Genomic DNA, 60,953 nt, shown 5'->3' with positions numbered 1-60,953 from the left:
GGGAATCCCACGCTGCACCAGCCAAGAGAGGGACGTGAAGGGCAGGGAAGGGTTGGCTTGGGTCTCTGCTGGCCAATAGGAAGACAACATGCTGCTGAGCCGGGGATGTGGCTCAGCTGGTAGAATGCTTACCTAGCCTAGCCTATCGCTGTATATACCTGGTGTGGTGGCACGGGCCTGTGATCCCAGTTCCTGGGACAGGGAGGCGGAAGAGAGAGAAGGAAAGTGGGAGAGGGGAAAGCATCCCAGATTGATGGGAACAATGATCAAAGATAGGATGCCCTGAATTGATACATTAAAGCCCTCAATATCCAGAGGGAGGGTTTCCCTTTCTAGCTCCAGCCATGTGGACCTCACCACGGCCCTTCAGATGCCCAAGCCCCCTCCCACCTCAGGGACTCCGGCTCTCTAGAGACCGTGATTAAATTAACCCGACCTCAGCTTTTGTTTGTTTGTTTGGGTTTTGGGGACAAGGTTTCTCTGGGTAACAGCTCTGGCTGTCCTGGAACTGGTTCTATAGACCAGGCTGGCCCCAAACTCACAGAGATCTGCCTGCCTTTGCCTCCAGAGTGCTGGGATAAAAGGTGTGCGCCATTACCACCTGGCTTGATTAAAATACATTCTTGTCATCTGCATCAACTATAAGCTGTGTTGGATCCAAGCAAACACCCCCACTCCAACCAGTGGCCCTCATTCTTGCCTGCAGATTGAAATAATCTGGGATCCGGGGGCTTGGCGATGCTGGAGAGATGGCTCAGCCTTTAAGAGCATTGACTTCTCTTCCAGAAAAACTGGGTTCAATTTCCAGCATGCACTTGTATCTCACACCCATCTATAACTCCGGTTCAAGGGAATCTATTACCCTCCTCTGGCCTCTGTGGGCACCAGACATGCATGTGGCAACAGACCATACATGCAGGTAAAACACCCATACACATAAAATAAAAATAACTAGGGGGCTAGAGATGGATCAGTGGTTAGAACTGGCTCTTTTGTAACTAAGATTAACCTTAAACTCACTGTGTAGCTGGGGATGACCTCGAACTCCTGATCCTGCCTCCGGGTCCCACACGCTGGGATCACAGGCCCATGCCACCACACCAGGTATATACAGCGATAGGCTAGGCTAGGTAAGCATTCTACCAGCTGAGCCACATCCCCAGCTCAGCAGCATGTTGTCTTCCTATTGGCCAGCAGAGACCCAAGCCGTCCCTTCCCTCCCCTTCACGTCCCTCTCTTGGCTGGTGCAGCGTGGGATTCCCTAGTTTAGCCATGTCTAATACATTGCCCTGGTCTCAGAGGGTCACCATGTGTAGAGGTGTTTTCCAGATGGTGCCTAGCCACGAGGATGGCCAATAAAAAGGATGCTGTGGGCATCCACCCGTGTTGCGATTGGACACCAGGGGGTGCAATGGAGCCAGCAACTAAGAAGGGCACAAGCCTTGGAAACCCTGACTGTTTTTTCTTCCTTGACTGTTTTTTCTTCCTCATGGAGAGTCAGTGCCTCAGCCCCCACTGGCCAGAAGGCCTGCTAAGAGTCGAGGAGGGGGAAATGAGGACCCCCCAAAGAGAATCCCTGGAGAGAAACAGATGGCACAGAAACGAAGCCCTCTCACAGCAAGCACCCTGTCCCCTGATTTCCCCTGGGGTACCATCCCTCCCTGGAAATGGCATTTGCTTCTGTCTGCTCTGCCTGCTTGTGGCTGATTAGAACAGGGTGCCGACCATCAGCCCAGGCTCAGGGGGTGGAGGGAAAAACACCGTCCATGTAAGGGGGTTCACTATGCACGTGATCCCCGAGGCCTTTGTTCTTGGTGCCTCCTCCATCCTCCAGCTGCAGCCTGTGATCAGGTGACTTGGATGTGTCTGGAGTGGGTCCCTCAGGGGTACATGTGATGAGAGGTTGGTCTTCAGTGTGACAGTGTTGGGAGGAGGGGTGTGGACCCTTTAAGGGGTGTGTCCCTGCGGGAAGTAATTGAGCTTTCAAAAAGCACTGACGTAATTCTCAGAGGACCCCGGTTATTTCTGTCAAGAGGGTTGTTGCCTGGTACCCTCTCTCTGACTTGCTATCTTGACATACGATATCTCTTCACACACATGCTCCCACTATAACGTGACGTCATGTCGTCACAGGGCCATTCCAGAAACTGAGTGCACGGGGCTCTGAGTTCTGGGATGTCCATCCTCCAAAAATGTACTGTTGGGGGGAGAGCATTAGAGGAAGAATGGTGAGGTCATAGGCTGGGGACAATCAGGACTTGTTCCAGAATCCAAAGGAGACGACAGACAATGCCATCAAATGCCAACAAGAATGAGGAACAGACCTCAGAGTCTGCTAACAAGGGCGCTCCTGAGGTCCCCGCCCCACCGCCCCACCGCCGTGTGTGTGTGTGTGTGTGTGTGAAGCAGAGTCTCATGTTGAAGCCTAGACCGGCCTAGAGTCTAGTCTCACACTGTAGCCCAGGCTAGGTTCAAACTTACTGTGGCCATCCTGCTTCAGCCTCCTGGGTGCTGGGATTACAGGGTAAGAACCACAGTAAGCTAAGCTCTGATGACTGGGGGAGGGGAGGATGATGGGACTCCATGGTTAAAAGTGCTTGTCACCCGAGCCCAGACTCTCAAGTTCATTCCCTGAACCCAGGTGAACATTGGCGGTCTGCCTGTAATTCTGACCGCAGAAGGCAGAGACCAGGAATCTCTGGAGCAAGCTGTCTAACAAAACGAGCCGAACCAGCAAGCTCTGGGTTTGACTGAGAGACTGGTTCAATGAATCATGTAGGCGAGTGATGGAGAATGAGTCTTTGCGTCAACCTTGGGCGCGTGTGCAGACACACATGCAAACCCATTTGCACTTTCTCTGAAAACTAAGAGTCCTTTCTGGAGAGTTGGATGGTGCCCGGCACAGAGGAGTAGCAGGCAGAGGTGGTGGGGTGGCCGTTGGCTGAAGGCATGCTGACTGACTAAGGTGCTGCAACAGCGGGGAGTATTTGCCTGCAGGTCTCTGGGCCAAGGAAGCGGCTAAGTGTTCTCGCTGGAAGTCGGCCTTGAAGATCCTGCGCTATCTCATTTTGAGTTATTTTCTTCACTTTTGTGCCGTTGCTGCTTCTAGAGGAATGAAATAGTCCTGAGCAGGGAAGCAGGGGCTGCTCAGGTAGCCAGCACTCTCCTGGGAGCGCCCCCTGTTGGACATCAGAGAAAGTGCATCTGGGCAGTGAAGATTTGCGGGGTCTCCTGGGGGAGGGGGCACGACAGGGGACGACAGACGACAGAACACACAGGACTCTGGGGGCTAGAGGCGCTGGCAGCTCAAGGCCAGGCCACCATGGGTGAAGTGAATTTCTTCAGTCAAGAGAACAGCTGGGATCTGGGAGCAGGCGGCCAGATGGCTAGGGTAGAGTCCCTTTACTGGTAGGTTCATGGGGTAATGCACTGAACGTACTCCAGTACCCACACACCGTCCTTACCCAGCATCCTTCAGGCTCCGTCTCCTGATCTGTAGACACTGAGCTCCCAGAGCTGTCCCTTTCTTGCCTTGGAATTGTTTGTTTGTTTGTTTCTTTTTCTTTTTCGAGACAGGGTTTCTCTGTGGTTTTTGGAGCCTGTCCTGGAACTAGCTCTCTATATAGTCCTGTCCTGAAACTCACTCTGTAGACCAGCTAGCCTTGAACTCACAGAGATCCTCCTGCCTCCGCCTCTCTAGTGCCAGGATAAAAGGCGCACCTGACAATTAAGCTAGATCCTGATCCTCAGCTCAATCTGCCCCCATTTTCAGATCAATTTCTTTAAGGAGATCCTCTAACTTTTCTATTTTGCTTCCTTTAAAAAAAAATGATTCGTGGGTGTTTTTTTTTTTGTTGTTGTTTGTTTGTTTTGTTTTTTTGAGACAGGGTTTCTCTGTAGCTTTGGAGCCTGTCCTGAACTCCCTCTGTAGGCCAGGCTGACCTTGAACTCACAGAGATCCGCCTGTCTCTGCCTCCAGAGTGCTGGGATTAAAGGAGCGCGCCACCATCGCCCAGCTATTTATTTTTACATACATTGGTATTTTTTATGCTTGCATGCATGTATATCTATACTAGGGTGTAGGATCTCCTGGAACTGGAGTTGACAGTTACGAGCTGCTACGTGGGTGCTGGGAATTGAACTCAGGACCTGTGGAAGAGCAGCCAGTGCTCTTAACCACTAAGCCATCTCTCCAGCCCCTCTGCTTTGCTTTCAATTATCAATTAACTCAGCACTCACAGCCTTTCTGTCTCTGATGCTTCCACTGTCTCCAACAGCAGCCGTCCCTTCTGCAGTACAGGTTACTGTGTCCCCCTTACCCTTCCAATACCCGAGATATTCAGTACTCATTGCTGCATTCCTTTCCATTGGTATTCCATCCCCCCTTCCACCCCTTTTTAAAAAGATGTATTTTCATTTTATATGTATATATGTTTTGCCTGAATCTGTGTAGCACATGGGTGCAGTGTCTGCAGAGGCCAGAAGAGGGCACCAGACCCTGGCGCTAGAGTTACCAAAGGCAGTGAGCCACAGCATAGCTGCAGTTCAGGGTCACACCCTAAGGCTTGGGAACATCTGGGGTCTGGTGAAATCCCTGAAAGATACCAAAAGGTGGGAAGGAACTTTTAGAGGCTCAGTCTCCACAGTGGCTCCCATAGAGCTCAAACTGGAGAGGGAGGGGGGAGATGAGGGGTTTGGAGCATCAGCAGCCTGAAGACCTCTGCCCATTCCTGGCTTCAATGTGTGAACTGCAAGTGGGGCATAGGAAACTCACCAAAGCTGGAGGTTCCGAAATGTCAGGTCTTTTTGTATCTACCCATGTGACACATTACCAAATTCCAAGACTCTGGCCAGGTGCTACACTGGGCACCAGAATTAAACACACAGCTAGGACACGAGGCACACAGTTCAGTTCATCAGCTGTTCTCACCTCCACCCTGGCAGGTTCTGAATGATCTTTGCAAAGCACTGGGTGTAGAACTGGGCGTGAAGTCAGACCTCAGTGAGTGGAGCTTATTATTAGCCGTGATTACCAGAAGCTGTGGGATAAATGGGCCATTTCTTCCTGTTCTACTCAATGATTAGGAAGGGAAGAAGCTGGGCCGTGGTGGCGCACACCTTTAACCCCAGCACTCAGGAGGCAGAGGCAGGCGGATCTCTGTGAGTTCGAGGCCAGCCTGCTCTATAAGAGCTAGTTCCAGAGCCGGGCGGTGGTGGCGCACGCCTTTAATCCCAGCACTCGGGAGGCAGAGGCGGGCAGATCTCTGTGAGTTCGAGGCCAGCCTGGTCTACAAAGGGAGTTCCAGGACAGGCTCCAAAGCTACAGAGAAACCCTGTCTTGGGAAAAACAAAGAAACAAACAGGGTTCTTTATGTAACAGCCCTGGCTTTCCTGGAACTCACTAGCAAGCTGGTCTTGAACTCACAAAGATCCATCTGCCTCTGCCTCCCTAGCCTAGCAAAATCTTTACCAAAAAAAATTATTTTTGTTTTGCTTTTTTGAGACAGGGTTTCTCTGTGTAGCCCTGCTGTCCTGGAACTAGCTCTTGTAGACCAGGCTGACCTCAAACTCACAGAGATCCCCCTGCCTCTGCCTCCCAAGTGCTGGGATTAAAGGTGTGCGCTGCCACCGCCCTGCGTAAATTTATTTATTTTCATTTGGGTTTTTTTTTTTTTTTTTGAGATAGGATCTGGAATTTGATTTGTAGACCAGGCTGCCTTCAAACTCACAGAGATCTGCCTTGGTTCAGCCTCCTGAGGGCTAAGATTAAAGGTGTTTTCCACCATGCCATGTGTAAATTTTAATTATATTTTATGTGTATGGGTGTTTTGCCTGTGAGTATGGCTGTGTACCACATGTATGAAGTGCTGGAGGAGGCCAGAAGACAGCATCAGATCCCTGGAACTGGAGTTGTGAGCCTCCACCTTGGTGCTGGAATTGAGCCTGGGTCCTCTGAAGAGACACCAGTGCTCTTAACTGCTGAGCCACCTATCCAGCCCCAGTGCACGTCCATCCTTCCCTGAGTGTCATATCCCCAGTAAGTGGAAGACTACCGCCCTTTTACCCGTTTGAAGAGCCTACATACTGTAATCACAAACCACCTGACCAATTGTCATTGACTGTCTTGAAGGGAAATGTGTGGAAAACACTTTTTATTGAGAAAGGTCGGGGTAGATCTTGAGTAGTCTTGATTTCTTTTAAACAGTCCATTAGAAATCCTTTTGGGCATGTGTCTAAATCTTTAGGGCCTTACTAAGGTGGCACACCAAATTAGTGGAATTACTATTTCTATTCTACAGTGGTAAGTAATAAGGAGCCGGCCACAGGGTGGCTGCATAGCAGCTCTGCCAGTCTGCAGTGTAGTCTAAGCAGGGGGTTGGAGTATTACAGTAATGATTAAATGTTATTTAGAGAGCTATGCGCCAGGCACTGTTCTACATCGTGTAATGGCAGCCCTGCAGTGATGCAGGCAGTGCTAGCATCCACCCTATTTTACACACAAGAAGATTGAGGTGAGGTTTACTCCTTCAAGTTCTCCTCTGACTTCTACAGGAGGCTGTGGCACGCTTAGGCCCACACTTAAACAAATCACACACACACACACACACGAACAGATACAATAAAAATTTTAAAATGGCTGGCAAGAAGGCTCAGAGGGTAAAGGCATTTGCCATCAAGCCTGACGACCTGAGTTCAAACCCCAGGACCCACGTGATGGAAGGAAAGGACAGGGTCTGCAAGTTGTTCCACTTCCACACGTGTACCGTGGCTGTGCACCGTGGCTGTGCACCGTGGCTGTGCACCGTGGCGGCGCCTTCTCCCCAAAATAACAGCTTCAGAAGGAAGAAAGAAACTCAGGGCCGGGCGGTGGTGGCGCACGCCTTTAATCCCAGCACTTGGGAGGCAGAGGCAGGCGGATCTCTGTGAGTTCGAGACCAGCCTGGTCTACAAGAGCTAGTTCCAGGACAGGCTCCAAAACCACAGAGAAACCCTGTCTCGAAAAACCAAAAAAAAAAAAAAAAAAAAAAAAAAAAAAAAAAAAAAGAAAGAAACTCAGTTGCTTGGGTTTTTGTTTTGATTGCTTTGTTTTGTTTTTTCGAGACAGGGTTTCTCTGTAGCTTCGGTGCCTTCCTGGAACTCGCTGTATAGACCAGGCTGGCCTCGAACCCAAAGAGATTCGCCTGCTTCTGCCTCCCAAGTGCTGGGATGAAAGGTGTGAGCCACCACTGCCCGGCTCAATCGCTTGTTTTTTATAGATCAGCAATAGACAGCCAAGATTTAGAATCACAGTTCCTTCTTTTTGTTTTTTTTTTTTTGTTTTTTTTTTTTTGTTTTTTTTTGTTTTTTGTTTTTTGTTTTTTGTTTTTTTTTTTTTGTTTTTTCGAGACAGGGTTTCTCTGTAGCTTTGGTGCCCGTCCCGGAACTAGCTCTTGTAGACCAGGCTGGCCTTGAACTCCCAGAGATCCGCCTGCCTCTGCCTCCCGAGTGCTGGGATTAAAGGCGTGCGCCACCACCGCCCGGCTGTTTTTTTTTTTTGTTGTTGTTGTGGCTGCTTTGTTTTTTCAAGATGGGGTCTTACTATGTAGCTCTGGCTGTCCTAGAATGCACTATGTAGACCAGGCTGGCCTAGAACTCAGAAATCCGCCTGGTTCTTACTTTTAATCACTCCCGGTTCCCCTCTTGCTGTGTGCACTGAATTCCCTCACTGAACTCTCAGTCCACCAAGAGGGGTTTAAAGGCAAAACACTGGTACTTCAGAACTCACAGAGAACCGCCTGTCTCTGCCTCCCCAGTGCTGGGATTAAAGGCGTGCACCACCACTGTCCAGCTGCTAATTTTTTTTATCCATCTCTGGGCTCCTGTCACAGCCTCTAGACCCTAAGGGGTCATGACCTTCCAAGCTCTGCTAGGGACTCTACATACTCTATACCTATCTATTACAGCCTTGCTTACAAGCTACCTTGGAGTTGCTTCAGATACGTAATGAGTATTTGTTTTGTGTGCCCAACTAGACTGTTCTCTAAGGCACATGTTAAAGGTATGCACCGCCACACATAGCTGACAACTTTTTACAAAAAATTATATGTGTGGCTATGACAGGTATGGGCACAAGTGTGCCACGGCGACATGTGGGCACCTAGAGGACAAAGATAATGTCACTCAGCCGGGCGGTGGTGGCACACGCCTTTAATCCCAGCACTTGGGAGGCAGAGGCAGGCGGATCTCTGTGAGTTCGAGACCAGCCTGGTCTACACAGCTAGTTCCAGGACAGGCTCCAAAGCCACGGAGAAACCCGGTCTCGAAAAACCAAAAAAAAAAAAAAAGATAATGTCACTCTGCAGGGCTATGGCTAGGCTGGAACGAGTGGCAGCACACACCTTTAATCCCAGTACTCATCTGGGAGGCAGAGCCAGGCAGATCTCTGCGTTTGAGCCCAGTCTGATTTACATAGTGAATTCCAGGCTAGCCAGTGTTGCTTGGTAAGACCCTGTCTCAATAAATAAATTATTATAGGAAAATGAAAAAAAGGTTGGGGGATAGATGGGATGGTTCAGTAGGCAAAGCATTTGCCACACAAGCCTAATGGCCTGAGTTCAATCCCCAGAACCCCACATAAAGGTGAAAAGAGGGAACCAACTCCACTAAGTTGGACTCTGGCCTCTGTTTTGTTACTTGTGCAACGCCCATCATATGCACACATATAATCATAATCAATAATTTTAAATTTAAATTTAATTTTGTGTGTGTGTGTGTGTGACAGGGTTTCTCTGTCCTGTCCTGACTGTCCTGTCCTGGAAATCACTCTGTAGACCAGGCTGGCCTAAAACTCAGGAGCTCCGTCTACCTCTGCTTCCAAGTACTGGGATTAAAGGCGTATGCATCCACCCAGCGGCTTAATTTTTTTGTTTTGTTTTGTTTTGTTTTGTTTTTTCGAGACAGGGTTTCTCCGTGGCTTTGGAGCCTGTCCTGGAACTAGCTGTGTAGACCAGGCTGGTCTCGCACTCACAGAGATCCGCCTGCCTCTGCCTCCCGAGTGCTGGGATTAAAGGCGTGCGCCACCATCGCCCGGCCCGCGGCTTATTTTCAAAAAAGTTGCTGTCAGACAGGTGTGCAGTCTCCGCCCCTCTCATCCTCTGCGACCACTGCCCTTCCTTCCACCCCAGATCCAGCCTCTTCATTGCCGGCTGCCCTGCCACGCCCCGCCGCAGTCCTTCTGCCCCCCCACCCAAGCATCTTCAGCGTCCCCCTAGCGACCGGGAGGCGGCTCCTAGCAACAGCATCCCAGCGCCCTAACGACGGCGGCACGCAGGGCCACGTCAGCGCGCTTGGCCCCGCCCCCGCGCCGCCGGCCCCGCCTCCCCGCGCTTAGGCTGCTGCCGCCGCTAACGCCACCGCTGTAGCAGCCGCCGCCACCGCCGCCGCCCGAGACTCGCGCAGAGCAGTTATGGCGGATCCCGCAGCGTCTGCGCCCGCGCCAGCCCTGGCCCCGGCCGCCGCCGCCCCGACCCCGGCCGCAGCCCCCGCCGCCGCCCCGCCGCCCGCGCCCGCCACGGACTCGGCCTCAGGGCCGTCCTCCGAATCCGGCCCCGAAGCGGGCTCGCAGCGCCTGCTGTTCTCTCACGACCTGGTGTCGGGCCGTTACCGCGGCTCGGTGCACTTCGGGCTGGTGCGCCTTATCCACGGCGAGGACTCGGACTCGGAGGGCGAGGAGGACGGCCGCGGCAGCTCGGGCTGCTCCGAGGCCGGGGGCGCGGGCCACGAGGAGGGCCGGGCCAGCCCGCTGCGGCGCGGCTACGTGCGCGTCCAGTGGTACCCGGAGGGCGTCAAGCAGCACGTAAAGGAGACCAAGGTGAGGCGGGCCTGGGCGGCCGGGAGGGCAGGCGGGGGAGCGCCGTCTCAGCGCTCGGTGCACCGTCATCGCACCGGCCTGGGCGCGCACGCCGGCAGGGTTCCCGGCTCGGGGCGCGGGGAGGGGCCTGGCGAGCGATGCTCGGCTGTGGTGTGGGCCTCGGGGTGATGGACGTACACGGATGCCCGTGGGGACCGCCTCAGGCTCCGAGGCGCGCTCGGCATTGCACTAGTGCGGCGTTTTGCTGACACCCTCCCTCTCCCCCACCAAAAAACCCCCTCAGCTTTATGCTGCATTGTGCTTCCAGAAGGGAAGGCCGTGCCGGGGAAGATTTGGCTGTGGGCATTCCAAAACAAAGATCGAGGTGAAAACCCAAGAAGTTGAGCAGATGCTGCCGGAATGCATGGTGGGGAAGCGGCCGGCGTCTTTTTTTTGTTTTAACCCCGCTGCCTCCTTTGAAACGCTGTGGAGAACTTTGAGGGAAGCGATGAACAGTCCAGAGCCATGATATTCATAGTGCTGGGGGAGATGGTGGCAGTTGCGACTTGGTGTCTTTGGACTCCTTGGGGTGGGGTGTCCTTCCTGTGCAGCCGTGGGTAGAGGAGAGGAACCACCCTGGAGCTGGTAGGCACATATCACACTCTCCCACAGTGTTAGCGGGAGAGGTCTGTCATCATAAACCTTAAACCAAGGTTGGCCAGAGGAGGCCTGTTTTCCTGAGAGTTATTTTCTTCAGGGAGTCTCTCAAACACTTATCCCTCAGCTCTTCCTCTTCTGCCACGTCAGGAAACCTTTCTAAGCATGAATCAGGCTTGCCTCATTTTAAGTCCCCCGGAAGGTGAGAAGTCTGATTTTGGGGGTGCTCTTAATTCACTTATTAATTTTTGCAGTGCTAAGGAGTGAACCCAGAAACTTGATGCTAAGACCCGTGCTTTTCTGCAGAGCTACACCCTCGACCCATTTTACTTTATTTTGAGAGTAAATAATGCCAAGTTGTCCAGGCTGGCCTGGAAAATTGTGGTTTTCCCACCTCAACCCCTCCAGTATGGAGGATTAAAGAAGCCACATCACCAAACCCATCATGGGAGGCTCTTTGGAAGTTCTAGGGCCAGGCGGTGGTGGCATGCCTTTAATCCCAGCATTTGGGAGGCCGAGGCAGGTGGATCTCTGAGTTCAACGCCAGCCTGGTTTACAAGAGCTAGTTCCAGGACAGGCTCCAAAGCTACAAAAAAAGTAGTTAATCTAGGGATGGGTGTGGTGGCAGACACCTTTAATCCCCAGCATTTAGGAGGCCGAGGCAGAAGGATCTCTTGAGTTTGAGGCCAGCTTTAGACAGCCAGAGCTACATAATGAGATCCCGTCTCAAAAAACAAAAAGTAAAAAGAAAAATCTGGGATTTTCCTACTCGGAGAAAAAGGCAACAAAAGAGTATGACTCCATGCCATGCTAAGAAGGGAGATACTGCAGAGACGTAGGACGGCAGGAGACCAGCGAGGACAAAGCCTGACTCCTGAGTTCTAGTTCTTGTATGGGAGTGATCGCTGATGCCAGCATCTCTTTTTCTTTAAAGATTGTGCATCTCTTTAATCCCAGCACTCGGGAGGCAGAGGCAGGCGGATCTCTGTGAGTTCGAGACCAGCCTGGTCTACAAGAGCTAGTTCTAGGACAGGGTCCAAAACCACAGAGAAACCCTGTCTCGAAAAACCAAAAAAAAAAAAAGATTGTGCATCCACACACCTCAGCTTCTCCTCAGAAAAATGTAAATCAGGCCCCAGCTCCTTGGTTCTTAAAGCAGAGTTCGTTTGCAAAAATATTTGGAAAATAGTCCGTTTTGAAGCAGAATGGCTATGAAAAACGATCAGTGTTGTGTTGGGGAAAAGGAGTTGCTGCTTCCCTCTGTGGTGTGTTGCCAGTGGTTTCCTGGAAGGTTCAGAAATGTGTCCGTCTCCTAGCTTATCCGGAGGTTTGTGACTCCAGCCCTAGCTCAGGGAGCTCGGCCTGGCTCTGCCCACCGGGCTCTGCCCACCAGGCACGGCCGTTGATGTCAGTCGTTTCCGTTCATCATGGCTTTGGACCTGAGGAGCCTATTTTGGAGTTACATAGAAAAAACTTTTGGAGGGGGTGGGTTGAGACAGGGTTTTTCTACGTAACCCTAACCCTGACTGTCCTAGAACTAGCTCTAGAACCAGGCTGGCCTTGAGCTCACAGAGATCCCCCTGCCTCTGCCTCGGATTAAAGTGCTGGGATTAAAGGTGTGTGTGCAACACCGCATGGCAACGGAAAACTTTAAAAGGCCTCTGTTTTGGTAGGTTTTGAAGATTCCCTCTTGTGACTTGGTTTGAGTGCATTGGAGCCCATCCTACAGCTCTGGTGGTATTTCCTCTACTGTTGCAAATTTTGTAGCTTCCAACAAAGGGAGTCCAAGGAATGGTGGTCTGTGAGTGTTCACTGCCCTGTAGGACCCCCTTCTGTTGCTAAGGACTAGAGAGCAGATGTTTTGAGGAGGGTAGCAGCTCTCTGTCCCCATAAACTGCAGACACGGGTAACAGAAGTGGGTCCTGGGATCTTGCTGCACTTTGTAGGAACCTTGTCCTCCCCTCCCCCGTCTCATCCATTCTAACATCAGGAGACTGAAAAGAAAGGTTTCAATGGTCAGTGTCTTGATTTCTGCTCGTCATGAATCTGGTTATGTTATTGGCAGAATAAAATGGCTTTCTCTGGGTAGCCTTGGCTGTCCTGGAACTCACTATGTAGTCCAGGCTGGCCTCACATCAGATCTGCCTGACTCTGCCTCTCAAGTACACACTAAATTAAAGATACACACTATACTCAGTCTTTTTTTTTTTTTTTTTGGTTTTTTTGAGACAGGGTTTCTCTGTAGCTTTGGTGCCTGTCCTGGAACTAGCTCTTGTAGACCAGGCTGGCTTCGAACTCCCAGAGATCCGCCTGCCTCCGCCTCCCGAGTGCTAGGATTAAAGGCGTGCGCCACCACCGCCTTTAATGCTTTTGTTTTTGGGTTTTTCGTTATCGGTTGGTTGGTTTTCAGAGACAAATTCTCTATGTAGCTCTGGCTGTCCTGGAACTCTCTAGATCAGATTGGCCTAGAACTTACTATTTACAGAGATCCGCCTGCCTCTGCTTCCTGAATGCTGGGATTAAAAGCATGCGCCACCGTTGCCCGGTTTTTTAAGTTGATAGTTACTGGAGTAGTTTTAACTGTGTCTGTTTGGAGTATTCCTTATACCCTGGGCAGTATTTTTGTAGTTTACATGTTTAGTAGGATAATATGAATGAGACTTAATACTAATGTCCCTCCCCTGGGTCTCACCATCACCTAGGCTGCTAAGACATTTTATTATAGCCATGCTGGCCAGTAACTCACCGTTGTGCCTCAGCTTCCTAAATAGCTGGGATTTCAGTGTGTACTGCTATGCCTGACTTAATACCTCCCTCTCTTAAAAAGGATTTGTTTTTATTTTTAATTATGTGTGTAGGTATATATGTCTTTGTAGCATTATGTTAACTCCCTAACATGGGTGCTGGGAACTAAACTTGCGTCCTGGAAGAGCAGCAAACACTCTTAATTGCTGAGCCATCTCTCCAGCCCTAATACTTTTCTCTAAATGTAAGTTTTTAGTGAACATATTTAGAAAGAAAGATGACGAGATAGGCGCAAGCCCTCCTCTTCCTGTGTCCTCCATGTAAATGAGCAGTGGAAATAAAGCTGCTTCCATGAAGCATGGAATTTGTGGTTGTGTTCCTGAAGTTCCTAGCAGTTTAGATTAAGCTTCTTTAGAACAGTCAGGTGGATGGTGCACACCTTTAGTGCTAGCACGCTCATTCGTGCACACCTTTAATCCTAGCCCTCTTCATCCGAGTTCCAGGCCAGCTTGCTTTACATAGTGAACTCACAACAGCCTGAACGACATAGTTCCAAAAAAGCCGGGCAGTTGTATTTCCTTTAATCCCAGCACTCAGGAGGCAGAGGCAGGCAGATCTCTGTGAGTTCAAGGCCAGCCTGGTCTACAGAAGTTCCAGGACAGGCCCCAAAGCTACAGAGAAACCCTGTTTCAAAAAACAAAAGAACAAACACACACACACAAACCTCCACCTCCCCACCACCTGGAAACAAACTTAAAGAAGACAGCTAGAGTCTTCTCCCCAGCTTCCTGGCCAGTGCAGAACTTCCCTCCTATTCTCTGTGGGGGTTTGCCAGCCCCTTCAGGTCCTCCTCGCTGTCACCTGTGTGCTGGGACGGAGCAGGCCTAGGAAGCGAGAGCCCGTCTGCTCTCAGTCAGCTCAAGATTCCTTCAGCTTTTCCCTTTCTCTTCCCCGTTCTCCTCCCCTCCTTGCTGCTTTCCCTCCCTCAGTAGGGTCTCATGTCACCATGTTACCCTCAAACTCACCTTGTAGCAGAGACTGACCGTACTTCTCACTCTTCTCACTCCTCTGCCTCCCAAGTGCTGGGTGCAGGCAGGTGTGTGCCGCCACACCCATCGTTGCTTTCCCACCTCTTGTATATTGTCTTTTAAGTTGCCAAAACATTTAGTGTCTCCAAGATTTGAGACATGGTGTCTCTAAGTTCAAGCTGCCTGCTATTACACTGCTTTTGTGAGGCTGTGTGTGGGGTGTGTACTCCCTGATGACAGGCCCCTCCGGAATTTGCTTTGCAGTTTATTTTTGGTTCCTACTTAGGCCAGCATTTCCATGGGGAAAGCTATTTAGGTGTAGCATCATAGCCCAAGAAGTTTGTCTCACTCGTCCAGGTACGGAGGCCCATTAAAAGAAATTGTTCTTAGTGATGTAATAGGAAGGAGTTATGTAAGGTTAAAACAAAGGTGCAGGACTAAGTGCTTCTAAATTGCATTCTCTTCAGATAGGATCACAGCTTGGAGACTCTTAACAGCTGTCCTGTGAGTTTATTCTGTCCCTTGATTTTCCCTCTTCAAACTCCTTGGCCTTGAGGCCACAATTGTGTCTCCCTGCTAATTGCCTGACTCAAGGGCACTTTGACCAGATGAGGGATGTGTGTTTGTATTGCAGTTGGAAGACAAAACCCTTGGGTGTTCCTCTGGCTAGCACCTGCTCTGATTGACCTTGGCTAAGTCATTGCCTCCTCTCTCTGGAAAGAGATGATTCTCTAGCCTCTGAAAGGAGCCTGCACTGGGAGAGTGCTCAGAAGCACAGCCTTGCTCGCCTGGGGCAGCCACTTGATCCTTTGGACACTATTCTGATGCGTGGGATGTCACCTCTCTGGGTCCCAGGGTAGTGCTAAAGAAGAGAGGCCCCTGGGAAGGCTTGTTTCGGTGGCATGGGATTCCTCATTCCTGTGTCATGAGTGACTGTGGTAAGTGTGACTTCAGGAGCCCTTTCCTTCAGTGCTCATGAAATCTCAACTTCGTGACTTTAGAAGAAATTTAGCTGGGCAGGTGGTGGCACATGCATTTAATCCCAGCCCTTGGGAGGCAGAAGCAGGCAGATCTCTGAGTTTGAGGTCAATCTAGTCTGCAGAGCCAATGCCAGGGATACGTAGAGAAGCCCTGTCGTGAAAAACCAGAGGAGGGTGGGGGAGAAATTTGGTAATGCAAGTAATGCTGGATTGAAGTGGTCCCTGCCTCCTTCCAGGAGCAGCCAGAACACATTTGTGGGTATACAGCTGACTGAATGGTTCCCCAAATCTGGAGGACAGCGTCATCATCATTTTTGTCAACAGCAGAGTAGGATTTTTTGAGGCATAGTCTCGCTATGTAGACTGGAATTTAGTGTGTAAGTATGTAGACCAGCCTGGGCTCCAACTTACTGTGATCCACTGACTCTGCCTCCCAAATGTGTGGTTTAAAGGTGCGCTCCAACTTGACTGGAAGATCTCTTTGGAAGTTCCCAGAAGATAGGTGATAAGGATAACCCCAGGGATTAGAAGGATCACAGCTCAGAACTGCCCTGTTGTGCACCAGGCGCTCAGTGCGTTACACAGTGCTCACAGCACGGTCTGAATGAGATGCTGCTGCTGACTCAGGAGAGAAGTGAGGAGCAGCCAGCATCACACTGGCTAAGTGCAGGGACCTGAAAACAGGCTGAAGGAAATGGCAGTGTGCTTACCTAAGACTATAAAGGTTTAGGATTAATCTACCCTGTGTACACACAGAAACCATAAACTGGGGTTGATACAGCCCTCCAGTTGCTGAATATGGAAAGCCTTAGTGGGATAGGGAGGGGCCCCAGGTGAACAAAGTAGGGGGTGCAACCCATATTCCGCTGTGAGCACATGGCTCCTCTCATCTCTCAGTCATCCTCAGAACCACGAAAAATACTCTGTATTTCAGGGGAGCCCTTGAGTTCCCTAGAATGTTAAATGAATACAGCACTGGCCCGACTCAGTCCAGCACTGAGTACCACCTAGAGCAAATGGGGGGGGACCCTCAGTAGTTGGCACCTCCTTATCCCCTGAAAACCATCAACAATGGGACTCCAACCTGACCTGCTGCCCCCTCTGTTGCTGCCACCCTCATCCTACTTCTGGGAACGCTGACTCAGGAATCAGGGCAGGAAGGATTCCTTGGAGAGGCAGAGGTCTGTATCAGTTCCTTGCCTTCCTTCTGTCCTGTGTTCGGCTTTAGAGCATGGAAGGTGTTTCAGTGTTCCCTGCCGGGAGTAAAGGCATGTGCCACCACTGCCTGGTACTAAACCCTGCGTTTATCTTTTTCATTTTCCTGTTTAATCAGGAACTCTGTCTTTTACTCTTTTACACAGTGCTGGGCTTCATGGAATCCTCTAGAACCTCTTTGGGGCCCACATTTTTAAAAGGAGTGCAGTTATCATGTTTAACTGAATGGCATGGGCACATGATCGGTGTCAGCTGTCCCTGCTGGTCCCCATAGTGGGAGTCCGGGCAATCGCTGTGGCTTCTCCCAGGACAGTCGGATCTGAACTCCTGTTTTGGTCCATGGAAACTTTGAGAGTCCCTGCCTGTGACTAGCCTGGTTTGGGGTGAGGTGGGACACTCTACGGTGGGAAAGCAGCTCTTAGGAAGGGTTAGAGAGCCTTCCAGAAGACGGGCTCTGTGCTTACTCACTAGGAGCTCCTCCCCCAGGCTCTGCCTCCACCAGCTGGGTTCAGGGACAAGACTTCAGTATTGCAGGCCTGGAGCCTCTGAACAGGAACGCCTCTTTAGGACCCCCTGTATCTGACATCTCAGCCTGCTCCACGGGTCTGTTAGGTTAGGAACCACCTGATGTGTGACTCTGAGACAGGGAAGAACCAAGGGCTTACTGGAATTTTTTTGTAGCTCAGAGTAAAATTGATTTACCTTAATTGCTGTCTGAGTTTGTCTATTCTAGGGTTTTGCCCTTCAGCTCAGAGGGACTGTGTTGAATGACCCCTTGGTTATGTGTGGCCAGGTTGCCCAGAGTCCTAGACAAATTGTGCTATATTCTTCCAGGGGAGTATAATTCAAAGCAAGCTTCTCTGATTTAGTGGACTTCCTCTTACCTTTGGTCTTCTGTCTGGCCTCTCACACACAGCAGGCAAATGTTATGTTCCTCACAAGGACCCAGTCAGCAGTAAAAATATGGAATAGCTACCATTTAGGGGTTCAATCTGGTTGGTTATCTATATGATTGGGGCATTTTTGGGTGTTTTTTCTTTTGCCTGTTTGGAAGGACTGCAGCAGCAACATTTGCTGTTCTGCAGCTGGGTCAAGGGACTGAGACACTTGCTGTGTCATTTTTGGTTCAACCTGATAACGTGGCCACATCTGGGAAAGTCTGACTATGGCAATTAAAGGTTTAAAAAAAATGAAGATACTGAGTCATTCTTGGGGGTTGGGGGAGAGCCAGTCAGTCAGCGCTACCCAACACCCAGAAAGATGAAAACACAGCTAGCACCGACAGATTTCCTGCAGGCTCCCTCAAAGAGAGCGTCCTTCATTTGCATACTGCAGCAAGAGCCTGACTTCTGGCAGACTTTGTGCCTGTCTCATCTCTGAGCCTTTTGTGAGAGCCGCTGCTGCGGTGTGCAGGCTTGCTGAAGCAGCCTTGATGGCTTTCTCCCCTGGTGCAACTGCTGGCCCCTGAAGGCCAGGTGGGACGCTTACAGGCACACCTATGCATCTCTCCTAGAGGACCAGGCTTGGCATATGTGCATCTCATATTTGTCTGCCTCTGCTTAATGACTTAAGGGACTTTAAGGGCACTGAAGGTTGATGACATCATCTTCTAGCCAGGGAGGAAAAGCTCTTCCTGCTTCTGGGGCATCCCAGTCCTTAATTTTTGCTGGTGGAATTGGTTGTCTCTCGCATCTCTCGAGACCTTTCATCTTGGCTTCCATCTGGCCTATCACACTGGATTTGATGGCTCTCCAGAGACCGTAGGTGACTAGGGAGTTCCTGGTCACATTTGCTGTTTTAGTCATTATCCTTCTTTAGGCCTGTGAACTGTCCACACACAGCCCCTGACCTTGCCCTTGGAGCCTTCTGTGCACTCTCATTATATCTGACTTTTCTTCCTCCAAGGCCTTCGTCAGTCTCTTTCTTCCTGGGTTTTGAATGCATCTGGTACCTGCCTCTGGATGAATGCCACATGGGCATCGCCTTCCTAGCTTCCTGCTGAAAAGCCCTGTCAAGCCATCTAGCACCTCAGACTTTGTGGGTGTGAAGTTTGTGATGTGACTGCCCTCCCCTCCCCCAAGTCTGAGGGATTAAAAACACCACCCCCCAACTTTTTAATATGAAAACATTTCAGACATCCAGAAGAGCTGAAAGACTAGACCACTGATTACTAATCGCCAGCCACCATGAGTCAGCAGCTGTTGTTACTCTGCCATCTGGCTTCATCGTTGTGTATGAAAATGTTTCCTTGGGAGCCACTCCTGAGTTAGGCACAGATACGGTGGCAGTGCACTCTCAGTGCTCAGGCTCACAACTTTTGGCACTGAGAACGTTGCCACCAATAAAAAGTCCCCCTCAATCCCAGTTCTTTCCCCTTTGCTGTCAGTGTCTAGTTGAGCTGTCCTTTGTTTCTTGTGTTTGCGTTTCTTTTATTCCCTACTCGTTGTTTACTTGTAATTGAAGCCATAGCCTCGTGCATGCTAGGTGGGTCCTCTCCTGTATCCTCTCCTGACTCTGATGCCGGCCTTGAACTGACTCTTGAATCTACCCTAGTCCTTAGTCAGTTTTTGGAGCAGTTAATCCTACAGGCCTGCTCGCTCCGTTCTTCCCTACAGTTCCTTTCCTGGGCTAGAGCTATAGAGCTACATCTCCGCCTGCCCCTGTCTCCAGGCTCTCCTCCAGCCCAGACACCTTCAGGGTGACCTGCAGGTGACTATGTACACTCCCAGACCAGCTTGTCCCTGTCTGAGGTGCCTGTCCTGCCTTCCCAGTTGTCTACAGCCAGTCTGACAGCTTTTCCCCAGTTCACAAGTGCCTCTAATGCCCGGGGCTCACTGGCATTCCTTATTGAAGCAAGGATAGCAAAGGAGCTGTAGATGTGAATTCTGGGGAAACCCGAGGACCAGCGTTTACTCCTTCCAACTTATGAGAGAGTCTTCCAATTTTGTCATTTATTTTCTCTCTCTCTGTGTCTCTCTCTCTCTCTCTCTCTTTTTTTTTGTGGTGCTGGGACTTGAACCTGGAGCCTTGTACAAACTGAGCACTCTGTTGCTGAGCTATCTCTGTAGATACCCCCCCATCTTTAGATGTCTCATGTTTCTGGAGCTGTGGGCCCCTTACCTGCCCCTCATGCCAGCCCTTCTCTACTCTTGGTTGGCACATTGATCATGTCATTTGTTGCCCAAGCGGGGCTCCTTTGAAAGCACTGTGAAGAATTACTCCAGGACCAACCCACGTGAGTGTCCTAATACTAGGAGCAGATTAGTCATAAGATGCCACATTGCAGTTTACTATTCTGGCAGCTTCCATCACAAGGCTTGCAGGCAGAGTACACGTTTAGAGGGCTAGGACAGAGCTAGCTTTAGCTGTGTCCTATCAAAATGGACATTCCTGGCCACAGCTTTCCAGAAAAGGCTGGGTGAGAACTGAAGAGGTCACTTTGGAGAAAGCCACCTGTTTGTCACTGGTCCGAGTCACCTTCTGGGCCTCTCAGCAGCACTGCTCAGAATGACCCGCACACACCTGGAATTTCTGTGCCTGTAGTAACCTAGTGAAGTCTTAGTAACTTGGGTCAAGCAGGTGTGTTTCCTCCCTGATCAGTGTGACTCCTTTGTAGACGGCTCCGGTCTTGTGTGCAGCCGCACACACTCTGGGGAAGGAGTTGAAGAGCACAGCCTGCAGTTGTAGTGATTATGGCAGGCCTGCTGCTTGGGAGAAGTTGGAAACTGTTAAATGGGTAGGACCACCACAGTTCTCAGGGTGGCGGTGATGGAGGGCGTGAGGGGAGCGTGCGCGAACACTGCCTAGGCTAGCTCTGCACAGATGCACCTGCCCACACAGGGGCCTCTCCTCTGTGCCAATTGCTCAGTCAGTCTAACCAGCTCCAGTGGTGCTCCTGTTAGCCGGACCTGCCCTGTGACTCACACTGGTGGCGTGTGGGTCCTTCAAAGCCCTGTGGGTTCCGAGGTTCACTTTTTGTTTTGTTTGTTTGTTTTGGTTTTTCTTTTTTTTTTTTTTTGGATTTGTTTTGAGACAGGGTTTCTCCGTAGCTTTTGGTTCCTGTCCTGGAACTAGCTCTTGTAGACCAGGCTGGCCTCGAACTCACAGAGATCCGCCTGCCTCTGCCTCCCGAGTGCTGGGATTAAAGGCGTGCGCCACCACCGTCCGGCTGTTTTGGTTTTTCAAGACAGGGTTTCTCTGTAGCTTTGGAGCCTGTCCTGGAACTCACTCTAGACCAGGCTGGCCTCGAACTCAGAGATCCGCCTGCCTCTGCCTCCTGAGTGCTGGGATTAAAGGTGTGTGCCACCACCACCCGGCATGTTAGTTAGAAGTTTTGGTCTCCGACTTCCTAAAGGTATCTCGCAGACACTGGGACTGTGTTTAGAGAACTGAGCTAGAGGTAGAACAGAAGGAGAGTGTGCTGCTAAGAGATGCTGGTTTTTTTAATTATTTCTTTATGTCTGTGTTTTGGTTGTATGCATGTCTGTGCACCACCTGTTTTCCTGGTACTCTGAGAGATTAGATCCTGGACCTGGAGATATGGACAGGAATCACACCAGGGCCCTCTTGAAAAGCAGAAGTTCTCTAAACCAAAGAGCCATCTCCAGCTCCTTGTTCATTTTCTGATTTTGGTTTTTTGAGACACTGTTTCTCTGTGAGACAGGGTCTATCTGTGTGGCTTTGGAGCCTGTCCTGGAACTAGCTCTGTAGACCAGGCTGGCCTTGAACTCAGAGATCAACCTGCCTTTGCTATCCTGTTCACTTCCTTAAGCCTTTCCCAGCCCAAATGAACCATTTACAAATGAGGACAAGTCTGAGTCAATGTCGTAAGTCTAACCTGGAAGAAGTCAGGTTAAATCTGGGTAGTGTCCCCAAGCTCCCCAGTAGCTGCTCCTTAGAAGACTTTGCACCATGTTTGCTTTGTGGCATGCAGGTCTCTGGGTGACAGAACCGAGGCAGACGAGCAGTAGATGACCTGGCAGTGGAGAGTGTGCAGACAGGAAACTTCTGCAGTGCAGATGAGCTCTCTTAGGGCATTTCACGGGCATGACTTTGCGTGCGCGCCAGGAATGAAGTGTTGAATATGCTGGATTTTAGAACAAAATGACCCCAACTGTGAACTAGCACCTTAATCAAAATCCAGAGAAGAGAGCCCGTGTTGACTTAGGATAGACTGGAAAAGCTTTCCAAGGTCAGCTTAACTGATGCTCTTTAACCTTAGGCCTAACTCCCCAGTGAGAACCTCAGACAGTGTTAAGCTTCGAATGAGAGTGAGCAGTGGGCGGAGAGGGAGAGCCATTGGAAGGTCTGTCAGATGGCATCCATGAAAGGCATCTGGGGAGTAACCGGTACCTGCCTGGCACATAGCCGAGGCTGGTGTGCTGGGAGATGGGGAACAGCAGAACAGTGGTCATAGTTATGCCAGGGTTTCAGAAGATCACGGGAGAGATGAGGTACCATTTTCTTCTGTTTTAATTATGGTAAAATATTGAAGTAACAATAGCATTGTGTGCCTTCCCAGAGTCACACAGATGGCACTGGCCATCTCAGCCTTACCACCATCCTGCCAGGACCTGGTCTCTATCAATCAAACTCCCTAAACTTCTCAAAGGTTTTTTAACTTTTAGAGAAACCTTTTATAAAAGTAGGTTTTATCCTGTGACTCCAGCTCCAAGGGGATTTGATTCCCTCTTCTGGTCTCTGGTCAGGTTCACTGTATGTTCACTGTAAACATACGGTTACCTACTGTGAGGTTCTGGAAAAGCAACAGGGAACAGGCTCTGCTGTGTATGTTCCTTCAGGAGAAGAATGTGCACAGAAGACCAGTGTGGGGAGATTCTGTTCTGTGTGTGTGTGTGCGCGTGCGCGTGTGTGCGTGTGCTTGGGTGTGCTGCGTGTATGGGAGCTAGAGGTCAACATTGGGTGTTTTTCTTTATTTCTTTTCCCCACCTCTTAGTTTTTGTTTTTGAGACAAGGTTTCTCTGTGTAGCCCGCTGGCTTGGAACTTTCTATGTAGTAGAAACCAGGCTGGCCTCAAACTCAAAGAAATCCCTCTGCCTCTGCCTCTCAAGTACTGTAATTAAAAGTGTGCACCATGATGCCAGCATAATTTTATATGTTTATATTTTTAATTTTTAAAATATTTATTTTATGTTGATGAGTGTTTTGCTTGTATGTCTATATACCATGTGTGTGCCTGGTGCCTGTAGATATCAGAAGAAGACGTCAGATCCTCTGGGCTGGAGTTGTATAGAGGGTTGTGAGCTGCCATGTGCATGCTTGTCTGTGTACCATGAGTATGTCTGGAGTGTGCAGATATCAAAAGAGGACATCAGATGCTCTGTCTGGGCTGGAGTTGTAGAAGGTTGTGAGCTTATATTCATGCTTGGAATTAAACCCATGGCCTCTGGAAGACCAGCCACCTCTCCACTCCTAAATCCAAGCCTTTTTGGGATAATATTCGTGTTTCAGATTTTAGAGCATTTCAAAGTTTTGGGTAAGGATGCCCAATCTGTACTCCCCCCAAAATCCAAGAACCCCAATAGACTGGGGTCTTCTATAATGTAGTCACTTAGATAACTGCTGTGTTATATTTCAGTGAATATTTTAATCTTTTATAAGTATATATGTATTTCTGTTTAGAAAAACCTGTCATGCTAACTCCCTAGCACTTAGCAAAACTGTGCAAAGGGATAAGGTTCCAAAGGACCTATTAGCACGTGCTGAGAGGGGCCAAGTTTGCAGCACCTTATGCTTCTGTTCCAGCCTTGGAAACCTGGAAGTCACTTAGCCTCCTCACTGTTGATGAATGTTCTAGAGAGTATGGCCACTTGCACTGACGGTTTTGCTTTAGTGCAGTTTACCCCTACTGGATGACGTCGCAGACTAGCGCTCAGCTTCTGAAGTCACCCTCTACCCCCGTCAGGGTCCGACCTTGACCGCTTGCAGGGATTCCCTTCATCTGTGTTCCTGCTGTAGGCCAGCATGTCGATGTGTTCTGAAGTATCTTGGTTTCCTCTCTTGTTTCTTTAGAAGGCATTTGTGGCATTCCTGCTCAAGTTCCCTTCTGAAGGGCTGTTGCAGTGTGCAGGACCTTTGCTCTAGTCGGGTGCACTGGGTCCGTGTTTCTCAAGCGTGCAAACCCAGCACTTGGCACAGGTTAGAAAATGAAGTGACTGCGCTCTTTTTCAGGAGCCCCTTTGGGTCTTTCTTTTTCCATAGTGCTCCTGAGAAGGAGGTTCATAACAAAGGGTATGTGTGTCAGAAAGTCTTTCTGTTTCAAAAAAAGTAATGTTTGTATGTGTGTATATGTGTGTGTGGTGTGTGCATGTATGTATGAGATCAGGAGCATGTACATGTAGAATCGAAGGTCATCTTATGTCTTCAAATCATTTTCTGCCTTATGTTCCAGACAGGTGTCTGACTGATTGAACTAGGTTGATCTAGTGAGCGGTGGAATGTGAACTCCAGTTCCCATGCTTGTTTGGTAGGCACACTACTGACGGAGCCACCCACCCAGTCCTAGAAAAGCATCTTGATGGTTCTGCTGATGCATGTAGTGCCCCTAGAGAGGCATTGACTCTCTGGTCTGTCTCCTCGGGCCTGTTCTGACGGTTTTACAGTTTAAAGAAGGGGGCAACTTTATTACCTTCTCACATTATACCTTTTCCTTAAAGATTTATTTATTTAGTGTACACTGGGGCTTTTGCCTACATGTATGCTTATATGAGGGTGTCAGAGCTCCTGGCACTGGAGTTACAGACAGTTGTGAGCTGCCATGTGGGTACTGAGAATTGAACCCAGGTCCTTTGGAAGAGCAACCAGTGCTCTTAAACCACTGAGCCATCTCTCCAGCCCCAAATTATACTTTTTTTAACCTCTTTATCTTAATTTGCTTAGGATAAGTTCCCCCATTTAATTACTGGGTACATTTAAAAACCTTTGGTTCATTTTAGCTGTCTTCTCAGCAGGTAGTGTCTGTTTACAGTGCATCTCAAAATGCCTGTTGCCTAGCATGATGGTGAGGATTTGGGGTGACATGCCAGACCTAGAGGGCTGGGGTACAGTTGGTTAACTGTCTCCTGCACCCCGGTGCTGGGGCTGCCCTTCTCTGGGATAAACTGGTCTGTAGAATCTTGAGCTTAGGGGACAATCCAGCCCCCGTGCATATGACTAGACCAGGGGTGTAGCGAGCCAGGAGGACATGTGTAGAGCTGTGATTGCCATGTCTGCAAATAAATAAATAACCTGGGAATGAGGATTAGATAAGCTTACCTCTGGGGTACTGAGCAGATAACCTGACCTTACAGGACAGTTAACTTTGCCTCTTCCTACTGTTGTTAGAAGCCACTTAATACAATTTAAGTAGTTGGGGGGGGCACTGTTGCTAGTTTGCCCCTTAAAACTCGCTGAGCTGGAGCTCAGTCCCAGAGCCATCACATGCTAGCCAAGTGCTCCACCACTAGCCACAGCTGAAATTTGATAGTTTTTCCCGGTGGAAACCATCAAGCTCTCTCCTCCGGTCTTTTGAAATCGTCAGGCTAACTTGAAACCCGAATGTTTCTGTGTCTGAAGAGACACATGCAAATGGCAGTGTCCAAAAAGCCAGAAGAGCGAGCGTGTTTGCCATGTTCCTGTGTTTCCTTCACTAGAGATGAGCTCTGTGACCAGATATGTCCCATGGATATTCTAGAGTGTATGTCTGGATTATTTTTGTGTTTTCGTTCTTGTTTTACGTGGTTTTGTATATCTAGCTGAGCACGACCTTGAACTTCTGGTCCTTCCTCTACCTTCTGAGTGCTGAGATACTTCTACTTCTGAGTGCTGTGTCCTCAGGTCATGACCTCGTGTCATGACCTCATGCCTGGTTTATGTAGTTCTGAGAACTCTACCCATGGAGCCACATTCCTAGCCCTAGCCCCCTCCTATATTCTTTGTGGGTTTGTTTTGTTTAATGCCTTTATTCTTTTTAGGGTCTATATAGCTCTGGCAGTCCTGGAACTCTATGTAGACCATGCTGGGCTCAAACTCTGAGTTCCTCCTGCCTAGGCCTCCTAAGTAGCTGGGATTCTGAGCAGATCTCTTGCCTCTGCTTCATATGCATGACTTTTTTGTGTGACTGCTCTGCACTGTTGGGTTATGCTCTGGATCTGGATAACCCTGAGTCCAGCTCAGACAGTTCTTTTGAGTGGTTCTTTGGTTCCCATCTGCTTTGTGGATTCTGTCCTTCAGACCCATTCAGGCATGTTGCTTCCTTCCTTTCTTCTCTGTAATGTGGCCTTTTTGCCAGTCTGCTGTGATGGGTCCAGTTTAGAGCTGGCTCTGCTGTTTAGGGAGTCCTGGGATCCCTTTTGGGGAGGAGTTTTCTCAGTAGCCTGTGGTGCCACAGACGGGGTGCGGGAATCAGGGCTGTTTGAATTAGAACAGTTTTATGTATGTGTTTGTTTTTTGTTTGTTTGTTTGTTTTGTTTTATTTTTTAACGCTTAAGGAGCCAGACATTGGTGGCACATGCCTTTAATTCCAACACTTGGGAGGCAGAGGCAGGTGGATCGAGGCCAGCTTGGTACACAAGAGCTAGTTCTAGGACAGGCTCCAAAGCAACACAGAGAAACCTTGTCTTGAACCCCCTCCCCCCCAATAAAAAACTTAAGGGCCCAAGTATTTCTATCAATACCCCTGAACTTTTTTCAGCCCTGCCTTTGACATTTTGCCCATCAGACTTGTTGTGTTGGTTTTCTCTCTCTACCTTTACTTGGGTTCTGGGCATCAAGCTCAGGCTGCCAGGCTTGAACTGAAGAACTTTATCCACAGCCCACATCTGTGATAGACTGGCCATTTGTGTGTCTTTGTTGGACATGTGACTGTTTAAGTTTTGTGCTTGTTTTTTGTTTTGTTTTTTGAGACAGAATTTCTTTGTGTAACCTTGGCTGTCCTGGAATTTACTCTGTAGATCAGGCTGGCCTCAAACTCAAAAAGATCTGTCTGCCTCTGCCTCCTCAGTGCTGGGATTAAAGGCATGTACCACTACCTCCAAACTGTTTTTGACTTTTTAAAAGATTATTTTATGTATGAGTATTTGCCTGCATGTATGTCTTGTATATATGCTTTGAATCCCTTGGAACTGGAGTTACAGATGGTTGTAAGCCACTATATAGGTGCTGGGAACTGAACTTGAGACCTCAGTAAGAGCAGCCTGTGTTCTTAACCATTGAGCCATCTCTCCAGCTCCCTCTTCTGTTTGTTTTGGAAGTGGGTTATTTGTTGGCCAACTTGCTAGGACTTGAACCTGGGATCCTATTCGTCCTTGGCGTTTGACCACTTGTGTGCAGGTGTCTTCCATCGTTTTGGCAGGAACCCTGTTCCTACTTATGTACACTGTTAAAGATTTGAGACCCTTAGCAACTGAAAGCATTAAGTCCCAAATCTTCCTAGCAACAGCATTGTAGTTGTAAGTCTCGAGCTGCACGCCGTCCCCGGCTCTTCTTGGACAGTGCAAGCTTCCAGTGTCCTGTCAGTCCAGCTCTAGTGTGCCAGGCCCAGTGCCGGCTTGAAAGGGAAGGATCGTGGGCATGGTCTTGTGACCTCTGAGGTTTTGTGGGTGGTCCTCTCTATGCAGCAGGATGGGCTGTTTGTTGCCTGATGGGCAGTAGCACTTGGGGAACTGCAGTGCTCTCGGGTCATTTGGCACTGGACGGTCATGGAAGAGAGGATCCCGCCTGTGTGCTTTGGGTGAGAGGCCGACTTTCCCCCGTGTGTCTTGGCTGCTAGCTGGCCTTTTTGGAGATGTGTCGCTGGGCAGGCTCTGATATTTCAGAGGACTCTCCTTATTCCCAGGGTGTTTTTTCTCTTTGCCTCCTGCTTGTGGATCAGGATGTTAGCTCTCAGCTGCTCCTTCTGACAAGCCTTTGCTCTGCCCTCAGGAACTGTAACCCTCTGAAACTGGGGGCTGGATTAAACGCTTTTAAAGTTGCCTTAGTCATAAGGTTTTTGTCACAGCAATGGAAAAGTAACTAATATAAAAGACAAACAATTTGGCCAGGATATTGGCCAGAGGTGTTGTGCAAGTTCATGTGCCCGCTGTGGCCAGCCATTGTGGATTGCCTCCCACCCCAGCAGTGCTGGGCTGAGAGGGAGCCGTATATCAAAAAGGTGGCTTTTAGGGACCTGTTAGCTCACCCGTCTTTGCGGTTCTAGTGTAAAGCCACTGTGACCTCTGCGTGATAGCCGAGGTGCTGCTCTGGGCTTGGTCTTTCCCAGCCTGGGAATCCTGGCAGCCACTGGCATGGATGTCAGCCTCCTCCTGTGTGCAGGTTCTTTGTAGACATTGTGTAGACCACCTCCATGAGCTACCCTCATCTGTCCCAGCTTTCCTCTGTAACTTCCTTCCTGGCCACTTTTAAAAAAAAGGATTATCTTATTCTTAATTATGTGTATACATGTGTTTTTCTCTGTGTGTGTGCCCAGAGAGTCCTGAAGAGGGCGTTGGATCCTAAAGCTGGAATTACAGGCAATTGTGAGCCACTCTGTGTGTGTTTTTATATTGAACTCATGTCCTTTGTAATAGTGCATTGTTTTAACCTTAACCAATGGGCCATCTCTCCAGGCCCACACCTTTCCTCTGCCTGCATTTTCTTGCCTACCTTCTTTTTCTCTTCTTCTTTGGCCCTAGTCCTCCAAGGAGCATGACCCTATCCCTCTTTCCTGGGTTCTCCAGTCTCACCAGTGAGACTTCTGCACATATCACCCTATGGGACCCCTATGTTGTATTGAATGTGAGTGTACCTTTCTGTGACACTGGGGCTCTTGGCAGCACTGGGACCTGTCCTGTCTCCAAGGGCTTCCTGCAGTGTGGCACTAGCAGCCCATGGCTTTATCCTCCTGTGCTGGGAGCTTGCTTGAGGATGCCATGGGGAATGGTGCCTATTCATACGGGATTCACACTTGGATGAACGGACAGACAGACACGGAATCAGGGGCTGTAAAGTGCTGTCAGGACAAGAAAAGCCAGGGGCAGGGATGCCGTGGAGAGTGCTTCCAGACAGGACTGTCAGAGAAGCCCTTCTAATGAGGTGGCATCTGAGGCGAGGTGACTATTCGCCACCCTGCACTAGTCCATTCTAGTCTCAGGTGGTTTTTGTTTTGTTGGGTTTTTTGTTTGTTTTTTGTTTCTGCTTTTTCGAGATAGGATTTCTCTGTAGATTTGGAATCTGTCCTGGAACTAGCTATTGTAGCCCAGACTGGCCTCAAGCTCACAGAGATCTGCCTCCTCTGCCTCCCGAGTGCAGGAATTAAAGGCGCGTGCCGCCACCACCCGGTTAGTCTCAGATGTTCTGGGACAGGGCTTTTTGACCCCTTAGACAACCAGTAGTTGATTGAAGGAATGAGCAGTCTGTGAACGAGTGAGTAGTATAGTAAAGAAAGCCAGTCAGCAGGAGTCTAGACTTCCTTATTGAGTAGCTTAGGGGAGGAGATGTGAGCTTGGAGTTCAGGCTTGGAGACTGCCAGGGTAAAGTTAGATGCCTCCTGCACATACACTGTCCATGTGCCTTGTGCTAAGTTGGGCTCTGCATATTACCTGCCTTCCTGCGAGTTCACACTGAGATGGCTTGGGTCGGGTGGGCGTGTGGGAAAGCAAGAGAGGGAATCTGTGGCTTGGGCTTAATATTAGCAAACAGATCTGCAAGCAGGGCCACACCCACCCTTAAAAGACAGACACAAGAGGCCCCTGAGATGCCCTCTCTTCTCTGCCTCTGTGCTGGGGATTTGTGGTCTTTGCTCACGGGGCTATTGCAGACATAGTCACTCTGGTGCTCCTCCTGGTCGCCTTCAGTTTCCAGGCTCATTACACACATGCACACACACCCCACATGTTTCCAAACCCTAGAACCAGCCTATGTAGGGGAGAAGGCAGCCAAGGCATTGACCGCTATGAATTGTAATATAAATATCCTATATACATTGGTGTGTCTTTCTTTAGAGCTTGTTGCGATTGTCACAACCTGTTTTCTATATCTCGATTTTGGCTTTTTATGCTTTCCCAAGCGCTTGCTTCCCTGTGGGAAAGAGCCCCAGCTGGCCGGCCTCGGGTGTGAACAGCAGCCCTGTTCCACAGCTGCTCTGGTAGGTCGAGTCCTGCCTGTTCTCTCTGGGGGAACAAAAGCAAGACCAGTCAGGAAGTAAGACTGTCATAGGATGGTCAGCACCTCAAACTCTTCAATGGAACCTGCCTCTTCCCCCACCCCCAAGCCCCCACAGCCTCAGTTTGAGTCTCTTATGGATTATTTTTACTGTCTCTTCCTACTATATTTGCATTTTTAAAAATAGCAGTGCTGAGTGAATCCTTTCTTGGGCAAGTCTGCCTGGCGAGGCAGGATAATGCACTTTGTAGAGGAGCTATTTATTGATTAGCTGTCTGTTTGCATCTTTGGGGAGCGCGGCCACAGGAAGCCACTGCCCTGACTGAGTGAGGTGAGACTCCGTTGCTCAGGAGAGATGGTGTCTTGACACTGCCTTAAGGTCACATTATACAGGTGGGGAACAAAGCAGGAGGGAACACCCCCAAGAAGATCCCAGGGCTGTCCCAGAGATTGGGGCTAGCAACTTCCCACCAGAGTACGCATGTGGAGATTTCGCCATAGCTTACTCATGACCAGGACTCTACCTCCAAAACTGCACTCTTGCAGGAAGCTGCTCTCCCACTGTCCTCTGCATGCTGGCAGACTCTGATCTTTGCTTCCATGGCAACAGTTGGCTGGGTCCAGTTCTTTCAGGTGTCATCGCTGTCTTTTGCAGCATTTCCTTACCCTTGGAGTCTGGCCCACCTGAGCAGTCTCAAAGCTGGGACATCCTTTTGAGGACTTGGTGCCCGTGCTTCTGTCCCCAGGACTGAACCACGGAAAAGGCTGTCAGAGAATTCTGAGCAGTGACAGTGTTAATTATTTTAAGCCACCATGTTTTCACACCTTGATCTACAGGCCAATCTATTAAAAACAAATGTCCCAGTGGAATGTGATATGCTTACCTGTGATTCAGGAGCCTGAGGCAGGAAGATCATGAGTTCAAGGTTAGCCTGGACTGACACCTGAAAGAAAAAAAGAAACAAAAGAAAAAGAATGGATTCCCAGTCTGTGTGGCACCTCTGAGGCCCTGGGTTCAGTTCCCAGGCCGGGGGTGGGGGTGGGGCGACACGGCAAAGCAATATTCATCCAGTGAAGGATTAGAATGCTATTCTTTTTAATTAATATTTTTAGTATTTTTCCTTCCTTCCTTTTTTTGAGCCTGCCTGCCTTCCTTCCTTTTTTTTTTTTTTTTTTTTTGAGATAGTCTCACTTTGTACCTTAGCTGACTGGGAACTTTGTATATGTACTCTAGCCTGACCTCAAACTCTGTCTCTGCCTCCCAAGTGCTAGGATTAAAGGCACGTGCCACTATGCCTGCCTTCTTTTTTTTTTTTTTTTTTTTTTAAATGTAGTGGGTGGCTTGTCTGCACCATGTGTGTCTAGTATCTGGGGCAGCCAGAAGAAGGTGTTGGATCAGTGGGACTGCAGTTATAGACTGCTGTCAGTAACCATGTGGGTGCTCGGAACTGAGCCCTGGTCCTCTGGAAGAGCAGCCAGTGCTCTTAACCACCAAGCCATCCTAGCCCCAGAGCTCTATTTTTAAAGCACTCTCTGGGGATCGGCAGCCACCCTAAACAACCTCTTCCTCCTGAGAGCCCACTGACTTTTTTTTTTTTTTTTTTTTTTTTTTGGATTTTTCGAGACAGGGTTTCTCCGTAGCTTTTGGTTCCTGTCCTGGAACTAGCTCTTGTAGACCAGGTTGGCCTCGAACTCACAGAGATCCGCCTGCCTCTACCTCCCTAGTGCTGGGATTAAAGGCGTGCGCCACCACCGCCCGGCCCATTGACTATTTTTACTGCTCCATGACCCTGCTGTTACATTGCACAACCCCCTAATTTTAAGGGGACTTTTGTTGGTTTCCTCCAGTTGCCCTTCAAAAGCTGCTCGGTAAAACATGGCCAGCCGTCTGCCGTCTTGTGGTTGCTGAGTGTAAGATGCAGCATCTTAGCCCTCAGGACCTATATCCTGTCAGGTTATGGTGAGCTCATCAGGCCAGAGAGTCCCCTAAAGGTTGTGCACTCGCAGGGAAGGAAGGAAGTTTCATGTGTGATTGTATAGGAAGCATCATCCTTGGCTTTGGTCTTGGTGTTCTTGTCTGTTCTTTACCTGTTCCTACCCTGACCCTGTAATCCTGGGTGTGAGGCTTCCTGCAGCATTCTCTCAGCCCAGCCCTGCATCTCCTGTCTTGAGTAGGGTCAGACCTCTCCCCGAGACGCCCAGCTGTAAAGCCCAACTTGATCCTCTTCCCTCCAGTTAACCTCTGCTGGGCCTGAGATACCACCTGTCTCCTGTCCTGAGGCTTGAGTGTAGCCAAGAGCCCTCTGTAGCGTTGCTGAGGTGTGTTAGCAGTAACCTCTGAGGACGGCTCACATCAGCTCTGGGTGCGTTCTGATGTGCTCTGATTCAGCCTCCAGCCGTAACCCATCACTGGGCTGGGAGTGCCCCAGCTCATGGAAGGGGTGGGTAGAGATTACCATACACTAGGAGGTTATTAATACTACATACACAATTTATTATGGTGTTTCCTCAAGAGTCTCCCCGATACCTAAATCCTCCCAATGTAAGTAATAATGCACTGAAGCCACGCTACAACTGTGTTAATGTCTGCATCTCATTCCATCCTTTGTAATGTTACTTCACATGCATTTGGCTTCTATGGCTGAGCTATTACCTCTTTAGGAGACTGCCTTGGTGCTCTAGTCTCTGAGGGCCACGCTTACGAGGCTTGTCCTTTCAGCCGGCTTGCTTTGGGTTCTGTAGATCACTCATGTGAAGAGCAGAAGCATGGCCTACGGCAAGAGGTGCTCGGCAGGTGGCACTCGTGAACCATGAGCTCTGGAGCTGCAGCTGGAAGAGTGCATCTAGCTTGGTGCTGCCCTGTCCCCAGGGAGTCTTCTGGTTCCCAGGAGGTGCCTTGGCACCCACTTGGGAATGGCAGTGCTGTGCTTTCAGTAAAACCTGGTTCTTGTGTTCTCCCCCTGCTTAGAACTCCACTTTCCCCTTTGCATTTGGCCCCTGTGACTGCCTGTGGTCTTGTCTCACTGTACTGGAGGAACAGATCTCGCTCCCCTGTGCTCTGAGTGCTTTCCGTGGGTGCTTTTGCTCTGCTTCCTGTCCTGAGACACTTGTTGCTGCCGTGGCCTGGAAGAAATGGAGGTGGAAAGATGGGTATCTGAAGTCTTTGGGCTTAGTGATTCACCCAGGCAGTGATGTCACCCCTCAGAAGCCATCTTGGTTAGTTCTGGTGTCTGCACACCAGTTGCTGTCTTTACGCCAACAGGTCCATGGTGATTTCTTTTCATTTTCATGGAAATAGCAAGTGTGGGTGTTTGTAAATTCAGTGTTGTTGTGGATCCTGGGAAGTGGGTTCTTCCACTCAGAGTCTGCTCACTGGACTCAACCTGGCCCTTTACATAGCTGCAGGGGCACAGTCCTTTTAGCTATTCTTTTAACAATGCCCCTCTTTGTTTTCCATTTTTATTTTGGTTTTAGACAGACTCTCTATGTAGCAGCATACCCTTGCCCCCAACTTAATTTTTTAAAAAGATTTGTTTGTTTGTTTATTTATTTATTTATTTATTATGCATACAGGCAAGAACCTCAGATCATTACAGATGGTTGTGAGCCATCATGTGGTGGCTGGGAATTGAACTCAGGACCTCTGGAAGAGCAGCCAGAGCTCATAACCTCTGAGCTATCTCTCCAGCCCCCTTTTCTTTTCTTTCTTTTCTTTTCTTTTTTTTTTTTTAAAAAAAAAAAAAACAGGTTTCTCTGTAGCTTTGGAGCCTGTCCTGGAACTTGCTCTATAAACCAGGCTGGCCTCAAACTCACAGAAATCTGCCTGTCTCTGCCTCCCGAGTGCTGGAATTAAAGGCATATACTACCACACTTGTCCTGCCTTTCTTTTCTTTCCTTCGTCCACTCCCCCAAACCCTTGAGGCCCTCTGGCCAAGCGTGTTTTGGAAGTTAAGTCTTTCATCTGGACATGAGGGGCTGGCTTATTGCTGAGTCCCTGCCAGCTGAGCCACATGGTGGTCAACTGCTCTGAGAAAGTCCTTACTCTGGCACAAGCAGAAATCCCTGACCAGTCAAACGCCCATTCTAGTGTGGAGCTGGGAAGACACTGGAAGAGGGGCCTGGCTCCAGCCAGCAGGAAGCCCTGTTCCGCTTGCATTTACCACTGTAGCTGATGGAGGAATGTTTCAAGGAACGTCAGAACTTTAAGTTTCTGGTGGGGGGGGGGTTGGGTGTTAAGTTTGAACATCCTGGTGCTTGTGAGAGTTTTGTTGCTGGTGAGGGGGGATGTCTTTCCCTCTGCTGGACAGATACTTAGGTGGAATGAGGATTCTTAGAGTTCTTAAGTTTCCCAAACTTTTGACAGTGACTCTTAATAACCAATATATTTTGTGATAAAGGGCATGTGTGTCTTCATTGCATACAACTGGGAAAGCTTTCTCGAGTGAGCACCTGTCCTTTCTGCATGTGTAATGCACCCAGATACTTTCTCTTTTTTCCTGTGCTGGCCATGACCTCCTACTGTTAATCCTACCTCCCACTAATGGTTAGAGTCTGCTATTCTGGGATTTTCAACACTTTCAAAATGTTCACAGAGAATGAACCCTTCAGTCTGGCGTGAGGAACTTTCCAGGCCATGTAGTTAGATGAGGGCTAGGCTGGACTAGCTCCTACAATGAGGCAGGGCAGGGTACTGTGGAGTGAGGCTACAGACAGGCAAAAACAGGAGGTCCTTCAGGGACAACAAAACCAGAGGCACCTTCACCAGGGCCTACAGTCATCAGAGCAAGCAAGGCCCCTCCACACCCTCTGTTGACCACTGTCTTACTCCACTTCGGGGACAGATCGCTAGGAAGGGAGGATGCTGGTCAGGGACTCTACCTTTGGACTACATCCTGGTCCTGATTTCTCTTCATCTGTGTGTCTTGGACACGGACCCAGCTCAGGCTGTTTGGAGGGTGGGGGCTGGCCTACTCACCTCCTTGGCAAGTAGCAATGTTAGTCTGGTGTAGTGTTCCCTTCAGGGATCTGGTTGGAGTTTTGACCAGGTGAATAACTTCAATCTCTGTGTGGCCTAGTTCATTCAGTGGTGGGGAACCTCTCTCTTTGAACACAAATCCAGAATAGGGTCTGCTGTAAACTGTCACTGTCTCTCCACTTCCCAGGGACACTGTTTATCCTGTGTAAGACCTGACTGGTGCTGGGCCTTCCTGCCCCCAGGAAACGCTCCCTCATTGTGGCAGTGACTGTGACAGTAGTGTGGCTGGTGCCTCCTCTTCCTGAGACATACATCAGGGCTAGAGAGATGGCTCCTGCAGAGGACCCAGGTTTGCTCCCAGTGTTGATGTCAGACGGTTTGGGACTGCCTGCAGCTGTAGCTCCAGGGCTCACGTATGTGCACATGTTCACACACAGTGCTCATATGCACACAATTAAAAATAAAAGTTTTAAATAACCCTTCCTGTGGCCTTCTGACAGCTCTGCCTTGTTTGAGGATCCCTGTTAGTTGAAGTTGTCTTTCTTTAGCTTTCTTCTGTTTTCAGCCACTTACTCTTGGAGAATTTTAGTCTTGGTCGACCAAGGTCAGTTTTATGGATGAGCTTCTAGAATGGGAGCAGGACAGCTCATGCTCAGAAGTGCAGCCCAGGGAGGCAGTTCGAGGAGTGGCCTCTACAGCAGATGGGAGCCCAGATCGGGGAGGACAGAGCTGCGCACTCTACAGCAGCCCCTTCTCCCTGGGACAGCTGGCCTCTGCCTTTCCCTCATCGTTTGTGCCCTTGTGTGTGGGTGTGGGCTCACTTGTTCCTGTCTGTGCCTGTGGGGGCTGGAGGTCAGTATCAGGTCCTCCTTTGTCATCCTCCCTCTTATTTGTTATTGTTTTTTTATGGTTGCTTTGCCTGAATGCATACCACTTGTGTGTAGTGCCCTGCCCGGAAGCCAGAGCTGTTGGATTCCCTGAACTGAATTATATACGGCTGTGATCTGCCATGTGGTACTGGGGAGCCCTACGAACTTTTGTTTTTTAGGTAAAATGGGCTGCAGAGATGGCTCAGCCCTAAGAGTGATGGCTTTTTCCAGAGAAGCTGAGTTTGGTTTTTAGTACCCATGTCAGACAGCTCACAACTGCCTTGTAATTCTAGTTCCAAGTGTTTGAACATCCTCTTCTGGTCTCCATGGGCACACATATGCATAGAAACACAGATACATATAAATATTAAAATCTGGGTGATGGTGGTGCACGCCTTTAATCCCAGCACTCTGGAGGCAGAGGCAGTCGAATCTCTGAGTTTGAGGCCAGCCTGGTCTACAGAGTGAGTTCCAGAACAGGCTCCAAAGCTACAGAGAAACCTTGTCTCAAAAAACCAATAACTAACTAACTAAATAAATAAAATTTTAGATTTTTCAATTATATTTAGTCTGTATGGGTGCTTGTGTAATGATGGATGTATGGAGGTCAGAGGACACCTGTGGGAGTCAGTTCTCGGCTGCCTTCTGGCTTCCAATCAGGTTGTCAGACTTGGTGGCAAGTGCCATTATAATTGATTCTCTTCCTTATTTATTTGTGTTTGTTTAGCCATGTTTGTGTATTTGTGGGTGGGGAGCAAATGTACCACGGCACTTCTATGACAGTCAGGGGACACCTTTCAAGCACTGGGTCTCCTGTACCGTGTGGAATATGGGGGTGGTCTCCAGTTGTCAGGGTGACAAGTGCCCGAGCCCAAGCCAGCTCATCAGCGCCCCCGTGTGTTGTTTTTAAGCAGTCTCACGGAATCTGGAGCATTTGCTCTGTCTAGGCCAGGGAGTCTGAGGGTCCACTTCTCTCTCTCTGTCCTTGACCCCTCCCCAGGTTGGGTCACAGACACTGCTGCACCTGAGGATCTTTTTTGTGGGGACTGAGGATCTGAATACAGCAAGCACTTTACCCACTGAGCCATCTCCTCAGCCGAGTATAGTTGTGTTTTGTTTTTTTGTTTGTTTGTTTGTTAGTTTTTGTTTTTCAAGACAGCATTTCTCTGTATAGCAGTCCTGGCCCTTGCCCTTGTGGAACAGACTGGTCTTGAACTCAGAGATCTGCTCGCCTCTGCCTCCCAGAGGGATTAAAGGGATGCGCCACCACTGGCCAGACTATATAGTTTTTATGTCACTTTTTTAAAGGGGGCAGTGGCGGGTCTCCACATGGTGTTAATCCCAGCATGAAAGGCAAAGGCAGATAGCCCTCTGAGTTTGAGGTCAGTCTGGTCAATTCCAGGCTGGCCAAAGCTACTCAATGAGACACTGACTTCAAGGCAGGGTGGGAGGGGTTGGGGGGGGATGAGGCTGAGGTAGTAGAGATGCTCTTTGCCCCACCTTGTTTCCTGGTATCCTGAGCATCCTCAGGGTTTCTGAGCCTGAGTACTGCTGATACCCTGGCCAATGATTCTTGTGGCAGGAGCTGTCTTTGCATCGTAAGATGTACAGCAAACCTTGGCCTTAACGCCTCTGCCATGTGTGACAGCCTGGAATGTTACCAGCCATTTCCAAATGTCCCTGGGGTGAGAAGACAGAGATTCTCCCAGTTGAAAATCACAGAACCGGTTCTTTCCCTTGCCAGCAGGCAGATGGTCCCAGTATGTTACCTTGGCTTAGGACCCATAGGGACTTCTGCCTTGCTAAGGATGGATTTGCTTAGGGCCTGAGTAACCTCCTCTTCCAGCCTCCAGACACTGCCCAACACCTATAAGACTGCTCTTATCTCTGGGAAGCTCACTGTCTTACCCAGGTCTGTGGTCAGATGTCACCTCAGAGTGACCCTATAAACCCCCGTGTTGGATTTTGAATATGACCTGACCTGTGTCTCTGCTCTGCTTCCCTCGCTGCCCTGGAGCTGATACCAGTTAGAGCAGAGGCTGGACGCAGATGCTTGGACAGCATCAGTGTTGTATGGACAGTGGACGCCATAGAACCGGCCTGTCGTCCTCCACAGCGTGGCCCTGAGTCGTTTCCAGAGGAGGCAGTGAGACTGCTGCCCCTTGCCCTCCTCCATTCCGTGTACCCAGAGTAACCCATGTTTATTTCACACCATCCCTGACTCCTCCCACTTCTCTCCTGCTGTTCCAAAATGTCTGTTCACCTCCGCTTTCCAGGAAATGCTAAACATTAGCTGGCCAGTCTCTTGTTGCTGAGCATTTTAGAGGCTATGACAGTTAAAATCGATAGGTTCCCACTCAGCTCTGGTTCTGGTGATCCTGTTGTGATGGCAACATTCAGGGCACTCCTTGGAGGTGGCAGGAACTTGAGTTTTTATTTTACAGCTCTAGTTTTGTGGTAGAATCTCCTTTTCAACTTAAGCAGGTGCCGTGCAGCGCAGTGCAATCTGGTGTCAATCCTGGTGACGTCTGGCACCTGTGACTTCAGTACGTGGCCTTTCAGAACGGGAGGGGAAATCTCTGCTTGAGAATGTGTGGACTCACTGGAAATACGTTGTACTCTGTCCTGTTTCTGCAGTTCTTGGAGGGCTAAGTGTTTTGTGTGGTGGAAAGAAAGGGCGGGAGCAGGACTGCTGGGTCCAGCTCCAGGATCCAGCTTCTGTGAGCTGTGACCTTGAACGAGTAGCTTTTCCCATCTGCTTAACTGTAAAAATGTTGGGGTGGTGGTGATGGTGGTAATGTGTACTTCACGGAGTTGTGGGGCTCCTCAGGGGTGTCCAGGAACCAGCCTGGACCTATAGTGTAGAGCAGAGGAAGCTCTCAGAGCACAGCAGATCCTCGCGTAATGGGAACCTTGAGGGCTTTAAGAAACAGCCTATGCTGGGACAAGGAAGGAAAGGACGGGCATTGGGGTGGAACAGTCTGGTACTGCAGAACACAGGCACGTTTCGGGAGAGACAAGGGAGCGAAGAGGGAAGTCACAAAGGGTGATGGAGAGCCTTTCCTGCCCTCTTGCAGGACTGGCAAGGCCAAGAGAGTGGTACATGATAACCCCATTCTTCCCTCACTTCCTCCCTCCATACTGCCCCGAGTGCTGAAGGGTAATGGCTGGATCAGAAGAGCTGAGGACAGTTTCCAGGTGGAGAGCCACACTCTGAGCCAAGAGGCATGGGGGAGTAACTCTCCTATAGGATCCCTCCTGGTACAGGGTCTCTGCTTCAGCCATAGGACTGAGGTCTCCCCTTCTCCCTGGCAGTGCCTGAACCTCAGAAAGGCCACTAGGAACATGACCTACAGATTCAGCTTGAAGCTCTTCTCAAGGATCCTTTGCCCCTTGAATTTCCCAGATCCAGTTTCTGGTTTTTATGACTTAGGCCCCTAGTTGGTTTTATGACATTTAAGCTAAGAGGGGCGGTTGAGGTAGGGTGAGGCAGCACAAAGTATCTTTACAGTTAAAAAAGGGCACTGGTCTCTCCACATACTCTCACAGCCTTGAAGCAGAACCTTTTGGTACCTCGGCCTGTGTCTCTGGGGGCCAGGGAGTCCGGCAGCAGCTGTGTGTACATGTGCCAGCGGTGCTTTCTTTGTGGCCTCCTAGATCCCGTCCCAGGTACCCAGCGCTGGCTGCTGAGGTGCCATGTGTACGTGTGGACAGCGGCTGATGTTTGTGAGCACAGTCACAGGCTGCTGTTGTCTGGAGCTGTTCCTAGGTCGCTGTCCCGCTTCACAGTGAGGCTCACTGCTTCCATTGGAGTCACAGCTGCCCCGTCTGGAGTTTGCTTTAGTTGTTCTTGCTAAAAGTTCCGTGACCTTGTGCTAGAATCATCCTTTTCAGCATTCCTGACTTGCTCTTCTGGCAGTCACTTTTCACAGCTGAGAGAGGAGAGGCCTTTGCTGGGGGTATGGGTTCCTAGTGTGTGGCTGCCATTTTTGAGTGGGGAGCTGCAGAGCTCTCATCACTTAGAGGTTGCTGAAAGGTGGTGGAGGAGCAGTCGAGACCCAAGAGCAGAGGAGACAAACTAGCCTGGCAGAGAACCAGCTCTCTGCCTGGGCTCTTGGAGTCCATCCGGCAGCGTTACTGGGGGCTCACATGGATCCAGGGCAGACTCTGCGGGGCCACAGATAAGGAACGTACTGCAGCTGGGCAGGCAGGGTACCCAGATTAGAAGAGTGGTGTCCAGTGATAGCTGGTTTCGGGGTGCCAGCCACAGCCCAGTGTCATGCCAGTCCCCCACCTCGTCCTGAACACGGATCACCCAAGGTCAGAGGGCAGGCCCTGGGGGAAGAATTTGACTCATTGGGATGTTTGCTTTTGTAGAATGAGCTTAACCTTAGGTAGAGTGCACGCTGCCTGCAGGTCGGCTGCTTTCATGACAGTCTCTCATCTTCTTTACAGCTGAAGCTAGAGGACCGCTCTGTGGTGCCCCGGGATGTGGTCCGACACATGCGTTCAACTGTGAGTCTCTCGTCCCCATCCCATCCTGAGTCTTCAGCCTGTCTGCTCCCACTCCTGTTTGGAGGAGAGCTGCCTGGTTGGGGGGTGAGGGGCTCTGGGTGGGGTGTGCCGTGGCAGTCTTGCGGGATATTTTTTCCCTTCCCTAGGACAGTCAGTGTGGCACGGTGATAGACGTCAACATTGACTGTGCTGTTAAGCTAATTGGCACCAACTGCATCATCTACCCTGTCAACAGCAAGGACCTCCAGCACATCTGGGTAAGTGGCCTCTTGTCTTGGCTGCTCCTGCCAAGCGTAGTCTTGCTGGGCAGTCAGTAGCTTGTTCGCTGCGGCCAGCCTGCTCATGGCATCCTCAGTGTTGTCCTTGCAAGTGAGCTGTTAGACATGAGGTCAGGGTGTGCTCTTCCCCGGCATCAGTGTAAATCACTGACGAATGTGGTTATTTTGTTTCCTCACCTAACACTGACTTTTGTTTACTGTGTGAGGCTGTTTTGCCTGTGTATGGTCTCTGTGTCATTTACATGTCTGGTATCAGAAAACGGGTTTGAATCCCCTGGAACTGGAGTTACAGATGGTTGTGAGCTGCCGCCATGTGGGTGCTGGGAATGAAACCCAGGTCCTCAGCAAAAGCAGTTACTACTTTTAACTGCTGAGCCATCTCTCTAGCACTTACGACTTCAGCAGATAAGAGAACTTGTCAGTGCTGAGGACCTGTGGTTTTAGTGAATTCAACTCTGTCCTTTGACCTCTGCGAGCACCAGGCACACATGATGGCACACGCATACATTCAGCAGATAAAGATAAGTAACAACAAACAGGTTTCTTTAAAAAAAAAAAAATTATTTATTTATTATGTATACAATATTCTTTCTGCGTGTATGCCTGAAGGCCAGAAGAGGGCACCAGACCTCATTACAGATGGTTGTGAGCCACCATGTGGTTCCTGGGAATTGAACTCAGGACCTTTGGAAAAGCAGGCAATGCTCTTAACCTCTGAGCCATCTCTCCAGCCCCAAACAGGTTTCTTTTTAATAATATATTTTAAAGCCGGGCGGTGATGGCGCACGCCTTTAATCCCAGCACTCGGGAGGCAGAGGCAGGCGGATCTCTGTGAGTTCGAGACCAGCCTGGTCTACAAGAGCTAGTTCCAGGACAGGCTCCAAAACCACAGAGAAACCCTGTCTCGAAAAACCAAAAATAATAATAATATATTTTAAAATGATTTTAGATTTAGCCAAAGTGCTAAGTTCATGTGCCCACTTCTCCAGCGTCTGCAGCTCTTAGCCTCTGCCACTCAGTCCAGGCGTCTGCACAAGCCCTTTGCTTGCTTGCTCGCTCGCTCTAGCCGTTCATCTCCCAAATCGTTAGAAAGAAGGTCACCCAGCACCCTGCTCACTGATTTGATGCTTTCCAGAGATCTGGGTGCAGCCACGAGATAGGGGGTCACCGGTGACCCTTTTCTGCCTAAGCCTCAGACTGCTCAGTCATCCCAGCAGTGTGGGCCCTGAACACATTCAGAGAGACACCTTTGTCATCCTGGACTGTGACCCTCAACTTCAGCAGCCAGGAGAGCCTGCTGCCCTGTCCACCTGTCCTGCACTCGGGTCAAGTTGGTCTGCACAGCCCTCCCCACTGTGTAAAAGCCCCTTCCATTACCCTTAGTGAGTAGTTATATTCCCCAGGTTTCCACAGATAGTTAGCATCCCTGTCAGATAGGCATCTGCAAGCCTTATCCTTAGGCACGTTGCCACCTAAATGGGCCTAAATGTGACTCTTGACGGTCACACATGGTGTGTGATCTGAAGTCATCATTCCTGCGTTTGTGTTGGTTGGCATTCTTCTGTGTGGAAGACCTGTGCCTGCTGCCCGGTTTGTTCCCTTACATTTTTATGTTGTACATAGTACAATTCCCTCATCACATGTTTTGCTTTAACTCTCCCAAACTAGGAAGCTCCTTTGGTCTGTCTGGCTTCTGTTTGCTGAGCACTTTTTCGCAGTGAGAGTGCTAGCTTCGGTGTCCATGGTGAATTGACCTTTTTATTCAAGGCCTTACCTGTCCACAAAGCCCACGTCTCAACCACGCCAACCTCCCAGCTTTGCTTTATCTCCTTTGCCACTGTGGGACACCCCCACCTACTGGGCAGTCCACTCACTGCTGCCCACTCACTGGAAAGGGCCTTGGGATGCAGTGCAAATCAATTGTCTAGAACCTTCTACATTTTAGCACAGTAAAGAAAATCCCAGGCTTTGTGCCCTTGCTCACTGCCTGTATGCTTGGTCCGCAGCCCTTCATGTATGGAGACTACATCGCCTATGACTGCTGGCTGGGGAAGGTCTATGACTTGAAGAATCAGATCATCCTTAAGTTGTCTAATGGTGCCAGGTAGGTATCAGCTTGGGGATGGTTGTTTGCTCCATGGGAGTTTCTCCAGGAGCTCTGAGGTCAGGTGTGGTCCGGGACAGTATGGGTGCTGGCATTCAGCACCTGTATCCCAGGGCTGACTCTGGTCCCTCTCCTGCTACAGCTCAGGTTTTGGGCTATCTGAACTTGGTGAGATGTCTTCATCTCTTTCTGAGGGTCGGTGCTCTGTTCTGCATGTGTTAACAGTGGCAGGTGCTGACGTGGGGTTAGGCTGAGCTGCATAGTTGAAGATAAGTGGTGGGTTGGTGCCTCCATACTAGGCCTGGTGAAAACCAAGCCTCTGTCCTCTGTTTCAGGTGCTCCATGAACACGGAAGATGGTGCCAAACTCTACGACGTCTGCCCGCACGTCAGTGACTCGGTACATAACCCCTTCTCTGTTCCTCCCTGCTTAGGCATGAAAACTGTCCAAGCCCCGGGCAAGGGATTGTGAGGCATGGGGCCAGTGTGCCCTGGAGCACCTGGAGGCCTGGGCCGGGGCAGGAAATAGAGTTGTATTAGTTTTATTTGGGTGGTTGGCTGGGTGAGGGGTAAAGTGGGGAGTGTTTTAAGATTTATTTTATGAGAGAATCAGAAAGAGAATGTGGTTGTATGTGAAGACAGAAGAGGCATCAGATCCCCTGCGATTTGAATTAGAGGTAATTGTGAGCCTTAAGTTTGGTATTGGGAACCGTGACCAGTGCTCTCAACACTCCAGCCCCTTATTTTGTTTTTTGAGACAGTCTATATTTCAGGTGGGCCACTGTGCTGTGGCCCTTCAGTACAGAATCAGTCAGTAGTTAGTCAGCAAGATGTGCCAGCAGAGTAGCACATGGAGGTAGTTTGTACTACGGGTGTGTTTACACAGGTGTGTGTGCACACTGCTCCCTAGAGCTTTGATCCTGACCCCAGCATCACAGTCCGTGAGAGTCTGGTAGACCTAGAACAGTCTGCAGCTGCATTTTGATATGATTCCCGGGCACCCAGTTTGTACCAGGCTTGTAAAATATATTCTTCATAGACCTTGCTGCAGGGAGCCTGAAGGCCATGTTGTGTGGGGTTCCTCCTGCAAGGCAAGCACAGCTCCTGGCCAAGGAGGCTTCCTCAGGTGCATTTTCCTCTGCCCCACCCCTTCAGGGTCTCTTCTTTGATGACTCCTATGGCTTCTACCCAGGCCAAGTGCTTATTGGCCCTGCTAAGATCTTCTCCAGTGTCCAGTGGCTCTCAGGGGTCAAGCCTGTACTCAGCACCAAGAGCAAGTTCCGTGTGGTGGTGGAGGAGGTAAGGGCATAACCGGTAGGGCGAGGGCCGAGTTGTAGGCCCTGGGGGTAAGCTATTTACCTGCTCCCAGGACCCAAACCCTGGTGACCTGAAAGGGGTTTGGGCATGGGGCAGCCCAGGCTCTAGTTGTGGGATAGCTGATTGGCAGAACCCCCTTCCCTTGCTCTGCTCAGGGAGAGTGGAGGGATCATGACTCCTAATGCGTGGGTGGCCACAGTATTTGTGAATGTGGTGCTGCGGGCCTTGAAAATCCACCCCTGACTACACCCCGTCCCACTCAACTGCCCCAGGTTCAGGTTGTGGAGTTGAAGGTCACATGGATCACCAAGAGTTTCTGCCCTGGGGGCACGGACAGCGTTAGCCCCCCACCTTCTGTCATCACTCAGGAAAACCTAGGCAGGTAAGCATGCCCCTACCCCCCAAATCCCAGGAACTCACCCGGGCATGTCTTGGTGGGGCCATAAATGCATGAGAGGGCCAAGCCTCCCCGCCCCCCCGACCTCTCAGAAGTCCATCCAAGCTCCCCATTTTTTTCTCTTTAGGGTGAAGCGTCTCGGATGCTTTGACCATGCTCAGCGGCAGCTTGGGGAACGCTGTCTATATGTCTTCCCAGCCAAGGTAGAGCCGGCCAAGATTGCCTGGGAATGTCCAGAAAAAAACTGCGCCCAGGGGGAGGGCTCTATGGCCAAGAAGGTATGTCCTTGAGGCGGGTGGGTGTGGGCACTCATGGAACTGGCCGTGAGCCATTTCCACAGCCAGCAAGGTGGGTCTGGGCTCTAGGCCTTGGGACAGCCATGAGGACCCTTGCTGGCCACTTAGGTGTTTATAGCTCTATCCCCCAAGACAGAAATACCTGGGGCCAGGGTGGGCCCCTGCCTGCCTTACTCCACAACCCTCTCGCCTTGGCTCTGCTCTTGTAGGTGAAGCGCCTGTTGAAGAAGCAGGTCGTGAGGATCATGTCCTGCCCCCCAGATACCCAGTGTCCTAGGGACCACTCCATGGAGGACCCAGACAAGAAAGGGGAAGCCAGAACAAAGAGCGAAGTGGGGTCTCCTAGCCCTGAGGAGCAACCTGATGGATCCAGCAGCCCAGTGGAGATGCAGGACGAGGGGGGAGAAGAGCCTCAGGAGCCGAGCGAGCCGCTACCCCCCTTCCTGTTGAAAGAGGGTGGAGACGATGGACTGCACTCCGCAGAGCAGGATGCAGACGACGAGGCTGCTGACGATACGGATGACACCAGCTCAGTGACCTCCTCCGCCAGCTCCACTACCTCCTCCCAGAGTGGCAGTGGCGCCAGTCGTAAGAAGAGTATCCCCTTGTCCATCAAAAACCTGAAGCGGAAACACAAGAGGAAGAAGAATAAGATTACCCGGGACTTCAAGCCTGGAGACAGGTAAATTCCAAGTGTTCGTCCCCTGCAGTGCCCAGCCAGGGCCCGGGAAAGAGGAGCTCATGGGTCTCCCATCCCCAGGGCTGGTGCCTAGGGTAGGCCTTGGTAGACTGCTGAAGTGTAGTGTAGTGGCTTCCTGGAACCACATTTGCCTGAGTTCCCCAGAGAATGTGTCATGCTTGGGGCACAGGTAAGCTTTAGACACACTGGACACTCTCACCCTGCCCACTTGAGACTCAGGTAGGCCTGGAAGTCATGGAAGGTCAGCTCCTCTCTCCAAGAAGCACATCTGTAGTGCCTGGCTCATGGGCCTGTATTGGCAGGGTGGCCGTGGAGGTTGTGACCACGATGACCTCAGCTGATGTGATGTGGCAGGATGGCTCTGTGGAGTGCAACATCCGCTCCAACGACCTCTTCCCGGTGCACCACCTGGACAACAATGAATTCTGCCCTGGAGACTTCGTGGTGGACAAGCGAGGTATTGCTGAGCCTCAGGGTGGTCAGTGGACATGGTCAGGGGTCAGTGGAGATGGGACTTGGGCTCGAGGAGTACTTTTTGAAGGTCTCTTTAGCAGGCCAGGGGAAGCCTGTGTGGTTGCGGGCAGGCCCCCCAGGGCTTCTCAGGTAGTCACGTCCCTTCTGGTTTTCCTAGTCCAGAGCTGCCCAGACCCTGCTGTCTACGGTGTGGTGCAATCCGGGGACCATGTTGGCCGTACCTGCATGGTGAAATGGTTCAAGCTGCGGCCTACTGGGGATGACGTGGAGGTGAGCTTGCTGACCTGCTTCTTTTCGGGGGGCTCCAGGGAAAGGGGTGAGGCCCTGGCTCATGCCAGCTTGGTTTATGCTACAGCTCATTGGAGAAGAGGAGGATGTGAGTGTCTATGACATTGCTGACCACCCTGACTTTCGCTTCCGCACAACTGACATTGTCATCCGCATTGGTAACACTGAGGACGGGGCTCCGCACAAGGAGGATGAGGTAGGTGTGCCCTCCTCCAGGTTCATGTGCTGGGCAGTGCCTGTGCTTCCTGACGCTGCCACCAGCTGGCTTCAGGAAGTCTTACAGCTCAGTGTCTCAGGATGGCCAGCATGGCCTGCATTAGAGACAGGCAGCCCAGGCATCTGCTGGACTCGGGCCTCTTAGACCCTGCCAGTCGTTCCCTAGAGGGGTTACACTCTGTTGCAGCTGTGAGTAGCACAGTCAACTGCAGCAAAGTCTACGCAGGTTTGGAAATGGGACTTGAGACAGACCTTGAGCAGAGAGGGGGAGGGATATTGGGAGAGGGCAAGACAGATTCTAGACAGAGGGGCAGAAACAAACCCTGAAGTCAGGATACCCATGCTGGGAAGAGTGAGTGCCAAGCCAGGGAGGTAAGAGCAGTGCCTGGGGGAGAGACCTGGTGTAGTCTCGGAAAGGCCACTTGGTACCTGCCGCCCGGCCAGAGAGTGGGTGCCATGGATGGGGAACCTGAGGCTTCACAGCTTACCACTCAGTTGACTGTCCCCTTTGCCCTTCAGCCATCAGTGGGCCAAGTGGCCCGAGTAGACGTCAGTAGCAAGGTGGAAGTGGTGTGGGCTGACAACTCAAAAACCATCATCCTGCCCCAGGTAAGACTAGCGAGAGCCTCCCTGGGTGCTCGCTGCCCCTGAAGGTGGCTCTCTAGTCCTCGCACATTAGCTCCAAGGATTGGATCCCAGAGGTGTGAGGTTCCCAAACTTCTAGATTGCTCTAGAGTCTCCACACTGTGTTGAGCCATGTGGGGTCTTTCCTGCCACTGTTTCTAGGAGAACTGTTGACAGATACAGAAGGGCAAGAAAAAGCTGGCCTCAGTCCAGTTGTCCCGAGCTGGTCCCCTTTCCCTCGCCCATATTTAGCTGACCCCATAGGCCAACTCTCCTTTCCTGGTGCGCACAAGAGGGTTGGGCCAAGGGAGGCAGAGAATGGCTTGTCCCTTACCTTGGCAGCCATTCTAAGGGAGAGAGCAGGGCACAGTGTGACCAACTCTAGCGCACCTGCTTCACCTGCCAGTCAGGCAACCCACTAGCTCTTGAGTCCTGGAGGTGGGCTGGCTTTGCTGAGGCTTCCCCTTGTGCCCCTCACTGCACAGAGCCTGAGAGACGGTGGCACATGCATTAACTGGACTGTGTGTAAAGCTTGGGCTGGAAGGTGGGCAAAGGGCAGAGAACTGGAATCTTGTAGCATGGACAGGGCTTCAGATACAAAGTTGAGAACAGAGAGGGGGAGGGACCGGAGTTGTGTCTGAATGGTTGTCTTCTGCCCCAGCACTTATACAACATCGAGTCCGAGATCGAGGAGTCTGACTACGATTCGGTAGAAGGCAGCACCAGTGGGGCATCTTCGGATGAGTGGGAAGACGACAGCGACAGCTGGGAGACGGACAATGGGCTGGTAGATGACGAGCACCCCAAGATAGAAGACCTCGCCATCCTCCCCACAGAGCAGCCGGCAGCCCCTGAGGAGGACAAGGGGGTGGTGATCAGTGAAGAGGCAGCCACAGCTGCCATCCAGGGAGCCGTGGCCATGGCTGCCCCCGTGGCAGGGCTGATGGAGAAAGCTGGCAAGGATGGGCCTCCCAAGAGTTTCCGGGAGCTGAAAGAAGCCATCAAGATCCTGGAGAGTCTCAAGAACATGACCGTGGAGCAGCTTCTCACAGGGTCCCCCACCTCACCCACGGTGGAGCCAGAGAAGCCGACCCGGGAGAAGAAGTTTCTGGACGACATCAAGAAGCTACAGGAGAACCTCAAGAAGACCCTAGACAACGTGGCCATCGCTGAGGAGGAGAAGATGGAGGCGGTGCCCGACACAGAACGCAAGGAAGATAAAACAGAGGCACAGTCACCAGTGAAGGCCGAGTGGCCCAGTGAGACTCCTGTGCTCTGTCAACAGTGTGGTGGCAAACCTGGTGTCACCTTTACCAGTGCCAAGGGCGAAGTGTTTTCTGTGCTGGAGTTTGCACCCTGTGAGTCCATGTGAATGGCTGTTGTCCTTCCTCATCCTTCCCAGTTTTCCTATTTCTGCACCCGGAGGCCCTACCCCTGCCCTAAGGGATAGCACCTGGGTTCCCTCACCATCCAGAGTCTCCCAAGCAGCAGCTGTCCAAGACATACTCCAGGGCAGTGTGGGTTTGTCTGGAGCTGATGGGCTTCAGGTCAGGGCCTGACTGTTGTCTCTCCTTGCAGCAAATCACTCTTTCAAGAAGATTGAGTTCCAGCCTCCAGAAGCCAAGAAGTTCTTCAGCACAGTGCGAAAGGAGATGGCTCTGCTGGCCACCTCACTGCCCGATGGCATCATGGTCAAGACATTCGAGGACAGAATGGCAAGTGGGCTGCTGGGAACTTGGGGAGGCCAGACAGGTACCATTGGGCACTAAGGTGTAGCATCATGACCTTGCCATGTTTCCAGGGGTGGTGGCTCAGTCACCCGAGGTCCCAGAATGGAGTCCTGCAGCCACATGGGCACATTTGAGAGGCCACCTGGTCCTTCCTCTAAAAATGTAACCAAGTGATATTGGCACATACCTTTAACCAGTCGGGTGGCAGAGGCAGATGGATCTTTTGAGTACAGACCAGCCTGGTCTATAAAGCAAGTTCCAGGACTACACAGAAACCTTGTCTTGAAAAACAAAACAAACATAAGTAGCTTTGAACCCTAAAACCTAGGAGGAGCTTTCGTGTATCTTCCCTGATCCCCCAAACCAGAGGCCTTTACTCTCGGCTCCTTCCAGGGAACTTGTCTGTCACAGCGCAGCCCTCGGTGTGCAAATGGTTCCTTTTGTGGTTGGTCATCCCAGCTGCCCTGTAGACTGATGCTAGGAGCTCACGGTGCTCCTGACTCCTCCTCTCAAGTGCTGGGATTGCAAGTGGAAGCTGGCACCCATCCCTACCTGAACGTCCCAGGGACACCTATTTTACCTGGGAGAGAGTTCTTTGAGGATTTTAGCTGGTGCAGCTCTGCCGAGGGAACGTAAGAGCACCGAGTTTTTGTTTGGTTTGGTTTTGGTTTTCTTTTTTTTTTTTTTTTAAAGATTTTCTTTATTTATTATGTATACAACAGTAGGCCTCCATGTATGCCTGCATGCCAGAAGAGGGCGCCAGATCTCATTACAGATGGTTGTGAGCCACCATGTGGTTGCTGGGAATTGAACTCAGGTCCTCTGGAAGAGCAGTCAGTGCTCTTAACCTCTGAGCCATCTCTCCAGCCCCTGGTTTTGGTTTTCGAGACAGGGTTTCTCTGTAGCTTTGGAGCCTGTCCTGGAACTAGCTCTTACAGACCAGACTGGCCTCGAACTCACAGAGATCCGCCTGCCTCTGCCTCCCAAGTGCTGGGATTAAAGGCGTGCGCCACCACTGCCTGACTACTTTTTGTTTTGTTTATGCTTTTTTCCCCTTGTCTTCAAGACATCTCCTCAGGGTACCTCAAAACCCCGTGGAAGAAAGGGTCCTTCTTTCTCTCCATTTTCCCAGCTACTCTCTGCTCTACTCTGGTGCCCTGGCAGGAGCGACCTCATTCACGTGCATACAGAAGCCAGCGCCTGTATCCTGATGTCACAGTTGTTCTGGCCTCTGCCAGTCCTTGCCATTGAGCTCGGACCCCCAGCACCTCCTTCCAGCTGTGTGACTACACCTCTGCCCCAGAAGTGAAAGCAGACATTTGGGTTAGCTGTCTCCATGGCTGTGACTCTGGAGTTCCGCTTCCTCCCTGCTCTGTCCGCACAGTGCTCTGGGAGGAAGCGAGGCCAGACTCCAGAAGCCAGCCCTTGTCTGTTCCTTCCAGGACCTCTTCTCAGCCCTGATCAAGGGCCCCACTCGGACTCCTTACGAAGACGGCCTCTACCTATTTGACATTCAACTTCCCAACATCTACCCAGCGGTGCCCCCCCACTTTTGCTACCTCTCCCAGTGCAGTGGCCGCCTGAACCCCAACCTGTATGACAATGGGAAGGTGTGCGTCAGCCTCCTGGGGACCTGGATTGGAAAGGTGAGGATGGGCCCCAGTGGAGATGGTGGCACAGTGGGGCTGATGTCCACCTGGGACAGACCTGAAGGTTCCACTTGTGTTTCAGGGGACAGAGAGGTGGACAAGCAAATCCAGTCTTCTCCAGGTGCTCATCTCTATTCAAGGTATGACGGGCTGGCAGGCACACCGACGGGTTGTTCCCCAACCTGCCCTCGTGTGTTTGCCCACTAACTGGACTCTTTCCTGCAGGTCTGATCCTGGTAAACGAACCGTACTATAACGAAGCTGGCTTTGACAGTGATCGGGGCCTGCAGGAAGGCTATGAGAACAGTCGCTGCTACAATGAGATGGCCTTGATCCGCGTGGTGCAGTCCATGACCCAGTTGGTCCGAAGGCCTCCTGAGGTCTTTGAGCAGGAGATTCGACAGCATTTCAGTGTGGGTGGCTGGCGTCTGGTGAACCGCATAGAGTCCTGGCTGGAAACCCACGCCATGCTGGAGAGGGCCCAGGCACTGCCCAATGGGGTCCCTAAAGACCGCAGCTCTCTGGAGCCTCAGGCTGCAGCTGAACTCTCAGACTCTGGCCGCGAAGAGCCTGAGGATGTAGGGATGGCCCCTGGGGACGCCTCCCAGGGCTCAGACTCAGAGAGTGGTGTCCAGGGCCTGGCTTCAGCCAGCAGGGACCACACAGGGCAGACTGAGACAGCCCCTGATGCATCAGCACCGCCAAGCGTTAGACCAAAGAGGAGGAGGAAGAGCTACCGCAGCTTCCTGCCTGAGAAGAGTGGCTACCCTGACATCGGCTTCCCCCTCTTCCCGCTTTCCAAGGGCTTCATCAAGAGCATCCGGGGGGTCCTGACACAGTTCCGCGCTGCCCTCCTCGAGGCAGGCATGCCCGAGAGCACAGAGGACAAGTAGCTCCCAGGCCTTGAAAAAGGAGTGTCATGGTGGGAGAGGCCAGCCGCTGCCTGCTCCCTCCCTTCCTGAGAACTTGCCCCTCTCCCTGCCCCTTCTGTCCCCAGTTGGAGCCTTCACTTCCCTCCTCCCTGCGGCAAGTTTGATGAAGTGCAAGAAGTGTCCCTCAGCCACGTTCAAAGGCAGGTCCCTGGGGCACTGGGACCTCCATTGGCCGGTCCTCTGGTTGCTCCAGCCGAATGTCCTGGCACTTGTTCCCTAGCTGTCCCTTCTCAGGTCAGAGGTGGGGTGTTGAGGAACCTACAGATGGCAGGAGGGTGGACGTGCCTTGCATGACGTGTGGCTGCTCCTGCAATGCTCCCGGTCCCTTTCCTCTTCAGCTTGACTGTAGCCTCCCCACACCCCAGGTCCTGCTGCCACACTGGGTCCTCTAGCCCCCCATACCTCCATCTCTTGGAGCTGTGACTGGCTTTGGCCTGTCAGTGCGTTACAGCCCTTAGGCCTGTTGAACTTCCTCTCTAAGAGAGGTTGGGACTGAGCTAAGGTTCAGAGTAACACCCAAGAGAGGTGGTAGCCCTCACATACAAATACGGAGTCAAGGACAGGGTGCTGCTGGGAAGGAAACGGCTGTAGGTGCCTTGTGTGGGCAGTACTGACATCTGCTCCATGCTGAGACCACAGGGCATCCGCACAAACCAGGCCAGCAACAAGGGCCTCTCCCCCACCCAGCGGCTCCTGTCAGCCTTGCTTATAGACTCTGCAGGCACAGTTGGAGGGAGGCTGGATGGCGGCAGGAGCTCCCCCCACCCCTACAGGCCCAGAGGTTTACAAGTTTCTAAGCTTTTGGTAATGTGAAGCTCCAGACAGAGGGTGCTGGTGAGCAGACTGCAGCTGTTATTTCTGCTGTATGTATGTAATATTTAAGGTTGGGAAAATAATCTCAGAAGCAAAGATACTAACTCTTACTAGAAAAAAGACAAATAAAAAGTAAAACAGACAAAAAAAAAAGCCAAAGCATGATGCGTCTTGTCAGCCTTAAGTGGGCTCCGTGCCTGTGCTGTGCCAGGACCGCCGGGCATCAGAGCCTTGGGAAGGACAGAGCCAGAAACTGGAACACTCAGCAGGAACCCGTTGGTACCTCGCGGACATGATGAGTGCCGGGTGGGGCTGTGCATCCCAGGGCATCGTTCATGTGGAGATGTGAATGCCCGCTGCTTATAATATCTGTATAAAGTGCTGTGTGATTAAACTTTTTTTTACTTGCCTTTTTTGGGGGGCTGGCTCACTAACAAGACAAGGCGACACCATTAAACCTGACTCTGCCGTTCATCGAGGCTCTGTTGCTTTCTCTGCCAGAGACCACTCTTCCATGCCCTTTCCTCAAGGGAGCCTGGCAGTGGGTCCTTCTCCAGTCATGGGGTCTCTGGGGTGGACAGTTGAGTGTCCTGATGGCAGTCAGCTCCACACTGGGTAGTGGACACCAGTGTGCTGAGTTCCAGATTCTGGGGGAACTGACGTCACAGAATCTAGTGATGGGCAGGTGTCACTGTTCCGGGCTGCAAGCTGGAATGGTTGCCCCAGTTTGGGGGAGGTGGCATCTGCCGCTTTCCTGCTGCTTCCCCTATTCCTGTTAAAAGACAGTGGGCCGAGACGATGTCGTGGGTCTAACTACTGCCTGTTATTTTTCAGTTTGAAATGTGTTGTCAGGATCTCTTGACTGGAGAGAGATTAGCAAGTCTCCAGGTCCTGACAACAAAGTTCGGGTCCACTGGGAAGCCAGTGAGCTTTCTGGGCTCAGTTGCGGATCATGGGTGAGGGTTTAGTCGCAGGAGCAGAGGGGACTCCAAAGCAGTCACTAGAAAGTCCACCCAGCACAGGTAATGGTTTCCCTGGAGCCACGTGGATGGGATGTCCCCACTCCCCTCCCATCCCAGCACTCCCAAGACCAGTTGAAATTAGGGCAGAATTGTATAGAAATGGCTAGGAGGAGATACCATCTCTTTGGCAGTGCCTAGTACGCAGGCCCAGGTGATCACCCACATTCAACAGGATCTGCCTCCTGTTTGCCAGTCTCCCCGAGGCATCTAACGCAGTCCACTCAGGATGGCAACTGGATCTGAGGGCACCATGTGGCGGTGGGGCAGCTGGCCAGGCTCTGAGGGCCTCCGCAGCTGAAGGGAGTCTGATTATCAGTCCCTAAGGAGTCCATGTGCCCAGCACCAACATGACTGCGCCATGGACACATAACAGTGATCGTGTACTTGCATAGCTGGTCAGAGTCCCTGGGTTCAATCCCCAGTACAATTTCATAGCCCTTGCTAGTGTAAAACCCCATTCTCTTCCCAGTCCTAGGACAGGATCAGCAGATTGGAAGTCACTTTATTTGGATTTGATTCTCAGAAGGGCTCCAAGCACAATGGTGAGTGCCTTCTAGATGCAACTGCCCAGTCAGAGGGCGCCTGCCCAGATTCGCGGTCTAGCGTTTAGGGGGCAGAGCCTTTCTTACAGCCCCACCTTCCTACTTTCCCTACAGGGTCCCTACCACCTCCATGTGAGCTTTAGATAGCCTCCCATATGAGGGTATGGATGCAGGAGAGGGTCCCATCTCAGTGTAGGCATAGACAAAGGCACGGAGAGCCAGGGAATCATGGTTTTTCTGGAGATGGCCTCGGCTGAGGCTCCCAGCTGGATGGGGCATCTCTGCTGCCACAAACCATCCAAAAATAGTTTGGGTGCACTTGGCCCTGCACGGCTTCGCATGTCATCAACTCCCCATCCACGGAAAACATGCCTCTCTGGTTCTTGGGCTCCAGGCGGAAGGCAACCACAGGCACGTGCACCAAATATGGGCAGTTATAGTCCATATGCTTGCCCTTCTGCATGGCCAGGAAGAGGCGCAGCAGCGTGGCCCTTGACACCCCCGCACGCACATAGAACAGATGCATAACGCCAGCCTCACAACGGCCCATGGGTGCCGCGAACATCTCGGTGCTCAGGTGGGTATGTAGCAGTACCAGCACCAGCACGAAATCCTGTTCTGGCACCACGGTCCAGTGAGAAGGCACTGGCTCCTCCAGGGGAACAAGGTATGTGTCCACAGGGCCCTTGTGCGCCTGTACTGGAGAAGCAGGCATCTCCGAGGCAGCATTTCCTACAGGAAGGTAGGCCAGTTGGCCCTGGTAGATTCGCAGGGTTGCTAGGCGAAAGATGGTCCCCACTGTGAAACGGATCTCCCCCAAGCGCCTGTACTTCTCACTCTCCAGGTCCACATCAGCAACGAAGCCCCAGGACAGGCTGAGCACAGAATAGAGCTGCAGTCCGGAAGCCGTGTGCAGTGACAACAGATTCATGGGTGACAGGTGTCGGCGGCATAAGAACAGCGTGCAGTTGGTCAGGAGGGCTTCGCTAGTTACCTGCTCGTACCTGCAAGGTTAAAAGTTCAGGTGGAACAGGGCAGGAGCCCTCATGCATCCCCTTTTAGATCTTTTGGGGAGACGGTGGACCTGGGGAGTTAGTGGACCCAGTGACCCAGTAAACTGAGATTGCGGCTCCAGAAGAGACAGTGGAGCTTCCCACAGGAACTTGGAAAACCTGGTGGTAGGGGACGTGGCCTGCTTGGACCCTCAGCTGTTACCCAGCATAGTAGTTCAAGGAAGCCGCCAGCGCGTTGCCGGACCCTCCGGGGAGGCTACACAGGGGCTTCCGGATGGCAGTCTCCCAGTCAGGCCGTGACATCAGCCCATTCACCACCTGTGAAAGCAGAGTGGCCTCAGTCCAGGAAACTATCCCAAACCCTCTGCGCCATCCTCCAGCTCAGTTCTTACCTCGTGCATGAGACCATCACCGGACATGACCACCAGGGCATCCCAGTAACCCAGTTCTTCTGCACACACCAGCTCTCTGGCATGGTTCTGCCGTTCTGGGGGAGGATTTGATGCTATCAGAGCTGGCTTTCTGCCAGAAAATGCTCCCTTCCCCCTCTGGGGACAGTACTCACCGGTGAGTGTAAGTTTGAAGGATACTTCGGCCTCCTCCAGGAGGGGTTGCACAAATCTCTGGAAGAGCTGCAGAGCCTTGCCCTTGCCGCTCCGGGGGTTCAGCAGCACCAGCACTCTGCAGGGCCGCGGGAGCAATTCCCTAGGGCAGCCTGCTATAAAAAAAACAAACCAGGCGGGGCTGCAGAGAGGACTCAGGAATTTGAAGCACTGGCTGAGGATCCAGGTTCAGTCCCAGCACCTGGATGGTGGGTGATTCACAATTGGCCCAAACTTCAGTCCCAGGGGAATCCTATGCTCTTTTCTGACCTTCAAAGGCACCAAGCACACATATGGGCGTACACACATACATACACACATGCTATCAAAACACTCATACACAAAAATCAAACTTTTAAACAAAAACATCATGGTGGTGACGTACACCTTTAATCGCAGTACTTGGGAGGCAGAGGCAGGTGAATCTCTGAGTTCAAGGCCAGCCTGATCCTGATCTATAGAGTGAGTTCCAGTATGGCCAGTGCTACATAGAGAAACCTGTCTCGAAAAACCAGAGAGAACGAGGGATGAAAGGAAGAAGGGAGGGAGAGGGAGGGGAAAAAGAAAGAAAGAGAGGGGGAGAAAGAAAGAAGAGGGGAAGAAAGAGAGAGAGAGAGAGAGAGAGAGAGAGAGAGAGAGAGAGAGAGAGAGAGAGAGAGAGAGAGAGAGAGAGAGAGAAGGCAATGTCCCGAACTAGCCGCTAGAGGGCGGAAGAGCTACAGTGACATGACCGGAGGAGCCCAATACTTGGGTAACAGCCCTGCAAGAGGAAGCGGCCTCCCACAGGTTGTCCCGGAGTGGGACTCCGCGATACCTCTTTCTTTGGCTTAGGGCCAGACGACTTCTGGCCTTGTGGAATAAAATGCTTCTCTCGAGCGACCCTAGGCTTTCTATGGTCCATCGTTTATTTATTGGTCAAAGGGATCCATCCCTTTAGCTTTTCCCAGACAGGTACCCCACAAACCTGGTTCCATAGCCAGGTCCCGGGGCTCCCGTTGACAAGGGGCCACCAGCGCTGTCCCGGCGCTGCTCGGGGTGACGGCGACTCCTGTATTCAGCTCCTTATCGGTGTTGCCCAGGAGGGTGTCTGGCGACTGGCTGTGGGGCTCGCCCTCTCCACCTCCCTGGGCTGTGAGAGCGGCCCCGTCATTCCTCGAGGCGGCCAGATCTGAGGGACAGGAGGAAACAGTGTTGGTGGGGGTCGCTGCCTGGGCTCTATGCATGTGGGGCAGGGTGCCCAGCCAGAGCTCCTAGACCTCGCAGAGGGAGGTGCATGCTACGAAATCACAGAGCCCCATGCGTCCAGAATCAAGCTTTCCAAACGGATCTCCCACCCCACGAACGTTCCGTTCCAGGGGACTCTGGATTCCGGCCCGACGAATGAGTCAGTGACCCGTGGCTCCCTTCGTCAGGCCAGCTCTTCACCCCTTGGGGTTGGTGGAGAGTCCCGTTGCAAAAATTCCCAGAACTGGCATTGCGAGGTGCTCACTCTGGCCCAGTCGCCGCGTCCCCCGCCTGAACTCCGAAGCCGCTGGGTCTCCGAGTCTCCAAAAGGGGTGCGCGCTGCGCTCGTGAGAACAGTGCCCAGGTCCCGCAGGAGCCAGCCCGTGCTGGATGGACCCACGGCTGCCTTCTGCCCTGCCCCAGCACAAGTGTGCACTGAAGGCGCAGGAATGTGGCGGTCTCCCTGGCGGGCCCACGAAGGCACCGCCAACTACGGGAGGGCGGGGGTGTGGGGGACAGCCCTACCCAGTCGGTCCCTCTAGCGGCCTGTGGCGGAAAGCAGCTCCTCTGGGCTCAGCCTCGCGACTGAGGAACAACTGATTCCTCAGGGATCACCGATTCCCAGGGATCGTTCCCCTCCGGTCTCAAACTTTTCGCTCAACTTGGCTGTGGCGCCGGGAGGGCGCTGAGTCTCTGCGCCAGCTTGGCCACGCCCCGCGTGCCTTGGGCTCTCCTGAGTGGAACCAGCGCAGCGCGCCGCCCTGGTCCCCCACCCGCCCGGGATCATCACAGTGCCGCCCGCAACACGGTCGCCGCCGCCCACGGCTCGGCCACGTGCAGATGTTGGGGGTGGGGGTCTGGATCCCTGGACTCGATTGTGCACCCCTGTCGAGGACAAGCTGGAGGAACAGCTCAGGAAACCAGCGAGGCGTGGAGTTCCGCGCAGGGCTTTAAGTAGCGCGAAAGCGAGGGCGCAGCCCAGATCCCCGCGCCCAGCAACCGAGTGGGCCTCGAGTGCGCGTGGTTCCGCGCTCTCTCTGAGGACCCTGGGCTGCACCTCAACCGCTGCTAGGGAGGCAGCGCCTCTTTGGCATCGCCTAGCCCCAGCCTGATCAGAGAATTACACACCCAGATCCTTCCTGCTGTCCTAACTCTGAGCCAGGTCGTGTCACCCGCCACCCGCAAGCTTCTCTTGCTCCCCTGTTCCTCCGTGGTGGATTTACTTTTAGCTTCCAGACGCAGCCGCTGGACCACTCAGCCGCCGAACCCGAAGCAGTTTGTCATGCCTTCCGGGAGAAAGCTGAACCGGTTTGGGGACTCCTAGCTGGAGCACGAAGTCCGGAGGAGGGAGCCTCCTCAGCAACCTCCAAAGTTGGAGCCTTTCCCCCAGGGAATACTGTCGAGGCCTGGGCAGCTGCCTGCAGCGGATGATCCGGATCCACGATCCTCACCAACTGGAGAAACCCAACAGCGTGGACAGGGGCACTGGGGGGCTCTCATCGGGATTGGAGGGGCAAGCATGGGGGCGTGGTCCTACCGCTCCCCACCCCCTGGGGCAAGTTCCTGGTGAAGACGAACGCGACCAGGAGTATGCGCTTCGGTGGAGATAAACAGGACGCACGGGTCGTTGTGTAAGTGATATATTTCACGGCAAATGACCTAAGGGGGTTCATAACTAACCCGAGTTAAATTTCTGGAAGATTATTGGCGGAGACTGGGAAAATGAAGCTCCCAAGTCCGACTCGGTGACCTACCCAGGCAGGACCAAAACAGACACCAGACCCGCGGAGGAAGAAGTTGCAATGGTCCGGCTCCTGATGCGGAGGGCTCGCACGCCCACACCGGCCCCCGCGCGACCCCACACACCTCTCTCTTTGCATCGCCTTCTTAAAGTCCAGAAGGTGCGAGTTCCGGAGGAGCAGGGAAGCAGATAACAAGGCGTTGCAGTGAACTGGGTCACGCCTTGAAGGTGGCTTCTCTCCCAGCGGACTCCTGAGTTCCCAACCGAGTTTCTCACTATTTTAGGGGTCCCCGGCTGGCCAGGGGACGCAGGCTGAACCTGCGGTTCCGCACGCGTCTCTGCAATATGTACCTTGGCTCTGCACCGCCCCGGGACAGCCTGACCCGAGCCTTCCGAGAAGGTGACTCAGCGACACACTCGCGGGTGGAGAAACTCCCGGAAACAAAAAACTAGAGGAGTTGGAGGAAGCACGGGCGTCATCATCCACCCCCAGTGCCGCCGCGCGTGGCCACGGAGATCTGGTCCTGCACCCACCCCCATCTCCGGCTTCCCACCTCACACCCCAGGAATCCAGCGCGGACAGGGGATGGCGGCTCTGCAGCCGCAGTGCCGCGGTCACGCGCTGCGAGGACGCGAGCGAGCCGTGGTGGGAGGAGGGGGCTCAGCCAGATCTTACTGCTGCTCGCTCCTCTTTCTGTCCTGTCCCACCCCTCTCCAGAGATGTAGGGTCCAGGTTCGCTTTGGCATCTAGCAAACTCAGGAAGCTATTCTCCCTGAGATTTCGAGCTTGGAGGGGGCTGGCTGCCCAGGCGCCTTCTCTCTCTCTCTCTCTCTCTCTCTCTCTCTCTCTCTCTCTGTCTCTGTCTCTGTCTCTCTCTCCCCACATTTTTTGGGGAAAGGTTGTCTACCAAGCCTGAAAAGCTAGTTGTTAGCAACTGAAGAGGGGAAACTGAGGCATGGGAAAGGGAAGACCGGGCTGCGTGTAAATCCATGCTCTAACTGCTGACCTGGAGCAGGGTCGCGCTTTTCCTTAGGGCGTGAGGCTGGATCCTCTCAGACTGCAGGCCAGCTGAGGCGAGGTTGACAGAAGACTTTGAATTGGTGAGAGAAGCAGACTCAGCCTGCAAGGCTCTTTATCCCTGGGCCTCAGGGCCAGTTCCCTTCCTGACCCTGAAGATCCGGAGGGAGGGGGGGTTCCAGTCTGGCCCCAGTTCCAGTATGCACAATGGCTCCTCTGTACTCCCTGCTCCCTCATCCCCTGGCCTCCTCACCTCTTTGGCCTTTGCCTCTCTTATTCTCCTTACCCTCCCCCATCCTGGGCAGCCTTTCTAGACACCATCCCTTTCTAAAGAACTTTATGCTAACTCCAGACACCCCTGGTCCCGGATCCAGGACTAGACATGAACAAGATGTTGGTTTGTGAGCCGGATGATGGTGGCGCACACCTCTAATCCCAGCACTAGGGAGGCAGAGGCAGGCGGATCTCCGTGAGTTCAAGGCCAGCCTGGTCTACAAGAACTAGTTCCAGGACAGGCTCCAAAGCTACAGAGAAACTCATCTCAAAAAGCAAAACAACAACAATAAAAAGATGTTGGTTTGTGTTTGTGAAACTTGAAGGAACTGAAACCCTGAGGGGTTAAGGATCTCAATGGAGCTGTCAAACCAATTCCCAACACAGCTGAGAAGAAAGGTGAGCCCTTCCCCCACTCTGTGAGGCCATGTCCCTCCAGAGAGGATCTGGAGATCTGTTAGCCTGGTGGATTTTCAACCTCAACAGCCTCTCCAGGTACCCAGCAGCCTGAGGGTCTCCAGGAGAAAGAAGCAGCACTTACCCCCAAGTACTCCCCTCCACATGTGCGTGCACACACACACACACACACACACACACACCCGTTACCAGCCTGTGTTCAGGAAGACCCACCTAGCCTTAGCCTCAGACCAGTCAGGAGTTCTTACTTGAAATCAACCCAACCTCTATTTTTGGCCATACCTGTCTCACAGATAAAAAGACTTTGTTTTCCTCCCTGCATGGCTTTCCCAGAAAGGAAATATCTAAGATTTTTCCCCAACTGCCTCCCCTACCTCAGGCCAGAGAAGAGACAAGCAAGCAGTCACTAGACCTGGCCGCTGCACCCCAGGAACTCAAGGCTACCAGGTGACCAAACATGTAAATGTTTTTTGTTATTTACATGTTTGTATGTGTGTGTGTGCACATGTGCGCGCATGCACGTGTGCACTGGCATGCCATAATATGAGTGTAAACGTCAACGGACTTTCTTGTTCTCTACATTGTGAGAATCCCCGGTGCTGGAACTCGGGAAGTCAGGCTTGGTGGCAGGCACCTTTACCTGCAGAGTCATTACTGGCCCTGGTTGTTTTCCTTAGGTCGGGATGCCTGGCACCTCACCCACCGTGCCTGAAGCTACCTTCCGTGGGTGATTTTTATTTTATTTTTACGGCATTCGACAGGGCTTTGTATCCCAGGCAGTCCCTGAATTTGCTATGTAAATGAGGATGGTAGCTTTCCTGACCTTCCTGCCTCCACCTTCCTTGTGTTCGGATGGCAGGTTTATCCTACCACATCAAGCCCATGTAATGCTGCCAATCAAACCCAGGGCTTTGTGCGTATGGGGCCAGCACAAGACCAACTGAGTCACTCTCCCTGTCCTTGACAATGGTTTTGTTTCGTAATTTTAAAAAGCATCTGCAGATCCACTTAGTTTTTTGCGTGGGTGTTTTGCCTGCATCTCTGAATGTACACCACACATGTACATGTGTGTCTGTGCCTGTGGAGGTCAGGAGAGGCATTGGATCTCCTGGAACCGAAGTTATGTACGGTGGTGAGTCTCCTTATGGGTACTGTGAACTAGCCCCGGGTCCGGCCCCAAACTCAAGGCAATCCTCCTATCTCAGCCTCCTGAGTGCTGGGATCACAGGCTCAGCTTCCCTGGTGAGTTCAATTCCTCAAGTGCAGGCCTTCTGGGCCTCAGATTCTTTCAGTTTTTACTGTCGCTGCCTGGGAGGTTGCAAGAGAAAGGAAAC

The 60,953-nt window shown here is 51.6% G+C and overlaps 2 protein-coding genes across 4 annotated transcripts; one reads left to right on the top strand and one right to left on the bottom strand.

Moving 5' to 3' along the window:
• Positions 1 to 9,356: 9,356 nt before the first annotated feature.
• Ube2o (ubiquitin conjugating enzyme E2 O) lies at positions 9,357 to 52,232 on the top strand. Of its 2 annotated transcripts, none has more exons than XM_057775111.1 (18): positions 9,357 to 9,850; positions 39,891 to 39,950; positions 40,097 to 40,207; positions 42,235 to 42,332; positions 42,668 to 42,731; positions 43,487 to 43,630; positions 43,921 to 44,030; positions 44,173 to 44,248; positions 44,551 to 45,023; positions 45,344 to 45,498; positions 45,673 to 45,785; positions 45,871 to 45,999; positions 46,539 to 46,628; positions 47,305 to 48,001; positions 48,222 to 48,358; positions 49,816 to 50,019; positions 50,105 to 50,162; positions 50,248 to 52,232. In XM_057775111.1, the coding sequence occupies exons 1-18, from the start codon at positions 9,446 to 9,448 to the stop codon at positions 50,913 to 50,915; spliced, it is 3,792 nt and encodes a 1,263-aa protein (XP_057631094.1). In that variant the 5' UTR covers positions 9,357 to 9,445; the 3' UTR covers positions 50,916 to 52,232. The 2 variants fall into 2 exon arrangements, with proteins under 2 accessions (XP_057631094.1, XP_057631093.1); XM_057775110.1 differs by having other exon boundaries at positions 44,173 to 44,323.
• Positions 52,233 to 52,495: 263 nt separating this feature from the next.
• Sphk1 (sphingosine kinase 1) lies at positions 52,496 to 58,217 on the bottom strand. Of its 2 annotated transcripts, none has more exons than XM_057776773.1 (6): positions 58,037 to 58,217; positions 55,911 to 56,114; positions 54,910 to 55,062; positions 54,737 to 54,831; positions 54,547 to 54,662; positions 52,496 to 54,335 (listed from the first exon to the last, which is right to left on the bottom strand). In XM_057776773.1, exons 2-6 carry the CDS (start codon positions 55,918 to 55,920, stop codon positions 53,558 to 53,560), a joined length of 1,152 nt encoding a protein of 383 aa, XP_057632756.1. In that variant the 5' UTR covers positions 55,921 to 56,114; positions 58,037 to 58,217; the 3' UTR covers positions 52,496 to 53,557. The 2 variants fall into 2 exon arrangements, with proteins under 2 accessions (XP_057632756.1, XP_057632755.1); XM_057776772.1 differs by lacking the exon at positions 58,037 to 58,217 and adding an exon at positions 56,436 to 56,682.
• Between the last annotated feature and the right edge of the window lie 2,736 nt (positions 58,218 to 60,953).

This window comes from Chionomys nivalis, chromosome 7 (genome assembly GCF_950005125.1).
Source record: "Chionomys nivalis chromosome 7, mChiNiv1.1, whole genome shotgun sequence".
NCBI classification, from domain to species: domain Eukaryota; kingdom Metazoa; phylum Chordata; class Mammalia; order Rodentia; family Cricetidae; genus Chionomys; species Chionomys nivalis.
This window is presented reverse-complemented; position numbering and strand designations above follow the sequence as displayed.

Coding starts and splice junctions, on each gene's coding strand:
- Ube2o (XM_057775110.1), top strand. CDS start 9,446: ATGGCGGATCCCGCAGCGTCTGCGCCCGCGCCAGCCCTGGCCCCGGCC. Junction 44,031..44,172: donor ACTCAGGAAAACCTAGGCAG/GTAAGCATGCCC, acceptor TTTTCTCTTTAG/GGTGAAGCGTCTCGGATGCT. Junction 48,002..48,221: donor TGTGCTGGAGTTTGCACCCT/GTGAGTCCATGT, acceptor CTCTCCTTGCAG/CAAATCACTCTTTCAAGAAG.
- Sphk1 (XM_057776773.1), bottom strand. Junction 54,663..54,736: donor GTGATGGTCTCATGCACGAG/GTAAGAACTGAG, acceptor CTGCTTTCACAG/GTGGTGAATGGGCTGATGTC. Junction 54,336..54,546: donor TCCTTGAACTACTATGCTGG/GTAACAGCTGAG, acceptor TTAACCTTGCAG/GTACGAGCAGGTAACTAGCG.